Genomic DNA, 57,299 nt, shown 5'->3' with positions numbered 1-57,299 from the left:
AAGGAGATTGTAAGCAGCTCTGAGTATATGATTCAGAGAGAAGGGCGGGGTATAAATCTGTAGTTCTTTTTCTTCTTCTTTGCAACATCTCTGACCAGCCACTTGCGGTTGCCAATTCCAGGGTGGGAAATACCTGGAGATTTTGGGGGGTGGAGAGAGTAGGGATGGAGGAGTTGGGGGAGGAGGAGAACCACATCCGTGGGACTTAATGCCGTGGAGCCCACCCTGCCAGGTGGTAGCCATTTCTGTCTCCCAGTGATCAATTCGAATTCTAGAAGATCTGCAGGACCAGAGCCGGATTAACACTTAGGCCATGTAGACACTGGCCCATGGGCCCCCAAACCCTTAGGGACCCTGGGCCAGCTCCCCCCCGCTTTTCCCCCTGCTTGCAGCCCTCCCAGCCTGCATATGAAGCCAGCAACTGAGCTGCTCTTTGCCCCACTTGCTTGGTGCAGTTCCTGCTGGCATTGCCAAGTTTGCCTCTCTCTGCCTCTCCCCTGCAGCTTAGTAAAAGGGACCTTAAAGAAGGTTCCTGCAGGCTGTAGCGGGGGCCATGGGCAGCAGTGTGGGTACTCAGACTCTGAGATAATTTTCGGGGGGGGCCTCCAATATTTTGGCTGCTTAGGGGCCTCTACAGGGTTTAATCCGGCACTGTGCAGGACCGCCTGGGAGGAGGCTGGCAATCCTTCCTGAGCTAACCTTTCAAGAATGATGACCCTTTTCTTCCCTGCTTTGCAGTCGCCTTGCACAAATTCTTCCGCCCCCCCCTCCCAGACCCACCCAAGAGCAGACCGGGGCCTCAGATATCATGTCTTCCTATGCAAAAAGCAACAGTCCCCCCTCCCACCGGGTCTTCTGTGCCAAGGTAAAAATTGGGACCGGGTGAAACCCAGAACAGCCCGGGACGGGCATTGAACAAATAACAGTAACGCAGAAAATACTGGGATGCATTACAAACACAATAACCTAATTTTAGTAATGAAAACGTAGAACTCTTGCTCACTGATTAATCCTTGCCAGGCCAAAATGCCTCTGGAACAGGCTGGAGCATTAACCCAAAAAATAGTACTTTAAAGAACACTGGGATTAGGTTGAGGACCTGACATAAAGCCCAACCAACAACTGGACAGCGGGGGGGGGGGGGGGTGAGGTGGGTGGGACTTGGAGATGAAAGCATGCCTGGGGCATTTTCAGCCCTGATTTGACTGACCCTAGTGCCGCTCCCACCCAATCCTCTGTTGGTCTCTCCTCCTGTAATTTGGCCCACTGTCCTTTCCACAGCACTCCTTTAGGTCATCCCTCCCTTTCTATGGGGATCTTCAGGTACAAAGAAATCCAACATTTCAGAGAGTTGAAACACTGAGCAAGTGGAAACACTAAGAGCTAATCTGGATGGATTGTGTTGCTCATTTTGAGGGTGGAAGGTGGCATGGTATAGCTGTGGCAGACGATCTCTGCTTCTCGCTTGCTTTGAAAGCCCCTGTACGGTCACACACAGTCTCTTCCACCTTGTTACAGAGGGTCAACGTGATCTATCGTCTCTCTCATTTTGATCCTATTGTTCCACTAAGGAGCTCAAGTTTCTCCCTGTGATCTTCCTGGCTGAGTAAGGATTTGAACCCAGGCCTTCATCATTCAATAATCTGACTACTGCAACCAGAGGGGAAAGCAGGTACCCGTTCTGAGTCAGCAGACGCCCATCTTCTGATCTCCATACTATAAAGAGCAGTTCCCCTGGAGAAAATGGCTGCTTTGGACGGTGGATTCAATGGTGTTATACCATCCTAAGGTCCCTTCCCTCCCCTCCCCTTCCCAAATCCCACCCTCCCCACAATCTCCAGGCATTTCCCAAACCAGAGCTGGCAACCCTAGCCAAGGTGTTGTGAGGCATGTACTGGGAACACACAGGCCAGAGCTAGGGTTTTTGGTGCCCTAGGCGAGACTTGTACTAGCACCCCTCCAATTAAAAAAAAAAACAGAAAAAATGTAGGGAGAACAGAGGACACCAAACTTGAAACTTTTCACATTTTAATTTACCATTTTTATCTAAATTTTATTTTTTTTAAAAAAAAAAAGTGAGAATAAGTAATATAACAAAATCATCAATCTTTGCTTTTTATCTCTCAAGTAAAATAAAATCTTCTGAAAACAAGAGAAGCCATATTGGATGAAGCCAATGGCCATTCTGTTGAACACTCAGTGTATCACAGTATGGCAAAAATTCTGGTGCCACCACTTAGAGTGGTTGGATAAGTGTCCTTTGTCCAGCTGCCCTATGTCATCTACAACAGTGGCTCCCATTAGTGTAAAGTATGCAGGGAGGGGGCGCTGGGGTGGCGGCAAAAGGAAGGCCCAGTAAGCCCTGGAAAAGCGCCTGCCACCTCTGCTGCTTCCTCCCCAGATCGCATGGGAGGGAAGTGGGGAGGAAGCAGCGGAGGCGGTGGTCCTTCCTTGAAAGAGCTCCAGGAGCTGGCGCTTCACCGGGTGGGAGGGAGAAAGGGAGGGGAAGGGCCATCAGAGCGGTGGGGAGATTGGGGGCCACCAGAGAAGTGGTGGCAGAGAGAGCGGGGGCCGCAAGAGCCGCAGAGAGCGGGGCTGTCAGGGGGGGCCATACAGGGGGATTCGATGGAGAGGCTGGCCCACCCCACTCCCCGTGGTTACGGGCCAGACAAACACAAAGATTTTTTAGAAACTTAAAATAAAACATGCTTAAAACATTAGCACTTTCTTTGTATCTCTTCCATGCAATCCAGGCTCTGTAAGTTGCACAGCAGAGCTACTGAGCCAAGCCTCATAGGTAATAATACATAGAGAGAAAGGGCCCTGAAGAAGTGTGCAGTGCAGTAGAACAAGGCTGTTACCAACATGAAGCACTGCATGAAGCTACTATGAATATCTGCCTCCAGGTGAGATCTGGGGATCCCCTGGAGTTGCAACAAAGGCTGCTTTGCAGGGGTGGGGGGAAACTGTGTGTGTTCCTGTTCTTTCTTGTAGTGTAGATAAGCTAGGCTAGCTGAAATTCGTTGTCCTAGTGCTGCTTGGAAAACAAGCTAGGCTAGGCTGGAATTCTGAAGTCTGGACAATGGAGAGAAACATGTAGCAGCTGAAGAATGTTAGAGATACACAGAATAATATAAAATAGCACTGTTGATTGAGTTTTAAAAGTAACATGACGAAAATCGCCAAGTAGCATTGATACAGATATGTCAGAATAAGTGTGCCTATACGAATCAATGGGCTGGATTATTAAAACTATGATTGTATCAAGAGAAAAGGTATTTCAGGTAAATATTGTTTGGCGTCTTCCAGCCTTGATTTCTGTGGCGCAGAGTGGTAAAGCTGCAGTACTGCAGTTCAAGCTCTCCGCTCACGACCTGAGTTTGATCCCTGCGGAAGCTGGGTTCAGGTAGCCTAGCCGGCTCAAGGTTGACTGAGCCTTCCATCCTTCTGGGGTCGGTCAAATGAGTACCCAGCTTGCTGAGGCAGGGGGAAAGTATAGGTGACTGGGGAAGGCAATGGCAAACCACCCCATAAAAAGTCTGCCATGAAAACGTCGTGATGTGACATCATCCCAGAGTTGGAAATGACCGGTGCATGCACAGGGGACTGCCTTTACCTTTTTTCTCAACCCTCCCCCCTTCCATCTGTATGGCCCCTCCATTGGAGGGTCTCCAATCTGCCCCCTTTGCTCACTGCCACTCTGAACAAGGGCAGCATGGCTTCTGTAGGGGTTTCAGATCGGCACAGGGGTGGGCGTGAGAGAAACCTACTTGCAGCCAGATTCCCCCAGAAGGTTTATTTTATTTATTTATTTATTTTGATTTATATCTCGCCCTCCCCGCTGAAGCAGGCTCAGGGCAGCTCACAGCATAAAATCCCAACAAACAATTAAAAGTAATAGGTATTAAAATTACACATTCAACAATAAAATAAGATATCCAATAGTCAAAACAGTTAAGAACAGAATATTAATTTGGTGCTATTTCAGTGGCGACGGCTTTTCTTCCATTTCCCTAAAATACAGGCGCTGTGTCAGTTGAACGCCTGCCAGAAGAGGACAGTCTTGCAGGCCCTGCGGAACTGCACAAGGTTCCGCAAGGCCCTCACTTCCTCTGGCAGTTGATTCCACCAGCAGGGGGCTGCAATAGAGAAGGCCTTGTCTCTGGTGGATTTTAATTTGGCCTCCTTTGGCCCGGGGATTCCTAATAGATTTTGTCATCCCGATCTGAGTACCCTCTGGGGAACATGTGGAGAGAGACAGTCCCTAAGGTAGGCAGGTCCTAGGCCATATAGGGCTTTAAAGGTGATAACCAGCACCTTGTAACGAATCCGGTATACTATTGGCAGCCAGTGCAGTTCTCGCAGTCCTGGCTGAAAGTGCTCCCACCTGGGAAGCCCCAATAACAACCTGGCGACCGCGTTCTACACTAGCTGCATCTTCTGGGTTCGGCACAAGGGCAACCCCATGTAGAGGGCATTACAGTTGTCCAGCCTTGAGGTGACTGTTGCATGGATCACTGTTGCCAGGTTGCCGCACTCCAGGAAGAGGACCAACTACTTTGCCCGCCTAAGATGGAAAAAAGTGGATTTAGCAGTGGCTGCTATCTGGACCTCCATTGTCAAGGCAGGCTCCAGTAGCACCCCCAAGCTTATGACCTTGTGCGCCATTGTCAGTGGTACACTGTCAAATGCTGGTAGGGGAATTTCCCTTCCCAGACCACCACGACTCAGGCAAAGGACCTTTGTCTTCGCTGGATTGAGCGTCAATCGACTCAGCCTAAGCCATCCGGCCTCGGCTTGTAGCGCCAGGTCCAAATTTTCTGGTATACAGTCAGACTGGCCGTCCATCAGTAGATAGAGCTGGGTGTCATCAGCATACTGGTGACAACCCAACCCATACCTCCAGGCAATCTGGGCAAGGGGGTGCATGTAGATGTTGGACAACATCGGGGAGAGCATCGCCCACTGAGGCACCCCGCAGTCAAGCGCGTGCCTCCAGGACAGTTCACCCCCAATTGCCCCCCTTTGTCCCTGACCGTCTAGGAAAGAGGAAAGTCATTGCAAGGCCAACCCCTGAATCCCTGTGTCGGCGAGACAGCGGGTCAGCAACCGATGGTCGACCGTATCGAACACCGCTGATAGGTCCAACAACATCAGTACCGCCGAGCCACCTCGATCCAGATGCTGCTGGAGGTCATCCACTAGGGTGGTCAGTTTACTGAGTTGGACGGGGGGGGGACTGTCGCTTTACTTGAGAAGCAGAGAAAGTGTTTAGGGCCAAACTGGGTGGCCCCCTGGCCCCCCCAAACAAAAAATGCTGCTGCAGGCCCCATCAAACATGAAATCTTGACTACAGCCCTGGCAATGTTTCTGCCCACCCCCTTTGCTGGTGGCCAGAGGGAACATGAGAACCCTACCCCCACCCTCTCCGGCTTGCAGCATCTCTGGTCAGCCGTCTGCTGTTGCAGCTCCTGGGTGGGAAAGACCTGAAGATCGGTAGGTGTAGAGAGCAGGAGAGGAATGGAACCTCTGTGTGGTCTAATAACATGGAGTCCACCCTGCCAAGTAGCCATTTCTATCTCTGGGGGGATCTGTTCAAATTCTGAGAGAACTGCAGGCCCCCCTGGGAAGTCTCAAATGGAATGACAAAATTACTAAGAACTCTTTATAAAGTGATACAAGTTTCAATACAAATCATACCCAAGGCAATAAACACGATTTCCAACCCCAGAAAGTCCGACACCCAATTGTAAATGCAAAGGAAACCCTTCCTCTTCAGAAGAAATAATATGGGCTTGCAGGTCAGAGATGTCTCACCAGGCTTTTTGGTTGAGAACAGCAATGGGTACTATCCTATTTGGCACTCCCTCCCCTCCCCCATCCTGCTATTTGTCTCAATCTATTTGCAAGAGCCCTGTGGCGCAGAGTGTTAAAGCTGCAATACTTCAGTCCTAAGCTCTGCTCATGACCTGAGTTCGATCCCCAGTGGAAGCTGGGTTTCCAGGTAGCTGGCTCGACTTAGCCTTTCCATCCTTCCAGGGTTGGTAAAATAAGTATCTAGCTTACTGGGGAGGGGGGGAGTGTAGATGACTGGGGAATGCAATGGCAAACCACCCCATAAAAAGTCTGCCGTGAAAACGTTGTGAAAGCAACGTCACCCCAGAGTCGGAAACGACTGGTGCTTGCACAGGGGACCTTTCCTTTCCATTTGCAGGACAATAATGCAATCTGTAAGCTGATCTTAGTGCCAGTGTTGTTAATTGTCCTGAGCTCTGTGGGCAGCCGTGTTGGTCTGAACCAGTTGAACAAAGCAAGAGTCAAGTTGCACCTTTAAGACCAACTTAATTGTATTCAGAATGTAAGCTTTTGTGTGCTCCTTAAGCACATTTCATCAGACGAGTATGCCTGATCCCCTCGTCCGATGAAGTGTGCTTAGAGAGCACATGAAAGCTTAACGTTCTGAATAAAACTTAGTTGGTCTTAGAGGTGCACTTGACTCCTGCTTTGTCCTGAGCTCTGTGAACTCAAAGAAGGGTGGTTTATAAACAGAAGCAGTAAATTAAAAATGAATAAATATCTCCAGACTACAATTCCCCTGGGGGGGGGGGATGGATGCTTTGGAGGGTAGGCTCTAAAGGCATTGTACTCTACTGATGTTTCTGTTCACCCCAGGCTCTATCCCCAAATCTCCAGGAGTTTCCCAACCTCAACCTGCTACCCTCCCCTCATCCCCAGCCTGTGGCCAGGAGGCAATGCCAGATTAAACCCTGTGGAGGTCCCTAGGCAGTCAAAACATTGGAGGCCCCCTGGCAAATTATCTCAGAGTCTGAGTGAACACATATATGAAGAACATATGAAGCTGCCTTATACTGAATCAGACCCTTGGTCCATCAAAGTCAGTACTGTCTTCTCAGACTGGCAGCGGCTCTCCAGGGTCTCAAGCTGAGGTTTTTCACACCTATTTGCCTGGACCCTTTTTTGGAGATGCTGGGGGATTGAACCTGGGACCTTCTGCTTCCCAGGCAGATGCTTTACCACTGAGCCACCGTCCCTGTCACCCATGGCCCCCGCTGCAGCCTGCAGGTGCCTTCTCAAAAGCTCCTTTGAAAAAGCTGTGGGGGAGAGGCAGAGAGAGGCAAACTTGGCTACAATGCCAACAGCAGCCGCACCAGGCAAGTTGGGCAAAGAGTGGCTCAGTTGCTGGCTGTGTGTGCAGGCTGGGAGGGCTGCAAGCAGGGGAGCGGAAAGGTGGGGAGCCAGCCTGGGGCCTCTAAAGGTGTGGGAACCCATAGGCCAGCACCTACTTGGCCTAATTGTTAATCCAGCCCTGCCAGGACGGACCAGGTAATTTGAAAGCAAAGTCTGTTCTCCTGCACTAAAAGCAGAGGACCCCGATCCTGTCAGTGATCCTTCGGGGAGTCTGTATGTGTGTGCACCATATGCTTCTGGTATACAAGGCATGGGATCCAAAGGAATATTTCCACTAGGGAATGTGTGACCTTTACTGGATACAGCAGATCTATGATTTCCCACCTGATGCTGTTGTGGAGCAGCAACAGTAGGGAGCCAGGGTTTTCTTAGTTATCATATAGCTGATTTGATAGCTTTATCATACAATATTAGGCAGAATTACCAGCCAGATTAGAGTTAACACTGACCATGAGTCTAACCTGTGACTACTGATCTTGCCCCCCCCCCCATGACCCTGATCCAAATTAAATATAATAAATCACTAGCTGTTACCATGAACCCCTTGAATGGACTCCTTGAAGAAATCCCTTGGCACCTGTCGCATCAACCATCACCAGTGGTCTGACCTAGCCTCAGATCGCAAAGCATGGAGGTACACCATCCACCAGGCTGTCTCTTCCTTTGAGAACGCACGCATAGCTGGTCTTGAGGACAAAAGGAGATTGAGGAAGAATCGCACTGCTACAGCACCAACCCTAAATCAGACTTTTCCCTGCAGCCACTGTGGCCGGACCTGCCTGTCCCGCATTGGTCTTGTCAGCCAGCAGCGAGCCTGCAGCAGACGTGGACTATTGCACCCTTCTTAAATCTTCGTTCGCGAAGCCAAGCCGAGAGAGAGACCATGAACCCCCATATGAACCCCAGAGAGCACTGAGGTCAGTGGGGAAGAACCAACTGACTATCCCTGGGCCAAAGGAGGCAAAATTAAAGAATACTCATACAAGGGCCTCCATTACAGCTCTACACCTATGGAACCAGCTCCTGGAAGAAGTGCGGGCCCTGCGGAGCCTTGAACAGTTCCGCAGGGCCTGCAAGACCTTCCTCTTTAGGATGGCCTTTACCTGACTGAATGACTGATGGACTCGTCTTAAGTGATTCCGCCATCATACATACTTGCATCTAATAGAATAGCACCAGAAATGTTAATTTTAAATTGGAATGTTTTTAAGTTGAATGTTGATTTTAAAATTTGTTGTATAACTTATTGTACAGATTGATTATGTTGTTAGCCGCCCTGAGCCTGCTTCGGCATCGAGGGCGGGATATAAATAAAATGTTATTATATTATTATTATTATGAGCCTGCTTCAGCTGGGAGGGCGGGATACAAATTGAATAAACTAAATGATCACCATCTTCAAGTATTTGAAGAGCTGTCAGGGGTGGCCAACAGTAGCTCTCCAGATGTTTTTTGCCTACAACTCCCATCGGCCGCAGCCAGTATGGCCAATGGCTGGGGCCAATGGGAGTTGTAGGCAAAAAACATCTGGAGAGCTACCGTTGGCCACCCCTGATGTAGAGGATGGTGTGGAATTGTTTTCTGTGGCCCCAGAAGGTAGGACCAGAACCAATGGGTTGAAATAAATCAAAAGAGTTTCCAGCTCAACATTAGGAAGAACTTCCTGACCATTGGAGCGATTCCTCAGTGGAACAGGCTTCCTCGGGAGGTGGTGGGCTCTCCTACCTCGCAGGTTTTTAAACAGAGGCTAAATGGCCATCTGACAGCAATGAGGATCCTGTGAATTTAGGGGGAGGTGTTTGTAAGTTTCCTGCATTGTGCATTGTGCAGGGGTTTGGACTAGATGACCCTGGAGGTCCTTTCCAACTCTATGATTCTAAACTATAGTAATAAAAGAATAAGCCTGTCTGTCTACTCTGTCCATGTATGGCAAGCATAACTCATCAGAGAATAAAAGTAGGAGACTTAAAATTGGCCATGAGCTTCAGGATGATTATGGGAGTCACAAGGCTAAAATTGAAAGGTGTGGGGGGATATCCTGGCCAAGGTGAGACAGTGCCCCCCCCCCCTACACACACAACCTGGTTATTTGCAAGGGAAACTAAGGGTCTCTGTTTGTGGCAGGATAATTCATCAGAAAATAATGCTGCGTGCTTGAAAACTGGCCACCAACCTCAAAAGCGATGATAGAAATTGCAGTGCCAAAAATGAAGGGAACTGGAACACCCTGAACCAGGTTATCTTCATGATAGGCAACATGTAATACAAGAACTTTTCAGCAACCTGCCATGTCTCTCTAATACAGGGGTGTCGAACTCATTTGTTATGAGGGCTGAATCTGACAAACATGAGACCTGGTTGGGCCGGGCCATGCGTGTCATAAGATGTAATGCCAGGTAGTGGAGTTATAAACTTTATAAAGGACACAGACAAACACAATTAAAGATATTTTTTTTACTTAAAATAAAAACATGCTTAAAACATTTAGCACTCTTGAAATATTTTATTTAACAGTCTCCGATAACTGACCTCTTGCTCTGAATTACTGCATCAAAATATCTGTGCTATAGCAGTTTTGAGTATGCTGTTCAGGTGTACTTCTGTAAACTGCAAACCTACTTTTGATTTATTGACATTGCAGAAATCTCATGGTCTGTGCCCTAAGACCCAGAGGAAAACATGAAATGGCTCGGAATTGTGAGGTTTTGTATATAAGCTGCTTTGTGTGCTGGTCAAGAACATGTGAAAGCACCATGCAGGCCTGACCTCCACCCCTCCCAATGGTAATTTTGCGCGTGCATGCTGATGACATCATAATGACATCACTGCCATGCATGCCTCCCCAACTGAGCCGAGCCGGCAGCGAGTGGGGAGAGGACGGCAAGGCAGCGGGCAGGGGATGGTGGCCAGTGCAGGGGCGGGGAGGCGAACAGTGGCCGCAGGGGGGCGGGGAGGGGACAGTGGCAGCAGGCAGGGGACAGGTATGGGTAGGCAAATGGTAGCCGCAGGGAGAGGATGGTGGCGGGGGGGGGGGGAAAGCACAGCAGTGGGCAGGGGACGGCAGCAGGCGCGAGGAGGCAAATGGGAGGCAGGCAGCCGCAGGGAGAGGAGGCATGACATAATGACATCATAATGACATCACTGCCATGCATGCCTCCCCGACTGAGCCGAGCTGGCTCATTGCACCCCTAGGCCAAGTGGCACCCAAGGTGGCCGCCTACTTGGCCAACTCCCACACGCTGGCCCTGGCACCATGACACAAACTGAGGGCTATGTTTTTGTCTACAAAACTGTAGTCTCCCAGAAAAATAACTACATCTCCTATGAGGCAGCGCAAGATTAGAGCAACAGCAATGTCTAGTGGTCGGTATCAGCCTACTATCTGGGAAGTCTAGGTTCAAAATCTACATGGAAATGTAGACAAAAGTCTTCAAAGGAATTGTGCTGGGTGAACTTGGTCTGGACACATACTGTCATTCACTGGCTTGTTGCTATATCTAATCTTCATATTGCTTTCCTACTGAGAAAGACTGGATATTCAATACAGTGGAAGAGAGGGGAGGGGGGAAGAGGTGAATCCAATTGCACCCAGGAAAGCAGTAGTGTAACAAGCCCAACAAAGTATGCACACACAAACTGTAGCGATGCAATGAACAGCTCATACCTTGAACAAAACTTCGTTGGTCTTAAAGGTGCTTTCTATTGCTCCACTGTGATTGAGGCAGCCTGGTAAAACAAGCTCTGGGGCACTTTTCCCTCCCTCCACCTCCCTTTCTCCTCAAGGGGGAGGAGCTTCAGCCAAAGAGGGAAGCTGGACTGGTCTTGCTGTTTCTCCCGGGCTATTCATGCAGCCTTGCAAAGCAAGTTCTGGAGCAAGGGTTGCCAAGTCCAATTCAGGAAATATCTGGGGACTTTGGGGGTGGAGCCAGGAGACATTGGGGGAGGGGCCAGGAGCAAGGGTGTGACAAGCATAATTGAACTCCAAAGGGCGTTCTGGCCATCACATTTCAAGGGACCACACATCTTTTAAATGCCTTTGCTCTATTGGAAATAATGGATAGGGCCGCCTTCTTTTGGGGCTCATAGAATTGGACCCCCTGATCAAATCTTTTTGAAACTTGGAGAGTGTTTTGAGGCGAGGCATCAGATGCTATGCTGCAAATCTGGTCCCTCTATCTCAAAATTCACCCCCCCAAATCAATTCTCCATTGTACCCTATGGGAATCAGTCTTCACAGAGAATAATGGGAGTACCCAGCAGACATTTCCCTCCCCCCCCCCCCCGCTTTCTGATGACCCTGAAGCGGGTGGAGGGCCTCCAAACCGGGGGATCCTCTGCCCCCACCTGGGGATTGCCAACCCTATCTGGAGCTCTTTCCCAGCAAAGCTGGGGTGGACTTCCTATTTCTTCCTATAATATGATGGAAGCCTTAAAGATGGTGGCTAGACGAAAAAACTGTGTTGTCATAGGTGATTTTAACTACCCACAGATTGATTGGGTCAATATGTGTTCTGGTCAAGAGAAAGAGACTGAGTTTCTAGATGCTCTCAATGACTGTGCTATGGAGCAGATGGTCACAGAACCTACCGGGGGTGGGGCGATCCTGGATTTGGTCCTAAGTAATGCCCAAGACCTGGTGAGAGATGTAAAAGTGATCGCACCACTTGGGAGTGTTATTGATTTCACTATTTGTATAAATAGGGAGTTGCCCCAAAAGACAGGCACGACCACGTTTAACTTTAAAAGGGGTAAATTCTCTGAGATGCAGAGGCATGTGAAGAGGAAACTGAAAGGAAAGGTAAATACGGTCAAAACCCTTGGGGAAGCTTGGAGGCTATTTAAAACTACAATCCTAGAAGCACAGATAAAATATATACCACAAGTTAGGAAAGTTACAAACAGGTATAAGAGAAGGCCTGCATGGTTAACAAACGAAGTAATGGAAGCTGTAAAAGGTAAGAAGGACTCCTTTAAGTGGTGGAAAGCTAGTCCAAGTGAGATTAATAAAAGGGAACACAGGCAATGGCAAATCAAATGTAAGACTGTGATCAGGCAGGCAAAAAGGGACTATGAGGAGCATATTGCAAAAAACATAAAGACCAACAATAAAAATTTCTTCAAATATATTAGAAGCAGGAAACCAGCCAGGGAGGCAGTGGGGCCCTTGGATGACCAAGAGGTCAAAGGATTACTGGAGGATAGGGAAATGGCTGAGAAGCTAAATGAATTTTTTGCCTCCGTCTTCACTGTGGAAGATGAGAAGTGTTTACCTGCTCTGGAACCACTTCTATTGGAAGGGGTGTTGAAAGACCTGAGCCAGATTGAGGTGACAAGAGAGGAGGTCCTACAACTGATGGACGAATTAAAAACCAATAAGTCACCAGGTCCAGATGGCATACATCCAAGAGTTCTGAAAGAACTCAAAGTTGAACTTGTAGATCTTCTGACAAAAATATGTAATCTTTCATTGACATCTGCCTCCGTTCCTGAGAACTGGAAGGTAGCAAATGTCACCTCATCTTTAAAAAGGGTTCCAGAGGAGATCCGGGTAACTACAGGCCAGTCAGTCTGACTTCAATACTGGGAAAGTTGGTAGAGACCATTACCAAGGACAGAAGGAGTAGGCACATTGATGAACACGAGTTATTGAGGAAGACTCAGCATGGGTTCTGTAAGGGAAAATCTTGCCTCACTAACCTTTAACATTTCTTTGAGGGGGTGAACAAACATGTGGAGGAGACCCGATAGATATTGTTTACCTTGACTTCCAGAAAGCTTTTGATAAAGTTCCTCATCAAAGGCTCCTTAGTAAGCTCGAGAGTCATGGAATAAAAGGAAAGGTCCTCTTGTGGATCAAAAACTGGCTAATTAATAGGAAGCAGAGAGTGAGTATAAATGGGCAGTCTTTGCAGTGGAGGACGGTAAGCAGTGGGGTGCTGCAGGGCTCAGTACTGGGTCCCATGCTCTTTAACTTGTTCAAAAATGATTTGGAGTTAAGAGTAAGCAGTGAAGTGGCCAAGTTTGCGGATGACACTAAATTGTTCAGGGTGGTAAGAACCAGAGAGGATTGTGAGGAACTCCAAAGGGATCTGTTGAGGCTGGGTGAGTGGGCGTCAACATGGCAGATGCGGTTCAATGTTGCCAAGTGCAAAGTAATGCACATTGGGGCCAAGAATCCCAGCTACAAATACAAGTTGATGGGGTATGAACTGGCAGAGACTGGCCAAGAGAGAGATCTTGGGGTCGTGGTAGATAACTCACTGAAAATGTCAAGACAGGTGCGATTGCAATAAAAAAGGCCAACGCCATGCTGGGTATTATTAGGAAAGGAACTGAAAACAAATCAGCCGGTATCATAATGCCCATGTATAAATCGATGGTGCGGTCTCATTTGGAATACTGTGTGCAATTCTGGTCACCGCACCTCAAAAAGGATATTATAGCATTGGGAAAAGTGCAGAAAAGGGCAACTAGAATGATTACAGGTTTGGAACACTTTCCCTATGAAGAAAGGTTAAAACGCTTGGGGCTCTTTAGCTTGGGGAAACGTCGACTGCAGGGTGACATGATAGAGGTTTACAAGATTATGCATGGGATGGAGAAGGTAGAGAAAGAAGTCCTTTTCTCCCTTTCTCACAATACAAGAACTTGTGGGCATTCAATGAAATTGCTGAGCAGTCAGGTTAGAACGGATAAAAGGAGGTACTTCTTCACCCAAAGGGTGATTAACATGTGGAATTCACTGCCACAGGAGGTGGTGGCGGCTGCAGGCATAGCCAGCTCCAAGAGGGGGTTAGATAAAAATATGGAGCAGAGGTCCATCAGTGGCTATTAGCCACAGTGTGTATATATGTGTGTGTGTGTGTATATATATATATAAATTATTGGCCAGTGTGATAAAGAGTGGTGGACTGGATGGGCCGTTGGCCTGATCCAACATGGCTTCTCTTATGTTCTTATGTTCCTAAATGCACTGATTTTAGTTGTTCAAAAATTCTGTCCACTGTTTTAGCAGTCAATGAAGAATGTTCTTTCAAAATATTACTAGAATTGCTATGATTTCTCCCGTCTTCCTGTGGCAAAGGGCCTGAATATCCATTTTGATCCACATGCAGAACTTTATGCTGAGCTTCCTCTGATATGGTGGTTAAGGCTGCAAACTTATGATTTGAAGTAGACACATTGTATAGGGCACTGTTAGTAGGAGCAAAATAATCACCAAATTTACTTTTCATAGATGTTGGAGAAGTTAAATCCCCAGATTCACGAGAGCGTTTACATACTCTCATATTGTTGTATCTGATTCCCCCCCAGTTAAACACAGTTTCGTTTAGAAAGTAGTTCCACTAGCTGGGTGTAAGTTACGTCAGACAGAAAGATCAAACACTTCTAACAAGACAAATGTCCTTGAGAAGACACTTAATGAAAACACCAGCAGCTATTAGTCCCACACAGTCATAAAGATATATAAAACAACTTGATTAAAGAGGAACTTTCAATGTTATCCATTTCTTTGAGAGCCTGTGGCATGTTTTAAATGTTTTCCTGTAGACTGGACATGAAGAAAAACTCCTTGAGACAATTAAATAATTCCACTTGTTTGACAGCCTTATCCAAAACTTAGCTCCGTGAATTGAGCAGATAATGTAAATCAAAGCAGCCATAAAAATAAGGAAGGGAGGGAAGAACGTCTCCAGTTAGTTGCGACTCCACAGCCATCTTGAGCTTTCCCCCCCTTTGATGTTGTTGAAGAGCGCCACTCCGACTGAATCTGTTTGCACACTCACCTATATGGAAGATGACAAGTGTTACTATAACTGAATCTCTTTGCACGCACTGGGCATTCAAAAGGCTTCTCATCTGTATGGCATCTTAGATGTTTTTAAAGAGTGCCACTGTGATTGAATCTCTTCCCACACTCTGAGCATTCAAAAGGGCTTCTCCCTTGCATGGGTTCATAGATGATGTTGAAGAGTGCAACTTAGGGTTGCCAAGTCCCCCGCGACCTCTGGCAGGGGACTGTTTTCGCTCACGACAGCCACTCTAGATGTTCCTGGGAAAACTCTATGGTTTTCCCAGACTCTCTAGCATTTTGGGAGGTAAAAACTCTATGGTAGCTATTGTACCATAGAGTTTTCCCTCCAAAAAGAGCATCCATAGAGTTTTCCAGGAAACACCTAGAGTAGCTAGCGTGCACTGGCACGATGGTGTCACTCGCAGGTGACATCATCGTGCCAGCAATGTCAGGGGAGGTCTCCCTCGCTGGCCTAATGTGGGCCAATGGGTTGGGAACCTCCTGGGTGGGAGAGCCCCTGCCCAGCCCAGGGGCTTGGCAGCCCTAGTGCAACTCTGACTAATGACTTTCCATATTCTGGGCACTCAAAAGCCTTCTCTTGTGTGAAGAAGATGAAGAAGAAGATATTGGATTTATATCCCGCCCTCCACTCCGAAGAGTCTCAGAGCGGCTCACAATCTCCTTTACCTTCCTCCCCAACAACAGACAGCCTGTGGGGTGGGTGGGGCTGGAGAGGGCTCTCACAGCAGCTGCCCTTTCAAGGACAAGCTCTGCCAGAACTATGGCTGACCCAAGGCCATGCTAGCAGGTGCAAATGGAGGAGTGGGGAATCAAACCCGGTTCTCCCAGATAAGAGTCCGCACACTTCACCACTACACCAAACTGACTCTCCGGGTTTGTTGCTGTGGGTTTGTTGCTGTTGTTGAAGAGCACCACTCTGGCTGAATCTCTTCCTACACTCTGCATGTTCAAAGGGCTTCTCCCCTGTGTTCATTGATTATCTTGAAGAGTGCCAGTCCAACTGAATGTCTTCCCACACTCTAAACATTTAAAGGCTTCTTCCTTTTGTGGGTTCGCTGATGCTTTTGAAGAGTGCCACTTGAAATAAATCTCTTCCCACACTCTGAACATTCAAATGGCTTCTCCCCTGTGTGGATTCTTTGATGCTCCTGAAGATTGGCACACCGACTGAATGTCTTCCTGCACTCTGAGCATTCAAATGGTTTCTCCCCTGAGTGGGTTCGTTGATGCTGTTGAAGGGTGCCTTTCCGACTGAATCTCTTCCCACACTCTGAGCATTCAAACGGCCTCTCCCCTGTGTGGGTTTGTTGATGCTGTTGAAGAGAACTACTCCGATTGAATCTCCTCCCACACTCTGAGCATTCAAAGGGCTTCTCCCCTGTGTGGGTTTGTTGATGCTTCTTAAGAGCGCCACTGTGCATGAATCTCTTCCCACACTCTGAGCATTCAAATGGCTTCACCTCTGCGTGGGTTCGTTGATGCTGCTGAAGAGTGTCACTTTGCCAGAATCTCTGCCCACACTCTGAGAGTTCAAAGGCTTCTCCGTTATGTGGGTTTGTTGATGCTGTCGAAGAGTGCCACTCCAACTGAATCTCTTCCCACACTCTGAACATTCAAAGGGCTTCTCCCCTGTGTGGGTTCGTTGATGCTGTTGAAGACTGGCACTCCGGCTGAACATCTTCCCACACTCTGAGCATCCAAAAGGCTTCTCCCCTGTATGGATTCTTAGATGATGATATAAGTGGCTTCTTTGAGTGAATGTCTTACCACACAGTGAGCATTCAAAGGGCTTCTCCCCTGTGTGGGTTCTTTGATGCTCTTTAAAGTGGCCGCTCTCACGGAATCTCTTCCCACACTCTGAACATTTGAAAGGTTTCTCCCCTGTGTGGGTTTTTAGATGTCTTTGAAGATTGTTACTGGAACTGAGTTTCTTCCCACACTCTAAGCATTCAATGGGCTTCTCCCCTGTATGGGCTCTTTCATGCTGTTGAAGAGAGCCACTGCAACTGAATCTCTTCCCACACTGTGAGCATTCAAAGGGCTTCTCCCCTGTGTGGATTTGTTGATGCTGTTGAAGAGGACCACTCCAACTGAATCTCTTCCCACACTCTAAACATTCAAAGGGCTTCTCCCCTGTATGGATTCGTCGATGCTTTTGAAGATTGCCATTACAACTAAATGTCTTCCCACACTCTGAGCATTCAAAGGGCTTCTCCCCTGTGTGGGTTCGTTGATGTTCTTGAAGACGGTCACTCCAATGAAATCTCTTCCCACACACTGAGCATTCAAAGGGCTTCTCATCTGTGTGAATTCTAAGATGTTTTTGAAGAGTGCAACTACGAATGAATCTCTTCCCACACTCTGAGCATTCAAAAGGCTTCAGCCCTGTGTGAGTTCGTTCATGCTCTTTAAGACGGCCACTCTCATTGAATCTCTTCCCACACTCTGAGCATTCAAAAGGCTTCTCCCCTGTGTGGGTTCGTCGATGCCGTTGAAAACTGTCACTACGATTGAATCTCTTTCCACACTCTGAGCATTCAAAGGGCTTCTCCCCTGTGTGAGTTCGTCGATGCTGCTGAAAATGGCCACTCCGACTGAATTTCTTCCCACACTCTGAGCATTCAAAAGGCTTCTCCCCTGTGTGGATTCGTTGATGCTGTTGTAAATCGTTACTCCGACTGAATCTCCACCCACACTCTGAGCATTCAAATGGTTTCTCCTCTCTGTGAATCTTTTGGTGTGCAATGAGATGTGACCTGTTTCTGAAGTACTTTCCACACTTGAAACATTTATGTGCCTTCATTATGCTGGGTTTTGGGAAGTGTACATTATGCTTTCTTCCAGCAGAGAACACCATTCCAGTCTCTGAGCAGGAATATCGCTTCTCTGCTAAGTTAATTCTTTGGTGCTGAACAATGTCTGATTTCTCTGGAAAGCTCTTCCCACAATTTGAGAACCTGTAAGGTTTCTCTCCTCTATGTGTTCTTTGATGTCTACAAAGCTCTGCTCTGCAAATCATGGTATTTCCACTCTCCAGACATTGATGAGTGCTCTTTCCACTGTGCATTTTTAAATGCATTTCCTCCACCCTGTGAAAGACTTCTTGGAAATCCTCCCCTTGGCAAGGAATGGGTTTACCCCTCTTCTTGAACACATGGCTGCCTTTCTGCCTCTTGGGTCTTCCTTGATTCCTGAAGTTTCCCCTCATATCTTCATTCTTTATTTCATCTGGCAATAGATGATGCAGTTCCTCATCCTCCTCATTCTGCCAATCATCCCCTGCTTGAATAACAAGAGATCATTTTAGAGCCAACACAAGGAGATCTAATCTGCACCCGAACTTTCATTTACACTCCAAATATTTCAGTGGCTTCATCCTGCTGTACATTGAAGTGTACAATAATATACACTTTAAAAGTACATTAAACCTCCTGCATGAGAGATGCTTACTCTGACCAATACTTCCTCTAAGCTGAGGAGTCCTGAGAGCCAAAATTTCACTTTGTGAGCTAGTGGCATTAAAATTGTGAGTTACTGCATAAATTATTTTGCCTTGGGGCATTTTTCCTGAGCTAAAACAAAAAAGTGTGAGCTGGTGCCTAAAAAACTGTGAACTAGCTCACACTAACTCAGCTTAAAGGGAACACTGACTCTGACCATTTTTACAGCTCCCCACCTGTATGACATCTTAGATGTGAAGTGGGAAGAAATGCATTTTGGGATGGAGGTTTGAACTGAGCAAAACCTTCATTCTGGGTATAAAAGGAACAAGGCCTGAAGGTCAGAGCAGGACAGTTTCACCTGAAGTAAAGGCTTTTTTCCCACAGAAGCTCGTTCTGCACTCCAAGCAATTATATGGTTTCTCTCCCAAGGGAACTGCTGTCTGGGTAATGACATTCTTTCTTTGACTGGAAGTTTTTGAAAGGCCACAATTTTATTTCCCTTTTTCCTTGGAGAGGATTTTCTGGTTCCCATGCAGGCTTCCTTCCTTCCTTCCTTCCTTCCTTCCTTCCTTCCTTCCTTCCTTCCTTCCTTCCCTCCCTCCCTCCCTCTCTGTCTCTCTCTCTCTTTCATGACTTGCCTTCTTGGACTGAAATTTCATGGAAACCCCCTCCTTGGCAAGGAATGGGTTTATTCCTCCTCTTACCTGCATGGCTTTCCTCCTGACTCTGTGCTCTGTCTCCATCTCCCAACTTTCCTTCAGCATCTTCATTCTTGGCATTTTCCAAAGAGAATCTCTGGAATTCCCCAGCTGTCTCCTCTGCATCTGCTGCTGAAGTAAAGAGAGAATCTCCATCAGCACCCAAGCAAGAAGCCAAGCCACCAGTTAGGTCCTTCTCATGAATGGGTGTTTAAGTCCTCAATAAGATCTCCCTCTGAAACACAGCCGCTGGTCACACCTTATCCCTGCCAGGCCCTCCCGTAGTGAAGGAATATCATTGAACACACAGTAATGATCCAGAACAAGCCAAAAGAATTGTGTTAACAAATTGAATAAATATCTTATACCACTGAAAGTCTCTTGTGATGTCATTTATGTACTCAAATACATGGATATAGATATACAAAAATATTCTTACACATCACTATCAAACAATATATGAATTGTACAAAAATATCTCCACAGTGCTTTATGTATATGCCAGAAATATACAGTAGATGAAACTTGAGAATGGACTTCCTGTTTCAGAATGAAAAGCTTGCTTTTAACGTGGTCCAATATAAATGAGTTTTCATCCAAAAATAAATGGTTCAGTCTCTTGCTTCCTTCTCTCGCCTCTCAATGCACCCACTAGCTTACAAGAAGCTGTGTTTCACACCCATTGCTTTCAAAGAGCTGATTTAAGCCTTACAGCATTCTATGGTCCTTAGACAGAAAATGCACATAGATAGAAAATGTGGTCCTTAGATAGAAGATGTCCTTCCATGTGTAAGGACAGCAAAAAGCTACAGGGCTTTCCCTGTCCTGTTGTGGCTCAACCAACTCTGCTTCAATGGAGAACCTGATTCTGTGTTTACTGAGTTGACAGGGTCAGTGAGAATCTCTTAAACAGTGTACCACTCCACCCCTTTGAGTGAACACTGATTCCTCTCACCACAACAGAGCATGCTGTGTGGTTTGGCTGATGCCAGTTCTCCTTGGGTTGCAATGTTAACTGGTGGAACTATCTGCTTGGATGCCCCCCCTGCAAGAAAAAAAAACTCAAGGCCCTCTCCACCTAAAGAATGAAGGAATCCAGCACACCACAGGAAAAGAGGGTTGATGTGCCCTTGATCTCGACCAGCAAGACTGTTCTTAGGAAACTTCCCTCCTCCCTGAATGTCCAGTATTTAAGGAGAGTGCGGCCCCTCAAGAGCCATAGCTGAGCTCAGACCCAGAAGGAGCTCCTGAATCTCCACATCCCAGGCCCAGAAGGACTCCCTCCTTACCTAGCAAGCTTGATCATTCTACCAAACCAAGGGTAGCCAAACTTGCTTAATGTAAGAGCCACATAGAATAAACATCAGAGGTTTGAGAGCCACAAGACATGAATATCAGATGTTTGAGAGCCACAGGAAGGGAAGGGAGATAGATTAGATAGATTGATTAGATATATAAGATCAGATCAGACAGACAGACAGACAGACAGACAGATAGATAGATGATGGATGAGGATGAATAGACAGATAAGGTAAGGGTGGGAGAGGTGAAAAGAAAGCAACTCTAACTTTAAATGTATTCTCCAAGCTGCCAGCTGGCTTGGCTTGGAGCAGAGATTTAAAGAGACAAATGCCTTCACCAAACTGGCTGACAGGGTGGTGGGGGTTTTGGGAGCCACACAATATGTGAAAGAGCCACACGTGGCTCCCGAGCCACAGTTTGGCTACCCCTGTACCAAACCAAGAGTTGCCTAGAAGTGAAGAGGAAAGGTTTCCTGCTATTCCTTGCCCATTCCCGTGACATAACCATGAAAGAAACTCACTGGCAGGCAGCTCATTTGGTAAAGAAAAAGTCTCTTGAGATCTTCCTGAGAAACTCTCCAGCCATTCTTCTGACACAAAACCTTCGTTGCTCTCCACTATAGTCTCTCTTACAATCCTGTGTTCTTTTGGCAGAGAGAGAGAGAAAGTGATCGTTCTTATGTGAGGAAAGAAAGAACCCAAGGAAGAGGAAAAATTCATACGGAGGGATGGAACAGTGCTCAAAATCAAAGCCCAAATTCCAGCCAAAAGAAAGGAGTTAGATTCTTTCCTGATCACAGGCAGAGCAGTTGGCTGTAATCCCATGTGGGGTAAGGGCATGTGGTAGAGGCTGGCCACCAAGAAATCAGGATCTGACCCCTTCCAGAGTCTTCCTGAGGGTATCTCAGCCCCATCTTGGTCACAGTCCAGGGCACCCTCTCTGGCTTCGGTGATGGCCACAACACTGCCTCAGCTGCCCTGGATCAGACAGGGGGCTGGGTTCATGCTGAACTTCGCTTCCCCTGCCACCCAAAGTTCTGGAGACCCCCAGTGAGGGGCAAGTAGCAGGGCAGACCTCACAACCACATATTGCTTTTCAATATTTTGAGTCATACATTATCCCAGTGGCAGCAATTCGTACCTGTGAAAGATTCTTACCCAGAGAGGCCACATGCCCATAGTTCTCCAGCATGACTTCTCTATACAGAGATTTTTGGCTCGGATCCAGCAGGGCCCACTCAGCCTTGGTGAAATATACGGTCACCTCCTCAAAGGACAAGGGAGACTGAAAGATACAGCAGATTCCCTTGTCACAGGTCATGCCAGGCAGAGATGACAGCCTTGATGGACGGGGGAATACCGGGAGGGAGCAAGATGCAGAGCTTGTTATGTGTACAGGGAGTTGTGTTCAGAGCCTCTCTTGCTTGGACAGCTGCAGCAAAGGCATCCTTGAAAGGAGTGCTGCCCAACTATCCCCCATTCATCCCTCTTACCTGGGCCAGAGGGGGAGCAGCCATTTGCACTCCACTGGAAAGACAACGCTTTGACAACATCTCTTCATGGCCTGTGAGGGAAACACAATTTTAAGGGTGAATTCTAGCCTCGACTCTGTATTTTGTTAAATGTGTAATGCTTTTTTAATAAACTAATGGAGAGGTGGAAGAGAAGCACCAAGTGTCAAGACCCCAGTAGTTCAGAGAACACAAACAGTCCACTTCATGAATGATTGTTTATTTACTCATGACAGTACTAGAGGCAGGACGGACCTTACAAAGACTGAGGAGGCAAGCGTATTACCCCCTTATATATGGTTAACTTAAACCATTACATTTTCAAATGGAAAGTGGGAAGCAAAAGTGGGAAGCAGCAATTCCCCTCCTCCAAAAATGTTCCCAGGCCCCTTTCTACAGGTGCTCCTAATCTGTAGGGGCAACCTTAGTTTCCCTTAGCAACCCCTTAGACTAGTGTGAGAGAGAGACACACACAGTGGAAGCAGCAGAAGCGAGGAGGCCAAAGTGAAAGTTCTTCAATAACAGAAATATGGCAAGGCACTTGACACCAAGTACCCATGGTTAATAGCTCCACCCACATTTCTCTTCCTCTCCTTTTTTGAGCCACCTTCAGTCCCTCTAACAGAAGGAAAGTGAGATACAAATATTTTAATCCATACAAATCGGAATGTAGTTGCCTTCCAGGAATCTGTCTACGCCACCTTCAAGTGAGTGGTCATTGCTACACCCTGGGGCACAAAGTCCTAGAAATCAACTCTGACTAGTGAACAGAAGTATTTCCTTTTTCTCCTGCCCCAAACCTTCCACCCAACAACTTCACTAGGAGGCACCTTTACCACTTGACAGGGCATCTTGGGCACACTTCTTCGCTTGCACCCTCTGACTTTCCTCTGATGAAGCTCCTTCTGCCTCAGAGAACTTCATTTCCATCTTTAGAGCTGGTTCCCACATCTGAAACAATAGGAATGGAGACTAGTAAAAGAAGAAATGGAAGTGACTGAGAAGACAAATCCTGCCCCAATCCCAGACTCCTCATCCCTGCATCCACCAGCAAAGCTGGTTCAAACGCAGGGCCAAAAATCAGGGTTGGGTTTTCTTCACAGTCTAGTGAATTCTGTAAAGACAGAAATATCTGGCAGGGAAGCCTTAGGATAAGATCTTTGCTGGAACTGAGCAAAGGAAACACCCTCACCTGCTCTGCCTGCCTCTTCTCCTCAGCCTGACTCAGGAGGAAGCCTTCGGCCAGGGCCACTGCCTGGGAACTGGTCTCTGGCTCACATCCTCTCACCCAGCACTGCAATTCCTGGGGCAGGATAGCCAAGAACTGCTCCAGGATTACAAGGTCCAGGATCTGCTTCTTGGTGTGCCTCTCAGGCTCCAGCCAGTGCCTGCAAAGTTCATGGAGCTGGCTGCAAACCTCTCGGGGTCCATCGGCCTCATGGTAGCGGAATTGCCGGAAGCATCGGTGGCGGTTATTTGCAGTCACCATGTCCTGAGATAAGAGCTCTGGCACAGCTCTTTCCCAGGATTCAACACCACTCCCAGCCTGGGTGGGTTGGGGACTTTCCCTTGATCTCTTGCCTGTTCCAGTTCCTTCTGGGTCCTCCTCTTCCATCTCCTTTCCTTTCTCTTGGGTCGCCTCCTATTGTGGAAAGATACCTTTACTTTTGTGGCTATGAAGAAGGAAGTCAAAAAGGCAGAAAGAAACCAAAAGAGAAAAAAGCTACATCACCAACCCTGGTCAAGAGACACTGAAAGATTTGCCTGGTGGATCAGAAGAAGCACGATTGTTGCAGTTTGCAAATCATGATTAACGTCATTGTGCTATATTACATATTGAGCTTTGTGAGATATCCCTGTTTGGCCCTTCAGGAAAGTAAACCCTCCCTATTTGGCTCTTTAAAAGTCTATTGCAGATGATATCACCTTGGTTTATCTGACCGGGGAATCAGCCTGTTCCAGGGGATATATCTCAGTATAAACTGGAAGGTGAAGCAACCAATTGACATGAATATCTCCTCCCCTCCTGACCAGGCGTGGGCCTCCTTAGGACCTCAGTGGCTGAGAATTGATTTTTTCTTATCTCATCCATCTCTCCTCCACAAAGGCCACCTAGACAGCTAACAAATTAAAAACATACATTTAAAAAAACACTTTTGAAAGCATTTAAAGTCCCTGAGAGTCACTAACTGAAACTCTTCATTAAGCTTGAGAGAAGATGGATGGAGTGTGACAACAGGGTCCCAGCTAATGACTCTTAGCATCCCACAATTAAGAAGGGTACACCTGCCCATCAGCCTCCAGTTTTGATATATTTATTTCTTTCAGTATGATTCCCCCCAGAATGAAACCCAATAAATGGTAACCATGAGAACCAAGCTTGTTATACCTGTTTGGTCCTGGAATCTGTTAAACATTTTCATTATGCTGTATGCTAATTTTCTGCTCACCCTCTGCCTATACCTATGGACTGGCAACTTCCATGTTAATTGAACTGAAGCAGCCTGCATGCACACCGAAGCTTATACTGTGAATAAAACTTGGTTGGTCTTAAAGGTGTCCCTGGACTCGAACTTTGTTCTGCTGCAGTCCAACCCGGCTCCCCACCTGAATCTATACATGGAAACCAACACTCCTCTTTTCCAAGGTTTTGTACCTCCCCCACCCTCCCAGTAAGAGCCCCTGGTGCAGAGTGCTAAAGCTGCAATACTGCAGTCCTAAGCTCTGCTCACGACCTGAGTTCCATTCCCGGTGGAAGCTGGGTTTTCAGGCAGCCGGCTCGAGGTTGACTCAGCCTTCTATCCTTCCGAGGTCGGTAAAATGAGTACCCAGTTTGCTGGGGGGGGAAGCGTAGATGACTGGTGGAGGCGATGGCAAATAACCCGGTAAAAAGTCTGCCGTGAAAACGTTGTGAAAGCAACGTCACCCCAGAGTTGGAAACGACTGGTGCTTGCACAGGGGACCTTTCCTTTCCTCTCCCCCTCCCGCGCCGTCTCTTATTTGTAAGTAAACCTTCCCAGGATCTGGCTGCAGGGCTTTTGTCCGCTGTTACCTGCTTGAAGCCCCTCCTGTCCTCTTTGGCGATTCAGGAGGAAACCCCTCCAACTCTCCCCCCCCCCACCACACCCAGGAAATATGCCCTTCCACTCCCTCCCCACCTCGCTTGGCCTCTCTAGCAAACAGCTCTGTTGGTTTAACTCTTCCAGTGCCGCAGACGAAGGAAAAATGCTTCTCGTCCTTTCCGCGAGGAGCAGCGCCCAGACCTGGACAGAGCTGAATTCAGCTAGGCTGCCCAGCGGGGCTCCTCGGGAGTAACTCTGCACAGCGGAGCTGTCCCAGGGTATCCAGTGCTGATCAGCCATCTCAGAAAATGACATAGTTGAATAGAAACAAAAAGAAAATGCGTTTGCTTTAATCTCCCATCCCACGCACTTAGGGATGCCGACCTCCAAGTGGAGCTTTCACTGGAATTACAACTCATCTCCAGACTACAGAGATAAATTCCCCTTTCTGGAATACGGATTTGGTCTCCCGGCAGGAGACTGGCAACTCCCGCCTGAAACCCCCTCCCATCTGCAAATGTTGAAGCTGTATATCAGACATTGAGCTCTGAAATGAGAGGGAAGGAAGACTATGAGTATTCCCGTTTTTTGTTGCAGAACTTCTTTGAAGAAAAGCTAGGCTAGCTGGAATTCTGAAGGTTGAATCCAGAAGGGAAACGGGCAGCACAAGCCAAATAATGTCAGACATATCTTGAATCATATAGAATAGTAACGTGGGTCGAGTTTTAAAATTAAACGACATGAGAAAATCAGTGAGGGGCATTATTTACTATTTCAACCATTCCATTTTCTGAGATGGCTGAACACCATTGGATATGCTGGGAGAGCAACCCTCCGCAGTTACTCCCGAGCAGCCCCACTGAACTACGAATTAATGAGTTGGGTTTTTAAGTTTATTATTATTGTTGTTGTTGTTGTTATCAAGAGAAAAGGTATTTCAGCTTCTTGTAAATATTGTTTCAGGTCTTCCTGGCTTGCTTGCTGGGGTTCTTTCCCTGCAGAGAACATAAGAACATAAGAACATAAGAGAAGCCATGTTAGATCAGGCCAATGGCCCATCCAGTCCAACATTCTGTGTCACACAGCGGCCAAATATATATATATATATATATATATATATACACACACACACACACACACACATACACACTGTGGCTAATAGCCACTGATGGACCTCTGCTCCATATTTTTATCTAACCCCTTCTTGAAGGTGGCTATGCTTGTGGACGCCACCACCTCCTGTGGCAGTGAATTCCACATGTTAATCACCCTTTGGGTGAAGAAGTACTTCCTTTTATCCGTTTTAACCTGTCTGCTCAGCAATTTCATCGAATGCCCACGAGTTCTTGTATTGTGAGAAAGGGAGAAAAGTACTTCTTTCTCTACTTTCTCCATCCCATGCATTATCTTGTAAACTTCTATCATGTCACCCCTCAGTCGACGTTTCTCCAAGCTAAAGAGCCCTAAGCGTTTCAACCTTTCTTCATAGGGAAGGTGTTCCAGCCCTTTAATCATTTTAGTTGCCCTTTTCTGAACTTTCTCCAATGCTATAATATCCTTTTTGAGGTGCGGCGACCAGAACTGCACACAGTACTCCAAATGAGACCGCACCATCGATTTATACAGAGGCATTATGATACTGGCTGATTTGTTTTCAATTCCCTTCCTAATAATTCCCAGCATGGCGTTGGCCTTTTTTATTGCAAACGCACACTGTCTTGACATTTTCAGTGAATTATCTACCATGACCCCAAGATCTCTCTCTTGGTCTGTCTCTGCCAGTTCACACCCCATCAACTTGTATTTGTAGCTGGGATTCTTGGCTCCAATGTGCATTACTTTGCACTTGGCCACATTGAACCGCATCTGCCACGTTGACGCCCACTCACCCAGCCTCAACAGATCCCTTTGGAGTTCCTCACAATCCTCTCTGGTTCTCACCACCCTGAACAATTTAGTGTCATCCGCAAATTTGGCCACTTCACTGCTCACTCCCAACTCTAAATCATTTATGAACAAGTTAAAGAGGATGGGACCCAGTACCGAGCCCTGCGGCACCCCACTGCTTACCGTCCTCCACTGCGAAGACTGCCCATTTATACTCACTCTCTGCTTCCTATTACTCAGCCAGTTTTTGATCCACAAGAGGACCTGTCCTTTTACTCCATGACTCTCAAGCTTTCTAAGGAGCCTTTGATGAGGAACTTTATCAAAAGCTTTCTGGAAGTCAAGGTAAACAACATCTATCGGGTCTCCTTTGTCCACATGTTTGTTCACCCCCTCAAAGAAATGTAACAGGTTAGTGAGGCAAGATCTTCCCTTGCAGAACCCATGCTGAGTCTTCCTCAATAACCCGTGTTCATCAATGTGCCTACTCATTCTGTCCTTGATAATGGTTTCTACCAACTTTCCCGGTATTGAAGTCAGACTGACTGGCCTGTAATTACCCGGATCTCCCCTGGAACCCTTTTTAAAGATGGGGGTGACATTTGCTACCTTCCAGTCCTCAGGAACGGAGGCAGATTTCAATGAAAGATTACAGATTTTTGTTAGAAGATCCACAAGTTCAACTTTGAGTTCTTTCAGAACTCTCGGATGTATGCCATCCGGACCCGGTGACTTATTAGTTTTTAATTTGTCTATTAGTTGTAGGACCTCCTCTTTTGTCACCTCAATCTGACTCAGGTCTTTCAACACCCCTTCCAATATTAGTGGTTCTGGGGCGGGCAAACACTTCTCATCTTCCACGGTGAAGACGGAGGCAAAAAATGCATTCAGCTTCTCAGCCATTTCCCCATCCTCCTTCATAAACAGCAATAAACAGCATTTGTTTCCTTTCCGAGGAAATGGATGCTTATGGAGGATGGACTCTCTGGCATTGTATCCCCTGGTCTAGAACCAGGGGTGTCAGCCTCCAGGTGAGCCCTGGGGATCCGCTGGTATTACAGCTCATCTCCAGACTACAGAGACTAGTTCCGCAGGAGAAAATGGCTGCTTTGGAGGGCAGACTCCATGGCGTTATGGGATTCCTCCCCTCCCCAAACTCCACCCTTCCACACCCCAGCCCCAGAATCTCCAGGTATTTCCCAACCTAGAACTGGCAACCCTCGCCAAGTTGTTGGGAGGCCTGCCCTGAGAATGCACTTGTGCCCAAACATGACCGTCACTTGTTTGAAACTCTTTGAGGGGGAAAACATCCCTCCCTTTGCTTCCCTCCCCCCCCCCCCCCGCAGTTTGAAGTAGGGTTGCCAGATATATAAAAACAAATTGGGCACATTGAGGCACCCCTTCCCAGAGCACCACAAAGCACACTGCAGTTGCGGGAGCGCTCAGCACAAGCTCAAATCAGCAGGCACTGCTGCCAACTACACACTTGGGCTCAGCGTCACTGCCTCCAAGCCCAAAGGGCATGTTTTCTGCTGTCTGGGATCAATATGGTTGCTAGTTGACCTGGACAGCCCAGTACTTTCACTGGCTGCTTGAGAAAAACTGGAAAAATAACAGACATTTAAATGTCCCTGTTTTTAGTCCCCCCCCCCACTTGGACAGTCAGTGGAAATACTGGATGGTATATGTCTATACCGGACACATGGCAGCCTTAGAGAGCCAGTTTGGTGTAGTGGTTATGTGCCCAGACTCTTATCTGGGTTTAGCCTACCTCATAGGGCTGTTGTGAAGATCATTTCATTGGAGGAAGGGCTTGTGTAGAATAAACTTGGAACGGTTCTTGGTTGTTTTGTTTGGATTTTGTTTTACTAGCTGGATGCATTTTTACCAAAGACCAAGGTTTACTTTCAAATACCTGCAAACATGGGCGCAGTGTGGAACCTCCCCCCCCCCAAAGGAACATGACACTCCAAACTTACTTTTTTAGTGCTGCCTCTGTACATAACACCTGAATTCCCCCGTCATTCTAGAATTATTGAATGGGAATGCCCGAGTGTCTCTAGGGGGAGGGGCATGGAAGGGAAGGGTTGAAAAGTATGTGCAATGCAGTGCATCGTGGGAACTGTACCTGGAAAGCCAAGAGAATGGAGGAGAAATCTAGCTATCGGGAGGAGGGAAGGTGCTGAGTGTTGGGGTGAGCCACTTTCAACATGAGATTTTATTGCATCATTTTTTTTTCAATTTTCAAAACGTTTTATTGAACAAATAGAAGAAAAAATTACAATAGACATAAATATGGAGAAAATACACTAACATATCAATATTTTATGCAGGATGACCTTATATAGGAGGCGAAAAGCCAAAGGGAGGGTTTTAAACTATGTAATACATTTGAACAGGACTGAAACAAGGATTAATATATATCGCATTAATGGCTTCAAGGATAAATCGAAATTCTGTCTTGGGAGCCAAATAATTGAGAAACAAGAATCATACTGAAGCAAAGTCAGAAGTATAAGGATCTGATTCTCCGTTTTACAGAGTCAGATAACTTGCCCATTAGACAATACTCCTGGGCATTCAAGAGCCAATCTTGCAGAGCTCCATCACATTTCCAACATTTGGCTTTAACAGCCCTTGCTGCTGCACAAAGATTTTCCAAAAGTGCCAAGTGTGCAGAACCACTAATGTAGGGGTGCCACTGGTTAAGCAGCAGGATTTCCATTTTGAATGGAAAATGTGTGTGAGTAATGTCTTGAATCTGAGCCAAAATCAATTTCCAAAACCCCTGAGCTACAGGATAGCCCCACCAACGTTTGTACATGCTTAGCTCTGTACAGCCAGCACAGAGGGGGAAAGTCCATGTTAATATGGTGAAGTTTTTGAGGTGCCAATACTACCTCATTAGAGTTTCGATGAGTTGAGAGTGTATATTAATGGGGAAAAAGTTTTTAAAAGGTAATGGTAGTCCTCTGTGCAAGCACCGAGTTGTTACCGACCCATGGGGTGATGTCACATCACGTTTTCTTGGTAGACTTTTTTGTTATGGGGTGGTTTGCCATTGCCTTCCAGTCATCTACACTTTAACCCCAGTAATCTGGGTACTCATTTTACCGACCTTGGAAGGATGGAAGGCTAAGTCAATCTTGAGCTGGCCACCTGAGCCCTGCTTCCGCTGGGATCAAACTCAGGTCATGAGCGGAGCTTGGACTGCAGTACTGCAGCTTACCACTCTGCACCATAGAGCTCTGTATTAATGGAACTGGACCTAAAAGAAGTGCTCCAAATAGACTGCCAGTCTTGTGAAGAAAGTGGTCCACTGCAATCTTTTTGCCAAAAAGCGGTGTAAGAAGATATTGGTTTTATATCCTGCCCTCCACTCCAAATCTCAGAGTGGCTCACAATCTCCTTTATCTTCCTCCCCCACAACAGATACCCTGTGAGGTGGGTGGGGCTGAGAGGACTCTCACAGCAGCTGCCCTTTCAAGGACAATCTCTGCCAGAGCTATGGCTGACCCAAGGCCATTCCAGCAGGTACAAGTGGAGGAGTGGGAAATCAAACCCAGTTCTCCCAGATAAGAGTCCACACACTTAACTACTACACCAAAGGAAGTTTATCGTCCTTCAATGAACATAATACCTCATATATTAAAGAGATATATTTATTTTATGTATGGTGAGGTTTTTTAATTAGTTCCTCAAATGCAGTGAGATTCATTCTTTGGTGCAGGTGAGGTTGAGAGCGTTCTGCAAAATGCCAAAGGTGTAGGTATCGCTACCAAGGGATTGTCCTGTTGCTGCATATTCAAGTGTATTTTTTGGAAAATTTGAGCCTGAGAACCTATTCAGGTTCAACTTTTTCCATATTGTGTAATGCGCTCATTATTATTAGCGGAGGCAAACCAAGATTGGTTAATAAAGCAATACCTAGTGTGGCTAAATACAATAACCAGGGAGATCTTAAGGGTCCAACTATTGTCAATGGAAGCCTTGACTAAAGCTATTAACAGTGCATTACACAAAAGCAACAGTAGGGGGAAGTATAAGCTGCTCTTAGTGGAACAATGTAAGAACAGAACACGGGGAGGGTGGAAATTTCCGAGGGTTGCAAAGTCCGACTCAACAAATATCTGGGGACTTTGGGGTGAAGCTCCCCCCCCCCCCATTTTACATTACCTCTAGGCCAGGGGTGGCCAAACTTGCTTAATGTAAGAGGGAAGGAAGGAAGGAAGGAAGGAAGGAAGGAAGGAAGGAAGGAAGGAAGGAAGGAAGGAAGGAAGGAAGGAAGGAAGGAAGGAAGGAAGGAAGGAAGGAAGGAAGGAAGGAAGGAAGGAAGGAAGGAAGGAAAATAGATGGGGAAATAAATGGGGAAAATAGATGGGGAGAGGTGGAAATAAAATATCTTTAACTTTAAATACATTCTCCAAGCTGCCAGCTAGCTTGGAGAAGCAAGAGAGAAAAGCCTTCTCCAAGCCTGCTGGGCAAGTAGTGGGGGCTTCAAGAGCAACACAATATGTGTGAAAGAACCACATGTGGCTTCCAAGCCTCAGTTTGGCCACCCCTGTTCTAGGCTTTTAGGCCTCCTTCCAGTGCAATAATAACAAAGACTTTGTATAAAGCACCAAGGATGCTGTAGAACCCCTATTGGTGGGTACAGTTATAGACCAAATAGCAAAATATACATTTATTTGTATCAAAATAAATGAAAAATCTGACCAAAGCACTGTTTTAAATGTAAAAAAAGGTCAAATTTCAGCAGAAAACAAAGCAGGCCGAAACAAGAGAGTTTGATTTAAAGTAGCCATAGAGAACTCCAGCAGCTTCATTCCACTCAGCACACACACTAAGCATAGTTCATGGCTTCAAAACAGGCCACAAAAACACCTTACCACCACAAAAACGCAGCGTTAATTTGAAAATCATACTGCCATCACATTGTGCTTTAAGAATAAGAAATGATGCCAACAGAATACTTTCTGCATATACTCCACAACTCATTTAAGAAGATGTATACAACACACAGAAGAAGAAGAAGATAAGAAGATATTGGATTTATATCCCGCCCTCCACTCCGAAGAGTCTCAGAGCGGCTCACAATCTCCTTTACCTTCCTCCCCCACAACAGACACCCTGTGAGGTGGGTGGGGCTGGAGAGGGCTCTCACAGCAGCTGCCCTTTCAAGGACAACCTCTGCCAGAGCTATGGCTGACCCAAGGCCATTCCAGCAGGTGCAAGTGGAGGAGTGGGGAATCAAACCTGGCTCTCCCAGATAAGAGTCCGCACACTTAACCACTACACCAAACTGGCTCTACACCAAACAGGCATAGGCCATCCAACACATAACACTAGTATTATTATCAGATTCATTTATAGCCTCCCTCCCTCACTGAGACTCAGGGTAGAATACAAACAATGAAAAGCAATTCAATCAAACAGCAAGAACCTTCAATAAACAATGCATCAGGACTACAATTACGGAACTGGAGAGCAATGCAAATGAATGACTTGGTAAAGTAGCCAAAAAGTCTACAACAGGGGTGGCCAAACTGTGGTTTGGGAGCCCCATGTGGCTCTTTCATAAACATTGTGTGGCTCTCAAAGCCTCCACCACCCTGTCAGCTGACTTGGAGAAGGCATTTCTACCGTTAAATCATTTCTCCAAGCCTAGCCAGCCAGTGGCTTGGGGAATGCATTTAAAGTTGCTTTCTTTCCACCTCTCCCTCCCCTTATCTATTTGCCTGCCTGCCTGCCTTCCTCCCTTGTGGCCCTCAAACATCTTATGTTTATTCTATTTGGCTCTTACATAAAGCAAGTTTAGCCACCCCGGTTCAGAGCATGGCATAAAAGTCCTGCCAAAAGCCCTTTTCATTGATTTCAGCAGGAAAAATAAGCATGCAATAATGAACTTATGAACTTGGGGGGGGGGTATTTGTGAGTTTCCTGCATTGTGCAGGGGGTTGAACTAGATGACCCTGGAGGTCCTTTCCAACTCTATGATTCTATGCACTGAACTGCACACTTCACACACTATGCAAAATACACAACAGAAAGCCATATGAACCTAGGGATGCCAGTCTCCAGGTGGAACTTGGGGATCCCATGGGATTACAATTCATCTTTAGATTACACACTGGAGAAAATTGATGCTTTGGAGGGGGGGAACTCTATGGCATTATATACCTTCACTTTCCAGGCTATGTCCCCAAATCTCCATCAGCTTCCCCATCTGGACTATGCATGGCTCTGAAAATGTTGCACGATTGGTGCATAGCAAGCTGGTGCTAAAGCTTATCCCTTCAACTCCCCTAGAGGTTAGGCATCCTTACAGGATAATTTGCTGCTACTGCAGAAAAGGCTTCTGTTCTTGGTTTTTAGCCCCTTGCTGCTCTGCCTTCTTTCCATTCCCCCCTCCACTGTGCAAGTCCTTCCCCCTGAAAAAATTCTTCTGTGTCCTGGATTTCATATTTTAAAAATCCAAAACCGGCCCTGAAATCCTGCTGCTGGAGCCCTATGTTTTGCCCAGATCCAAGCTTCTGCCCCCCCCCCCGGGCTGTCAAACCCCCGGCCTGGGTGGGGAATCCCCCGCCTGGGAGGTTCCCAGCCCGTCAGCCCATGGCTGGCAGGGGGAACCTCCCCCTATATCACTGGCGTGATGATGTCAGCCGAAAGTGATGCAATCAAAATGGTGGTGCCCTGTGCGAGGCCGCTCTAGGCATTTCTGGGAAAACTCTATGGTTTTCCCAGATGCTCTAGCCATTTTGGAGGGAAAACTCTATGGTACAAGAGGGAAAAATCTATGGGAAGCAGGGAACTTGGCAACCCTAGCCCCCCCCCCCCCCCACACACACACACCTTTACACTCCAGGGGGAAAAATCATAAACAGAAATGAGGAAGCCCCAGGAAGGAGGAGGAAACTCTGATGTTGGGAGGAGAGACTTTGGGAAGGAAGAAAGGTGCTGAAGTAGAACAGTGGGGACAGGAGGAGCTAAGGTGGTGGGGAGAAAAATCTATGGAACCTTCTTAAAGGAACATGGGGAATTTCTTGCTCCAAATGCCACTCTAAGACTACAGGCTTGTGCAGGAAGGTCCCAACTTTTCCCAGTGGACTCTCCCCCACCCCCAGGGAGCACATGGCTCAGCCTTAGAGCTCCCAAGCCTCCCAGGCTCAGCAAAGCAAACAAGGAGCCCGACTGCTTTCTCCCCACCCCACCCCCCCAGCCCCGACAGCAGCGTAGGGACTGGCAACTACCGCCTGCCTGGAGAGCTTGCATGCAGGGCCGGCTCTAGCCTATTTGGCGCCCTAGCAAACCTAAATTCTGGCGCGCGCCCCCTCCCCCACACGGGTAACCAATTTCCAAAAACAGATGAATTACCACCATGACTTCCAGGTGCACACACACACAATGATTCTGAAGCCATTGCAATGAACAGTTCAACCCCCACAATGCAGGAAATTCACAAATGCCTCCCTCTAGAGTTGCACAGGCACAGGGTCAGTTCTTCCTATCTCCTTGACAACTATGAGATCCAAAGCAAATTGCTTTGGGAGAGAAGATTCTCTGGAAGGGTAGAATGTGGCATGATGGACTGCCTCAGTACTGATGAACTAGCTCTTCCCACCACAACAGACTGTTTTCAACCTTAGTATGGAGAGAGGACTTAGGGGCAAACTCTCAATAAGATTTCAAGTTTTACAAACTATACACTGCACACTCCTTCTCAAATGTAATGCAGTACTTTTCATCTTCCCCTATCCTTTGAAAAGACTTTACATTTTTATTTATATAGAGTTGCCATATTTTAAAGAGCAAAAAGAGGACACATTTCCTGGCTGATTAGTTCAAACAAGGGAGCACCGTGACAAATCTCACTTTAAATATCTTGACTATTTGAGCTGAGGTAACTGCTGGAAATTCACAAACACCTCCCTCTAAAATCGCACAGGCACAGAGTCTGTTTTTCCTATCTCTCTGTCCCTGCCAAATGTCTCTGCAGAAATGAAGACGGAAAGACCTGTCTCAGCTCCTCTCCCCACCACAGGCTAAAGAAACCCACAACAACAGTCACATAGTTTTATTTATAGGCGCGAGAGAGACTCCCCTGTCCCCCTCCCAGCAGAAATCCAATCTCCAAGATTAGCTGCCACCACCAGATCTCTCTCCTCACCCGATGCTGCTGCCTCCAAGGAGATTCACTGCTAAATATCAACAGCTGTCTGCTCACTCTGTCTCTCCCCAAAGATTAGCCAGGCCCTTTCAAGCGCGGCGGCACTGCTTTTTTTTGCCTGCCTGGGACAGGGGAGCAGGCTGCTGCCGGTTCCCTCGCTGATTCAAAAACAAAGTAAAGTAGTTGGCGGCTGTGCAGTCAGGAGTCAGAGATGAAGCGCAGCCACAGTCAGTACAGAAGAAGCTAGAGTGTCCTGGGCAGCCTGCCTCCAAGTAAATGCTGCAGCCGCGCAGTACAGAGAAGTCGGGCAGAGCGCAGGCGAACTAAAGGAAGGCACTGAGCAGGAAGAAAGAAGCTGGAGGGGCGTCAGCACTTCCTGTTGCCCCACTCAAGATAGTGCCGCACAGACAGCCGAGAGACTGAAAATGTCTCTCCGTCACAGTCAACAACCATCTTCCTTATCTTCACACCCCTTCCAACCCTCCCAGCAATTAACACAGAACAATGGTCACATTCAACAGCCAGTTTCCTTATCACTACCCTTCCAGGAAGCCCCATCAAATGGGGCACATCCACAAACCAATTGCCCTCTCAACACACCCCCTCCAGCCTAGAAATAGCAGCTCTCCAGCAGCCCTGGCCCCACTCAATGCACAGCAGCCAAGAAGGTCAGAGCGCCTGCTCCGGCTGCAACGCCACTGAGGATGTTCTCCGCAGCTAAGAACGAAACGTCTGGAAGGAAAACTTTCTCCAGTAGAACACGGCACTTGAGCCCACAAGATTCTACAAACCCTAATGATGTTACCAGCCGTGAAAACCTGAAATCTTTGATAGGACTGAAAATGGTGTCGGACAGTGAAAATTTTTAAAAAATAATTTCTTGTAAAGTAAGTCGTGTGAGGGGTGCATAATTTGGCGCCCCAGCCAGCCCGCTGCCCTAGGCAATCGCCTAATTTGCCTAGTGGAAGGGCCAGCTGGTGCTTGCATGCCATGATGGCCAGTCCCCCCCCCGCCCCCGCGCTCTTCCTGGCACTGCCAGCAGGCTGCTCCTATACTCACCCACCCCCAAGTACTGACTCTGCTCCCAGTCCCCCAGATTCAGCCACAGAAGCACCAGGGGCCGAACTGCATTCCTCCCCCGCCCCAATTCTGACAGCAGAGAGAAACATGGACAATGGCAAACCCCTCTGCCTGCAGCAGAGCCTGCAGGTCCCAACTTTTCACAATGGCAGCAGCCCAGCAAGGGCCCGCCCGCACTCACTGACCTTGATAGAGCACATGGCTCTAAGCTCTCAAGCCTCCCCCAGCCCCAGCTAATCTGCTGCAAACCGACAGCCACTGGCAAGGGACCCTAATACATCCTCCCCCCCTCCTGGCCCCAGCCCCAATGGCAGAAGCACAGGCAAGTGACAACCCCGCCCACTGCTGAGCCTTCTGCATGGCCAACAAGGGCCCGCTGACCACTTGGGGACTCACAGCAGTCTGGCCACCACTTCAACAAGAGGCAGAGCCCTCCTGCCCCAACAAGAGACCTTCAGCTCAGCTGTGCAGCAACGAGGCTGCTGCTCACCTCCGTCTGCTCTGTGGGCTTGTCACCTTGGGAGAGGGACTTGGATGACTAGCAAACAGGTCGCCCAGCCCCAAATGAGGGCTGCTGCAAGATGGAGCTAAGAAGGTGAGGCAAGCCCATTCCTCTCTTCAGACAGTACCTGCTGACGGCAGGCTGGTTGGAGATCTCTCTGCTGGCTGGGGGCGTTGCCGATGGAGGCAATCGATGCTGTGCACCAGTGCACAGTAGGGAGAACTTGAAGAGTGGCTCCTTGGAGGACTCTGTCTTGGATGCTCTAGGATTTGTCTCTATGGTTTCCACAGAGATAAATCCTAGTGTCATATATAGTCACCATTTTGTCCCCCGCCAGGGGTGGAGGCCTAAGAGGGAGTGGGGGCCTCAGATCGGGGGGAATCCCCGCCCCAGGCAGGAGATTGGCAAGCCTAAAATTTCCCGACCCAAAGAATGTGCTCTGAAAGGCAATACAGCCTGCCAAATTCCTTCTATTTAAGTGCACTCAGTAATGCCCAGCACTAAAGGGATATTGCCAGACATTCATACGAACGTTAAAGAGTAGGCCTATAAAAATCATGAGTACAGGAAAACCTCAAGCTCTGCTTGAAAAATGCCTATGAGCGGGTAGTTCATAGTGTAAACATTTCATTACTAACCCATCCATACTACCAAGACTATTCATTTAAAAAAATCTCAACAATTAATCACCAACATATCCTCTCTCCTTTACTTCCTCCCTACACTCCCAATGTAACATCGAGTAATAAGCACAAGTACAGGAAGAGCCAGCTTAGTGCATTAAATTGCTTAACTTCAGAAAGACCACTAAGCTGGGCAAAAATTGTCAGCAACATAAAAAAAGAGAAAGAAAAAGAAAAAGAGAACACAGAAGGTGCTGGAGATGTGGCGAGGGCAGTGCCTCCAGTTCATCTGAGAGTTTATCTTATATGCGTACCTTTTGGGGTGGACCTCTCTACGTGAGGAGGGAACCCTGATTCACACACAAAAATGATTCCAGGGCTTCAGAAGAAAAAGTTGCTGATCTAGTGTAGAGATGAGGAGGGAAGAAGACTACTTCTGCAGGAGATCGGGGTGGGAGTGGGGAGATGGACCAGAAAAGTTCATCTACAGTGGGAACCAGAATCAGGATAAGTTTACTAAAGTTGGCATTAGCAAATTTTACCACTTTTGGGGTCCAAATGACCCACCGCTTTAGGCTTGTGCTTCTAAAATTCTGTCTGTGTTTGGGAAAATGTATGTCTGTGAACAGCTCTTTTTGTAAGGTACAATTCCCTGACAAGATCAGTTTCTGACAGATACGGTGGCCCCTATAACTGGAGATTTCCGGGAGACTTTTCTGAGTAGTACTGTCATTGCTTATTAATTTATATTTGAGAACACAGTTAATACCTTCGTATCATGTATACATTCATGGTCCCTTTTATTGTAGTTATGTATAAATTTAATACTGACCATTGAATATATATTTCTAGATTATTAATTATTTTAGTTAGCTCTTTGATCCTATTTACTGATTGTTCTAAGAATGAATCCTTAATTAAACGATGGAAACTGGATGGGCAAAGGGAGTGAACCCAAACTAATCCAGTCTCTCTGGCAATGGTAAACGTTGGCTGGAGCATGGAAGAGAACTGGAATTGACTGGAAAGCGCAAAATCACACCTGAAAGTTTTAATATTTCAAAAGGACATTGAGCAGGAAACAATTTAGATGTGAAGATACCAAAGTAACCATTAACCAAGGGTTATAATGGGGTAACGGGAAAGTGTAGTCAGTCTGGGACTTCCGGGCTCCGTCACCTTGCCAGCAGAGGTGTCCGCAGATCACTCTCCTGCACCACCTCTGATTCTGGCTGTCAGAGGGGTGTCACAGAAGTGATACCCCTCCACATGGGACTTTTGCGATGGGACTAGGAGTCCAGCCGCAGGTGCTCCTTTGTTCCTTGCATGTCCCGAGGCTCCGCAGATATGAAAGCTGGCGAAGCACCAGCAGAAAAAGATGAACGCCCGACTGCTATCTTACTTTCGCTTCTCTCAGTTCGCCTTTGAAGTAGCGTCTTTCTACTCTTAATGTAGTAATTCTGCCTGACAAGTAAGTGACTTTTTACACTGCTGGCAATGGGTCATGTTTGCATAATAATGAGAGGCTGGCTCAAAAAGAGAGAGATGGCCTCGTAAAGTCTTTGAGCAATCTGAAATACTGATAATCATCGAAATTGGACTGAATACAAAGAACAAAAATGACCCGGATTATAATTGGACATGTTAAAAAGACTGTGATTAGGCTGCAATATGATCTGAACGTAAACGAGATGTATTTTGGAGAGATCTGTCTCTGTCACCTATTCGCATTTGAAAGGAGTACATTTGAAATCACAGCTGGAGCGGTTGTGGAATGAGGACTTAAAAGGATCTTGAAGTTACTTTTCAACGGGGATTAAGAGACTGATTGTTGTCAGAGAAAATGGCACTGCCTAGCGAATCGTTCTACAAAGAAAATATCTTATCTCTAATCAGCTCTCTGAAACAGGATCTTGTCTCACTAATGCAATTTATTAGAGAACAAATGGGTTCTCTTATCCTGGAAGATGGCGTAATTGCGAATCCACAGGAGTTAAGTGCTAAAGAGATTTTGTTGATGTCAGTGGAACCGGAATGTAAAATTGATATACTCCAAAACAAACAAAACAAAACCAAAATGGATCCCTGTGTCACAGCAGAAAATCAAGACCGGAAGTTATGTCAGTGAAGTCATGTTGAGTGGAAAAAACGGCACTGAAGTCTTCATCTCACTGTTGGGGGGGGGGGGCAGATCACACTGATGCCTGGAGAGTGGTTGATGGGCCAGCTGCTGTTTGTTCAGCTGAGGAACTGGCTGGCAACTCTTCCAGGTCTGTTAACCCTTCCAGCTCCTCCTCATCAGGGCTCATGACAGCCGGATCTCACATAAATGAGACCTTGTTGGGCCAGGCCGTATGCGTCATAAAACATAATGCCAGGTAGCAGATATATAAACTTTATAAAGGACACAAACACAATTAAAGATTTTTTAAAAAATAAAAATAAAACAAGCTTAAAACATTAGCACTTGTTGGTCTTAAAGGTGCTTTCTTTGAATCTCCCCAGTCCAATGCAAGGAATTGGGCAAAGGAAGCTCTGGCTCTTTCCTTCCTTACCCAGGAGACCAGAAGGAGGAGGAGCCTCAACCAAGAAAGAAGAAGGACTTGGCTCAGTAGCTCTGCTGTACGACTGAGAGATAAAACCAGAGAGCTCAAGGGTATGAGTAAGATATATAAGAGAATACTCCATGAGAGCTTTAACTAATATATATTGAAAACAATATTTTAAATCACAATATTTTCCACATTAATTTGAAATTACTTCACAGTCCATTTTACAAAATACAATATTTTTCTTTGTTTGTAGGACTTCCTGAAGTCCAGTTCACCAACGCAGGTGTGACTGCAGTTCCCAAACTGGTGTGGCCGCAACTGGACTGCTGGTTCTGTCCCCTTTCAGAGAATCCTTCTTCAGGCAGCTCACCAAGGGATACAGTTTCAGTTTGGCACTGCTCTGCTTATCTCCAGGGATCAAGCACGGCTTCACATTTCTTTGTCCTTTCAAAAGAAGCTAAGGACAAAGAGAAATGTGGAGCCTTGCTTGATCCCTGGAGATAAGCAGAGCAGTGCCAAATTGAAACTGCATCCCTTGGTGAGCTGCCTGAAGAAGGATTCTCTGAAAGTGGACAGTAGCAGCAGTCCAGTTGAGGCCACACCAGTTTGGGAACTGCAATCACACCAGCACTGGTGAATTGGACTTCAGGAAGTTCTACAAATGAAGAAAAATATTGTATATTGTAAAATGAACTGTGAAATAAGTTCAAATTAATGTGGAAAATATTGTGATTTAAAACATTATTTTCAATATATATTAGTTAAAGCTCTCACGGAGTGTTCTCTTATATACCGTACAACTGAGAGAGCCTGGCAAAGCAAGCTCTGCCACACCCCTTCCTCCCCAAGGGAGGAGCCTCAGCCAATGGAGAAAATAGAGACTTTGCTCTGCAGCTCCTGTGTGATTGAGCAAGCCTGGCAAAGCAAGGAAACAAGAGAGAGGAACAAGGAAGCAAATGACAGCCAGATGCTCGGGGGACTGATGGGAGCCCTCTGGGGGCCTAATTGGTCCTACGGGCTGCATGTTTGATACCCCTGGATTAGACAATCTGGTTTTGTTACCTAAATAGCCTAAAACCCACTATTATTCAGCTTTTGTTTAATGCAGGTAGAAGACATTTAAAGAGCACATATTGAAAAGTTTTCTCCTCTGTGCACATTCTTAGATATTTTCAAAGAGTACTACTGTAAATGAATCACTCCCTGTACTCTGATCATTCAAAAGGCTTCTTCTTTGTGTGGGTTTGTTGGTGCTATTCAAGAGCACCACTTTGACTTAATGACTTCCTACCCTCTGAACATTCAAGGCTTCTCTCTTATGTGAGGTCATTGATGCTGTTGAAGACTGCTACTCCAACTGAATTCCTTCCTACACTCTGAACATTCAAAAGTGCTTCTCCCCTGTATGAATTTGTTGATGCTTTTGAAGAGTGCCACTCCAACTGAATCTCTTCCCACACTTTGAGCATTCAAAGGGCTTCTCTGCTGTGTGGGTTCTTAGATGCTGTTTAAGATGGCCACTCCGACTGAACATCTTCCCACAGTCTGAGCACTCAAAGAGCTTTTCCCCTGTGTGGGTTCTTTGATGCTCTTGAAGAGTCCCTTTCCGACTGAATCTCTTCCCACACGCTAAGCATTCAAAGGGCTTTTCCCCTGTGTGGATTCGTTGATGTTGTTGAAGTGTGCCTTTCCGACTGAATCTCTTTCCACACTCAGAGCATTCAAAGGGCTTCTCCTCTGTATGGATCCATTGATGCTGTTGAAAACTGCCACGGCGACTAAATCTCTTCCCACACTCTGAACATTCAAGGGACTTCTCCTCCGTGTGGGTTCTTTGATGCTTTTGAAAAGTGCCTCTCCAACTAAATCTCTTCCCACACTCTGAGCATTCAAAAGGCTTCTCCCCTGTGTGGCTTCTTTGATGCTGTTGAAGATTATCCTTCCGACTGAATGTCTTCCCACATTCTGAGCATTCAAAGGGCTTTTCCCTTGTATGGGTTCTTAGATGGTGTCGTAAATGGCTTCTCTGAGTGAATTTCCTCCCACACACTGAGCATTCAAAAGGCTTTTCCCCTGTGTGGGTTCTTATATGCTCTTGAAAATAGCCACTCTTACTGAATCTCTTCCCACACTCTGCGCATTCAAAAGGTTTCTCCCCAGTGTGGGTTCTTAGATATCTTTGAAGAATGCTACTGGAACTGACTCTCTTCTCACGCTCTGAGCAGTCAAAAGGCTTCTCCCCTGTGTGGGTTCTTAGATGATGTCGAAGACTGCGACTCCATCTAAAACTCTGCCCACATTCTGAGCATTCAAAGGGCTTCTCCCCTGTGTGGATTCGTTGATGCTCTTGAAGAGTGTCACTCCGACGGAATCTCTTCCCACACTCTGAGCATTCAAAAGGTTTCTCTCCAGTGTGGGTTCGTTGATGCTTTTGAAGATGACCACTGGAACGGAATCTCTTCCCACACTCAGAGCATTCAAAGGGCTTCTCCTCTGAGTGGGTTACTTGATGTATCTGAAGATGGCTACTCTGAATGAATCGCTTTCCACACTCTGAGCATTCATAAGGCTTCTCTCCTGTGTGGGTTCGATGATGCTCTTTAAGATGGCTACTGGAACGGAATTTCTTTCCACACTCTGAGCATTCAAAGGGCTTCTCCCCTGAGTGGATTCTTAGATGCCTTTGAAGAAGGCTAATGGAATTGAATCTCATCCCACACTCTGAGCATTCAAACGGTTTCTCCCCTCTGTGGACCTTTTGGTGCACCTTGAGATGTGGTCTATATCGGAAGTACTTTCCACACTGAAAGCATTTATGTCCCTTCATTATACTGGGTTTTGGGATGTGTACATTATGTTTTCTTCCATCAGAGAAAGCCATTCCAGTCTCTGAGCAGATAAATTGCTTCTCTCCTGAGTGAATTCTTTGGTGCTGAACAAAGTCTGATTTCTCTGAAATGCTCTTGCCACAATCTAAGCATCTGTAAAATTTCTCTCCTCTATGTGTTTTTTGATGTCTACAAAGCTCTCCTCTGCAAATTATAGTATTTCCACTTTCCAGGCATTCATGGGTGCACTTTCCACTATGTACTTCTAAATGGACCTTATATTGGGTCTGATCTGAAATGTTCCTTCCACACTCGAGGTCCTTGTCTGTTTCCTCCACCATGTGAATGACTTCTTGGAAATCCTCCCTTTGACAAGGAATGGGTTTGTCTCTCTTCTTGACCACATGGCTGCCTTTCTGCCTCATGAGGCTTTCTTGATTCCAGAAGTTTCCCCTCATGTATTCATCTGGCAATAGTGGATGCTGTTCCTCATCCTCGTTCTGCCGATCTTTCCCTGTTGGAATAAAGAGAGATCCTTTTAAAACCCACACAAGGAGGTCTAATCTGCCCCTTAAGTTTCATCCACACTCAAATCAGGCACGGCGCTAGGGGTTTTTCCACCCCAGGCTGAAACCCGCGTCGCCACCCCCCTCGGACGCTAATCACGTGTGTAAAGTGCACACAGCCCAGCCCTCTCCCCCACTTCAGAAGGAGCTGTCTGGGCAACAGCCACTCGTGTGCTTTTTGAATCAGAACGCAGGAAGAAGCACGCGGGCGGCCACTGCTTTTACCAGCTCCTCAGGAAGGAGTGGGGAGAGGGTATGGCGATGGGTGGGTCACCAAATCGGAATGCAGGAAAAAAGCACGCGGGACATACATTAAGCCTCCTGAATTAGAGATGCTTGTTTGGGACACTGACCAATTATTTGGCTCTGTGTGACTTCTTAGATGTGGTGAAGAAATACATTTTGTAATGGAGGTTTGAACTGAGCAATCTAATTTCAAACTTTTTTTTCTCTCTGGGCAGAGAGCAGGCAAGAAATAATGGGACACTCCAGTTCTCTTTCCCTCCATCCCAAAGCAGGGAGGAGAGATGTGGAGGAATAGAGACTAGAAAGGTTTCAGGAAGAAACTCCTGCAGACTTCAGAAAAAGCTTATTTGACCCAGCCTGACCTAATCAGTGGGAGGGGAAAGAGATGATAAAACTGCTGGTAGAAAGGAGGAGGGGCTCTTTTGGGCGCATTTCAAAGGGAGACTAGACTAGGGTCGGGAGGAGGCAGCCATTGCCAGGTGCTGGCCTACATTTGAGGAAGAGGAGTGAAATTAGTGGAGCTCCTTTGAAAATCTGTAACTTTCTAAACTAAGAAGCCTGCCTTATACTTAAAAACTGATAGGGCATCTAGAGGGGGAGGGACAGAGGAGCTGTGTTTTACCCATTTCTTTTGAATCTCCTCTTTAATTTGAAGCTGTAAGAGCATGATTATAAACTTATTATCTCCCTCAGGTCATAACTTTTGATCCTGGAAGTGGTTCTCTGTACTACATAGACCTCCACCATCAAGTACAAGCAATTTGAAACAAAGCCCCGAGGTTGCACAAGGAAGCAAGTTCTCCCTGTGGTAACCAGGTGCTGGGTAGAGGGAAACACAGAGGCAAGGCCTCAGAACTTGGAAGGGAAGCTGGGAGTTCTGAGTCTGACCCTCACAGTGGGTAATTCTATCAAAGGGTTGGGGATGGGGGTGGCAGTGGTTGAGCAGAGTGAGAGAAAATGTCCCTCCAGGTGCTGGGAAAGCCTTAGAGGGCAGGGTGGAACAGGGCCTTCAGTTCAGAGAAGGACCCTTCTGCCTCATGAAGTGACAGTTTTCCTACTGAAGCTCTTTTCCACTCCAAGCCATTTTATGGTTTCTCTCCTAAGGGAATTAGCGTCTCTGAAATGACGTTCATTCTCTGACTGAAGATCTTTCCAAAGACCACAGTTTCATTCCCCTTTTTCCCAGGAGTGAATTTTCTGGTCCACACGCAGACCTTCCCCCCGGCATGGAAACCCCCCTCCTTGGCAAGGAATGGGCTTACTGACCTGGGTGGTTTTCCATCTGCCTCTGTGGTCCATCACCATCTCTCAACATTCCTTCAGCATCTTCATTCTTGACATTTGCCAAAGAAAACCCCTGGAATTCCCCAGCTGTCTTCTTTACATCTCCTACTGGAATAAAGAAAGAGTTTCCATCTACACCCAGACAAGAAGCCAAGCCATCAGGCAGGCCCTGCTCGTGAATGAGTGTGCAAGTCCTCAGTCAGATCTTCTTTCCACTGAAACTCAGCCATCAGTCACACCTTATCCCTGTCAAGCCCTCCCGTACAGTTGCGTTCATATTCTGCCTATTCCTTCCCTCCTTCCCAGTATGTCCTTCAAGAGGGAAAGTGGCAAAGATTCATTTCCCCGCTGTTCCCACTTGATGTGCCATGCAGCTCTTTAGATTCTCTGCTCTTGACCAATAAATACAAGAAGTTATCAAGATATCTAGTCCTGCAACTACACTAAGTGTCCTTCTAAATGTCATGAGAGCCAAGGAGCTGGTTTTCAAATTCCCACAAATACATGTTTGCTAAGGAGCAGTGAGAAGCCAGGAGCTCACAAAGTGAACCCTACAGTTCAAAAGGGGCTCCCGTGGTTTTTGAAGAGGTGCCTTTTGTTAGGGAATACAGGTAATAACCAGTGAGAAAAGCAACCCTGCTGTGTAGGGTTACCTACACTCAGAGCATTTTCTTTGTATCTCTGAGCTGTTCTCTGGGCCTTGGCTGGGCCTGTCTATTTTCTGTTGTGCAGCCATTTCTGAATCACCCAGGCATTTTTTCCTTCTAGAAGCACAGAGCCAACCTGTCTCTTTGGAAATGTGTATCTTATGTTCAGAAAGAGACCATAGCTGTTTTTAATGAACTGCTTTTTAATTCATTGGATTTACTGATATTATATGTATTTTATGTTGATGTACATTGCCTGGAGCCCAGCATTGGCCAGGATAAGGCAAAACAACAACAACAACAACAATAATAATAATAGAAGAAGATATTGGATTTATATCGCGCCCTCCACTCTGAAGAGTCTCAGAGCAGCTCACAATCTCCTTTACCTTCCTCCCCCATAGCAGACACCCTGTGAGGTGGGTGGGGCTGAGAGGGCTCTCACAGCAGCTGCCCTTTCAAGGACAACCTCTGCCAGAGCTATGGCTGACCCAAGACCATTCCAGCAGGTGCAAGTGGAGGAGTGGGGAATCAAATCTTAACCACTACACCAAACCACACTACACACTTAACCACTACACCAAACTGGCTCTCCAAACTGCTCTCAATAGCAGCCAGAGTCATTTTGTCATTACAGAATGTCACATTAGAGGAAAGCCCTCAGGAAGCCCACCCTAGAGGAACACACAGTGCCAAAAAGTCCAGCTACTTGTCAGACCTTGCTGAGGACAGCCAGACCTCTTTCAGGCCAGGGATCACCAGCAGATTTTGACCAGTGGAGCATAACGCCCTTCCACAGACACAGGGGAGGAGGCGGTCCCATAGATACATTCTGATGGTCCCTAAACCCATTTTATTGCTCAGAGGATATTATTCGTGCAATGGCTGTTCTGTATGCCCTCAGGCTTGGGTCACTAAGCATTTGGACTTCCCTGACATAAGCACCCTTGGAACTGAACTCTGTTACAGATTATTCTTGTTTCTTTTAAGTGTAACATATAAAAATGGGTGAATAAAATTCTGTTGGGTAAAATAATGTAATTCCTTGAAACTCTGTAACTGTAAATGATGCCCTTGTGTTACATAAAAATATGGAGCAGAGGTCCATCAGTGGCTGTTAGCTACAGTGTGTATATATGTGTGTGTGTATGTGTGTGTGTATATATATATATAATTTTTTTTTTGGCCACTGTGTGACACAGAGTGTTGGACTGGATGGGCCATTGGCCTGATCCAACATGGCTTCTCTTATGTTCTTATGTCCCTGTAACTTTAAATAATGCTCTTTGCTGTAACTTTACACTGGTATCCTCTAAAAGCTGCTATGACTTGTATAAGCCACTAGATCAGGGGTGGCCAAACTTGCTTAACATAAGAGCCACATAGAATAAATGTTAGATGTCTGAGAGCGGCAAGACATGAACGTCAGATGTTTGAGACCACAAGATAAAGGAAGGAGGAAGGCAGGCAGGCAAATAAATGGGGAGAGGGAGAGGTGGAAAGAAAAGAACTTTAATTTTAAATGCATTATCCAAGCTGCCAGCTGGTTTGGCTTGGCAAAATGATTTTAAAAGACAAATGCCTTATTCAAGCCAGCTGATGGGGCGGTGTAGGCTTTGAGAATCACATAATATTTGTGAAAGAGCCACATGTGTCTCCTGAGCCACGGATTGGCCACCCCTGCACTAGATGGTAAGGATGTTCTTTGCAAAGCTACTTGGTCATAGAAAACATTTGCCTTAAGTGGCTTGGAGTAAAATAGGAGTGCCTTGTCTAAAATAATTATTTGAAAACTTGGGTAAGTCACAATTTAGATTAAGTAATACAAGGTTGATGGAAGTAACTTATAACATTACTGGATATTTTCCATCCTTTAAAAAAACCCACTAGAATAATTGCCTTGTGTTTTACAGACTTAATTAAACAACTAATTAATTGGACCTATAAACCATACAGGGTGGACATATAAACCACATATGATGGCATAGTTTGGTACATGCTATCACTATCTGGGGGTAAGATGCATTATATCTGGTTTCTGTTAAATTCCTTGTGGCTTTACATAGTGCATAGAGTAAAACATTGTTTGTTACTTACATAGTTCTCTGAGGAAGAGGTCATCAGAATGAATCCTCATGTGCAAATCTTATGGATTTGCTGGATTCCATTTGAGAACTGATGAGTGTGAACTTATAATGGATTTTGTGATTTAATTTATTTTTCCACCGGACTTTATGCACTCTGCTTGTTGCTTTAATGCTCCGTGTTAAGTGGTAATAATATTGTGAACAATATAATAAGATTATTTGGCAGAGAGACAGACAGAGATAGTGAGCAGTCTTATAAGGGGAAGGAAACAACTCCAAGGAAGACAAAAAATTCATCTGGAAGGATGGAACCGTGGTTAAAGTCAAAGCCCCAAATCCCAACCAGTACAGAGCAGATGGATCGTTTCCTGATCAAAGTCAGAGCTAAGGGCTATAATCCCATTTGGGGTAAGGGCATGTGGTAAAGGTTGGCCACTGAGAAATCGGGAGCTGGCCCCTTCCAGAGTCTTCTTGAGGGTCTCTCAGCCCTGCCTTGGCCACAGGCTAGGGCACCCTTTGTTGCTAGGATGATGGCCACAACACCAGCCTCAGCTGCCCCTGAGTCAGCCAGGGGGCTGAGGTCACTCTCTCCAGCCACCCCAAGTCCTGCATCATCCCAATGGCAGCAACTGGCACGTATGAAAGGTTCTTACCCAGAGACTTCACATGCCCATAGTTCTCCAGCATGACTTCCCTATAGAGAGTTTTTTGGCTTGAATCCAGCAGGGCCCATTCAGCCTTGGTGAAATACACAGTCACCTCTTCAAAGGAAAAAGGAGACTGAAAGAAAAAGCAAATTCCATGTCACAGATCATGCCAGGCAGATATGACAGTCTCAATGGACAGGGGCATTCTGGGAGGGTGCAAGCATAGCCAGCTTTAAGAGGGGATTGGATAAAAATCTAGAGCAGAGGTCCATCAGTGGCTATTAGCCACAGTGTGTGTGTGTATATGTGTGTGTGTGTGTATATATATATACACACACACACACATATATTGGCCACTGTGTGACACAGAGTGTTGGACTGGATGGGCCATTGGTCTGATCCAACATGGCTTCTCTTATGTTCTTATGTAGAGCTTGCTATGTGTAAAGGGAGTTGTGTTCAGAGCCTCTCTTCTTTGGACAGCCGCAGCAAAGGCCTCCATCCTTGAGAAAGGAGGAGGGGCTGACTGTCCCCCATTCGTACCTGGACCAGAAAGGGAGCAGACATTTGCGGTCCACTGGAAAGATGACGACTTGACAACATCTCTTCACGTCCTGCGAAGGAGATACAATTGGAAAGGTGAATTCTAGCTTTGACTCCGTATTTTGTTAAATTTGTAATGCTTTTTAATAAACTAATGGAGAGGTGGAAGATAAACACCAGGTATCCATGAGATATGGAGGGAAGGAGGCAGTTAGAAATGTCCTCTGAACTCGGGAGCTGAAAAGGTTACAGTATCCCTGGTGGATTAAACCAAAACTCTAGGCAACCTAGTCTCCTGCCAGCTGGGCTCTCCCACAAGCCCCTGAATCTGGACTGGAAGAGAGGCCAGAAATCACATTGAACAACACGTCATCAGCACATCCAGCCCCAAACCCGGACGTGATTTTAGCCCAACAGCAGACATTCTGTAATACCAATGGGGTCCCAGGGCATCTGTTGATGCTCTGAATTCACATCCAAATATTCAGCAAGATCAAACATCAACAGGATATGATGTTCATCACATGGTTCACCCCCAAACCTCATTGTGGGGGTGGGGGGGGGCAAGCTATGGCCTGGCATTCTTAGCCCAGTATCCTCTTTCTGACTGTGGCCTGTCAAAAGCCCCTGGAAAGCCCTTAAGCAGGGGCTGAGAAGCCCAATTATTGGCCTCTGGAAATGCGTGTTCAGAGGTATACTGCCCCTGAACATGGGTGGGCGTGGGTGTAAAGTGTCCTCAAGTCAGATCTGACTTATAGGGACCAGTGTTCCCTCTAGCCAGCTCACAGATTTTTAGCCTCCAACTCATACATTCTTGTCTTAGCTCCGGAAGGATGACCCCAGAGCACACTAATTTATGCAGTAGCTCACTTTAATGCCAGTAGCTTACAATTTAATGCCAGTAGTTCACAAAGTAGAATTTTCGCTCACAAGACTCTGCAGCTTAAAGGGAACATTGACAGAGACCCCCACAATTATTCAAGGTAAGAGACATTCCAGGCTGGTTTGCCATTGCCCGCCTCTGCATAGCAACCCTGGACATCTTTGGTGGTAGTACTAAGCAGGGCTGACCCTGCTTAGCTTTTGAGACCTGATAAAATTGAATTTTAAAAAAGCAGATGAGATCAGGAAGAGGTGGCAAGAATACACAGAAGAATTATACAAGAAGGATCTCAATGTCCTTGACAACCATGATGGTGAAATCGCTGACCGCGAGCCAGACATCCTGGAATGTGAAGTCAAATGGGCCTTAGAAAGCATTACAAACAACAAAGCGAGCGGAGATGACGGCATCCCAGTTGAGCTATTCAAAGTCCTAAAAGATGATGCTGTTAAAGTGATGCACACATTATGTCAACAAATTTGGAAAACGTAACAGTGGCCAAAGGATTGGAAAAGGTCAGTTTATATTCCAATCCCAAAGAAGGGTAATGCCAAGGAATGTTCAAACTATCGCACCAGTGCACTCATTTCACATGCCAGCAAGGTCATGTTAAAGATCCTACAAGCTAGGCTTCAGTAGTATGTAGATCGGGAACTACCAGAAGTTCAAGCTGGGTTTCGGAGAGGTCGAAGAACTGGAGATCAAATTGCCAGCATTCGCTGGATTATGGAGAAAGCACAGGAGTATCAGAAAAACGTCTATTTCTGTTTCATTGACTACGCTAAAGCCTTTGATTGTCTGGATCACAACAAACTGTGGCAAGTCCTTAAAGAGATGGGAGTACCAGACCACCTCACGTCTCCTGAGAAACCTGCACAAGGGTCAAGAAGCAACTGTCAGAAAAGGATATGGAACAACTGATTGGTTTAGAATAGGAAAAAAGTTCAACAAGGATGTAGATTGTCACCCTGCTTATTTAATTTATATGCAGAGTACATCATGCAGAACGCTGGCCTGGATGAAGCACAAGCCAGAATTAAGATTGCTGGGAAAAACATCAACAACCTCAGATATGCAGATGATACCACTCTAATGGCAGAAAGTGAGGAGGACCTAAAGAACCTCTTGGTGAGGGTGAAAGAGGAGAGCACAAAAGTAGGCTTGAAACTCAACCTGAAAAAAAACAAAGATTATGGCATCTGGCCCCATCACACCTTGGCAAATAGAAGGGAAAGACATGGAAGTAGTGACAGTCTTCACATTTCTGGGATCCAAAATCACTGCAGATGGTGACTGTAGCCATGAAATTAAAAGACATTTGTTCCTTGGGAGGACAGTTATGGCAAACCTGGGCAGTATATTAAAAAGTAGAGACATCACCCTGCCAACAAAAGTCCGTATAGTCAAAGCGATGGTATTCCCAGTAGTAATGTATGGCTGTGAGAACTGGACCATAAGGAAGGCTGAGCACAGAAGAATAGATGCTTTTGAGCTGTGGTGCTGGAGAAGAATCTTGAGAGTCCCTTGGACTGCAAGAAGATCAAATCAGTCAGTCCTAAGGGAAATCAACCCTGACTGTTCCCTGGAAGGTCAGAAGCTGAAGCCCAAATACTTTGGCCACCAAATGAGAAGGGAGCACTCACTGAAGAAGACCCTGATGCTGGGAAAGACAGAAGGCAGAGGAAGAAGGGGATGGCAAAAGATGAGATGGCTGGCAGTGTTACTGATGTAACTAACACGAATTTGAGCAGACTTCGGAGGATGGTGGAAGACAGGAGGGCCTGGCGTGACTTTGTCCATGGGGTCACAAAGAGTCAGACTCGACTGTGCAACTGAACAACAACAAAAACTGAACTAGCCAGGGACATCCAACTCACAGCAATATAGAGGTTCTATTTATTCACCATAGCAAGCAACTGCATCCACATTTTTCTTTCTATCCTTTTTTTTTTTTTGAGGGAGGATTTGTGTATTTTATATGTCTGTGTGTGTGCATGTGTGCACCTGAAAGTCATGGTGATCTCTGGTGACTGACCCCTACTGAGGGCCTAGAGGATATTCAGAGAAGTGGCTGAATAAAGCCTGCCCCTGCCCCTATTACTGCTGGTATACCAAGGAGGTCTCCCACCCAAATACTTGCCAGAGTTGACCCTACTTAGCTTCCGAGATCTGACAAGATCAGGCTTGACTGCCCTATCCCCGTCAGGGCAACCTCTTATCCTTTTTGGGGCCACCCAGAGTCCAGCTAATGGAAGGAAAGTGAGATACAAATATTTTCATTCATGTATATCAGAATGTAATGGCCTTCCAGGAATCCATCTACTCTCCCTTCAAGTGAGTGGCCATCAAAACATCCTGGAGCACTATGTCCCAGAAGTCTCCTCTGCTCAGTGAGCGGAAATATTTCCTTTTTCTCCTGCCTCAAACTTTCCACCCAACAACTTCACAAGGTGCATCAATCCCATCTTTACCAATTGACAGGGCATCTTGGGCACACTTCTGGACCTGCGCCCTCTGACTTTTCTCTAATGAAGCTCCATCTGCCTCAGAGAACTGCGCTTCCATCTTTACAGCTGGTCCCCACATCTGAAACAACAGGAAGGGAGACTAGTAAGAGAAGAAATGGAAGAGGCTGAGAAGACAAATCCTGCCCCACTCCCAGACTCCTCATCCCTACTTTGACCAGCAGAGCTGGTTCAACCACAAGGCCAAAAATCAGGGTTGAATTTTCTCCCCAGTCTCGTGAATTCTCTAAAGGTAGAAATACCTGGCAGAGAAGCCTTAGGATAAGGTCTTTGCTGGAACTGAGTGAAGGAAAACCCCTCACCTGCTCTGCCTGTCTCTTCTCCTCGGCCTGACTCAGAAGGAAACCTTCGGCCAGGGCCACTGCCTGGGAACTGCTCTCTGGCTCACATCCTCTCACCCAGCACTGCATTTCCTGGGGCAGGATGGCCAGGAACTGCTCCAGGATCACCAGGTCCAGGATCTGCTTCTTGGTGCGCCTCTCGGGCTCCAGCCAGTGCCTGCAAAGTCCATGGAGATGGCTGCAAACCTCTCGGGGTCCATCAGCCTCATGGTAGTGGAACTGCCGGAAGCAGTGGTTGCGGTCATTTGCAGTCATTGTGTCCTGAGACAGGATCCCTGGCACAGCTCTTTCCCAATATTCAAAACCACTCCCAGCCTGGGTTGGTTGGAGACTTTCCCTTGATCTCTTGCCTATTCTAGGTCCTTCTGGGTCCTCCTCTTCCATCTCCTTCCCCTTCTCTTGGGTTACCTATGAGTGTGGAAAGATACTCTTACTCACATGGCTACAAAGAGAAAGAGGAAAAGAGATCACAAAGGCAGAAAGAAACCAAAAGGGAATGGAGCTACATCACCAGATCTGATCAAGACACACCAAAGGACTGGCTCAGTGGATCAGAAGGAGCTTCATTTTTATTGTTTGTAGTGGATCAGGGTTAGTGTTATTGTCCTATATTATGCATTGAGCTTTGTTAGATATGCTTGTTTGGGCCTTCAGGAAAGTAAACCATCTCTATTTGGCCGTTTAAAAGTTTATTGCAGATGATATGGTCTTGACTTTAGATGACTGGAGAATCAGCCTGTCCTTGGGGCTCCAGTTTCAATATAGGCTGTAATGTGAAGGATCCAATTGGCACGAATGATTCCTCCCCTCCTGATCAGGCATGGCACTCTTTCTGGGCTTCCCTCAGACCTCAGTAGCTGACAATTTATTCATTTACAGTATTCAGAGCCCAACCATCTGTCCCCCACAAGCACCACCAAGGCAGCTAACAAATTAAAACAGACCTCAGAAAAGCTAATTTTGAAAGCACTTAAAGCCCCTAAGAGTCGTTAACTGAGACATGCATTAAGATGGATGGGGCATAACAACGGGGTCACAGTTAATTAATTAACAGTTACTTAATCTCAGCATCCCATGATGAAGAAGGGTACATCTTCTGCCCTTCACTATTCCTCTCCCCTGGAATAGATCCAAGTGGGCAGCCGTGTTGGCCTTTAAGACCAACAGAGTTTTATTCAGAATGTAAGCTTTCGTGTGCTCCAAGCACACTTCATCAGATTTTCTGAATAAAACTTTGTTGATCTTAAAGGTGCACTTGACTCCTACTTTGCTGTCCCCTGGAATGAACCCCTTGTGACATGATGGAGGTTTACAAGATTATGCATGCGATACAGAAGGTAGAGAAAGAAGAATTTTTCTCCCTTTCCCACAATACAAGAACTCATGGACATTCAATAAAATTGCTAAGCAATCGGGCTAGAACAGATAAAAAGAAGTACTTCTTCACCTAAAGGCTGATTAACACATGGAATTCAGTGCCACAGGAGGTGGCGGCGGCTACAAGCATAGACAGCTTCAAGAGAGGATTGGATAAGCATATGGAGCAGAGGTCCATCAATGGCTATTAGCCACAGCTTATCACTGAAACTCTTTGTCTGGGGCAGTGATGCTCTGTATTCTTGGTGCTTGGAGGGGCACAGTGGGAGGGCTTCTAGTGCCTTAGCCCCACTGGTGGACCTCCTGATCACACTTGGATTTTTTGGCCACTGTGTGACACGGAGTGTTGGACTGGATGGGCCATTGGCCTGATCCAACATGGCTTCTCTTATATTCTTATGTTCTTAAATAGTAACCATAAAAACTAAGCCAGTTATTCCTGTTTGGTCCTGGAATCTGTTAAATTCAGCAGGAGTTCACAGGAGCACAGCTCCTGAAACTTTTTGAGGGCCCCCCTCCTCCTCCTCCCCACCTATCTTATCCATTGAATAGTAGGTGCAGCTGCATAACAATCCCTGGATTAGCAGCCAGCCAGTCACCAGAGGCTTTGCCATGCCCCCAGCAGCCATCATTAACCTCTGGAGAAGCCCATGCCACCCTTTCTCCACTTCTTATGTGATTTTGTAAGTAAGTAAGTAAAATTTTATTTATATCCCGCCCTCCCCCGCCAAGCAGGCTCATTTTGGGTGGCGGGTGCCTTGCTGGCCTTTTGACTGGGGGGTGAGCGGCCAAGGAGACCCCCAGGTGAGCAAGGCCTGCTTGGGCTGCCTGGATCTCAGGCCAGACCAAGCAGGCCTCGCTCACCTGGAGCTCTCCTTTCTTGTGTAGGGTTGCTTTGGGGAGGGGGGGGGGAAGCATATGCTAATGAGGTATGCTAATGAGCTCCACCACCTGTTTTTCTACAAAACGACCCCTGGTTAAACATCCTCATTACTTTGGATGCTAATCTTCTGCTCACACTCTAGCTAAATGTATGGACTGGTAGTCTGGTAAATTCCATTTCAATGTACCTGAAGCAGCTTATACCATGAAGAAAGCATCCTGCATGCACCCGAACTCTCATATCTTGAATAAAGTTCCTTGGTCTTAAAGGTGTCTCTGGACTTGAATTTTGTTCTTCTGCTTCAGACCAACCTGGCTCTTTGCCTGAATCTATAATTGTGTTAACACTCCTCTTTCCCAAGATTTCTGAGCTTATCCCCCGTGTCTTACTTGTGAGTAAACCTTCCCAGGCTCCGACTGTACGGCTTTTATCCGCTGTTACCTGCCTGAAGCCCCTTTTGTCCTCTTGGGCGATCCAGAAGCAACCCACCCCCGCTCCACCCGCACAGATCGGAAAAGAGCCTTTCCACTCCACCCAGCCCCGCTTAGCCTCTCTAGCAAGGAGCTTTGTTGGTTTAACCCCTTAACTGCTGCAGATGAATGAAAATATTTTTCGTCATTTCCGGGAGCTGAACAGAGCGGACTTCGGCCCGGCTGCTGTCTGTAACGCCCTAGGCAGCTCAACGGGGCTGCTCGGGAGTAACTCTGCAGAGGGTTCCGTCCGCTGCCGGCGTATCCAATGCTCTCCAGCCATCTCAGAAAATAGGATGGATAGAAAAAAGAAAATGCCTTTCCTTTAACCCACCGCCTTAGGGATGCCAGCCTCCAGGTGGGACTTGGGGATCCCCTGGAATTACAGCTTATCTCAGTTCCCCTTCGAGGGGACAGATTTGGTTGTCTCCCGGCAGGAGACTGGCAACTCCCCGATCTGAACTACCCCCACATCTACAAAGACAGAAGCTGTGTATCAGACAATGAGCTCTGTGGTAGAAAAAAAAAAGACTGTTCCCTGGGTGTGTGGGGGAAGGGAGGCTGTGTGTATTGCAATACTTTGTTGTAGTGCTACTTTGAAGACAAACTAAGCTAGCTAGAATTCTGAAGACCGAACCACAAAGGGAAACATGTAGCAGCTGAAGAATGTTACAGATATCTGGAATAATATAGAACAGCATTGTTGATTGAGTTTAATTAATTAACATGAGAAAATCAGCCGAGTGGCGTTGATAGAGATACGTCAGAATAGGGTGCCTATACGAATCAATGGGCAGAGGTCTAAAATTATGATTGTGTATCAAGGGAAAAGGTATTTTAGGTTTTTCAGGTCTCTGGGGATTGATTCACTGCAGAGAAATAAACCGTTTCTTTCCTGATCACTTTGTACCATACCTGGGGGGAAATGGATGCTTTGGAGTGTGGGGCCTCTGCCTCGCTGGTCCCTGTCCTCCAAAGCTCCATCCCCAAATTTGCAAGAGTTTCTCAGCCTGGACCTTGCAGCCCTATCCACACCCCCATCCCCTGCCAGTGGCCAGGGGGCATCTGGCAACCTGACCCCCACTGCCTCTGGTTTCCAGCATCTCTACCAGCTGCCTCCAGTTGCCAACTCCTGGGTGCGAAATACGTGAAGATTGGTGGGGTGAAGAACGGGGATGGAGGGATTTGGAGGCGGGAGTGGAACCTCTTCAGGGTCTAATGCCATGGAGTCCACCCTGTTGACTAGCCATTCCTGTCTCTGGGGGATCAGTTCAAATTCTGAGAGATCTCCAGGCCCCACTGGGAGGTCAGCAACCCTTCCTCAGCCATTCTTTCAAGCAGGCCTTTTTTTGTAGCAGGAACTCCTTTACTTATTAGGCCACACACCTCTAATATAGCCAGTCCTCCAAAAGCTTACATTAGGCCCTATATGCTCTTGAAGGATTGGCTACATCAGAGGTGTGTGGCCTAATATGCATAGGAGTTCCAGTTACAAAAAAGCCCTGCTTTCAAGCATCGCAACCCTTCCCTGCTTTGTGCCCCCTTTGCACAAATCCCCCGTAGCCCCACCAAAGAGCAGGCTGCGGATTCAGATACACTCCCCCCAAATGCAAAAAGCAACATCCCACCCCACCCCCCCCCTCGGTATAAATTGGGACAGGGTAAAAGCCGGAACAGGCCAGAACAGCAATTAAACAAAGAAACAGTAATGCAGAAAACACTGGGATGCAGACATTCAAGAACAATATCTGAGAAATGAATATGTATAACTCTTGCACCTTTGGTAATCGTTTCCAGGCCAAAATGTCTCAGATACATGCTGGAACATGCATTGAACAAACAATAGTACCAAGATGCATTACAGACCACGCAGTGATCCCCCTGGTTGAGTAAAGTCAAAGTCAGATTTATTTGTATAGTTTGTGAGCAGCACAAAATCAATTACACCAATGTACATATAAAGTTTAGGAAATATACTGTATTAAAATGACTGATCTGACACAAGGGAATGTGAACTGAGGATTTGCATCTGAGAGGAACTTTCTTGTAATTTCAGATTCAGAGCAGGCAGAAAACCTCCCAAGCAAAGGTACAATAATCTTCTAATTTCCTCATAGAAAT

At 46.6% G+C, this 57,299-nt stretch overlaps 3 protein-coding genes across 3 annotated transcripts; all 3 read right to left on the bottom strand.

Moving 5' to 3' along the window:
* Positions 1–14,992: 14,992 nt before the first annotated feature.
* On the bottom strand, positions 14,993–22,537 carry LOC132571782 (zinc finger protein 345-like). The gene is made up of 8 exons (XM_060238575.1): positions 22,534–22,537; positions 21,961–22,031; positions 21,626–21,752; positions 20,989–21,111; positions 19,173–19,298; positions 16,613–18,304; positions 16,190–16,547; positions 14,993–14,996 (listed from the first exon to the last, which is right to left on the bottom strand). Exons 1-8 carry the CDS (start codon positions 22,535–22,537, stop codon positions 14,993–14,995), a joined length of 2,505 nt encoding a protein of 834 aa, XP_060094558.1.
* A 260-nt stretch (positions 22,538–22,797) lies between these two features.
* On the bottom strand, positions 22,798–55,163 carry LOC132571781 (zinc finger protein 24-like). Its single transcript, XM_060238574.1, has 3 exons — positions 55,098–55,163; positions 23,171–23,651; positions 22,798–22,929 (listed from the first exon to the last, which is right to left on the bottom strand). Exons 2-3 carry the CDS (start codon positions 23,591–23,593, stop codon positions 22,798–22,800), a joined length of 555 nt encoding a protein of 184 aa, XP_060094557.1. The 5' UTR covers positions 23,594–23,651; positions 55,098–55,163.
* LOC132571780 (zinc finger and SCAN domain-containing protein 30-like) lies at positions 38,589–55,220 on the bottom strand. The gene is made up of 8 exons (XM_060238573.1): positions 55,150–55,220; positions 52,410–52,856; positions 52,054–52,168; positions 48,700–48,770; positions 48,163–48,289; positions 44,758–44,883; positions 42,465–43,193; positions 38,589–38,653 (listed from the first exon to the last, which is right to left on the bottom strand). The coding sequence occupies exons 2-8, from the start codon at positions 52,830–52,832 to the stop codon at positions 38,589–38,591; spliced, it is 1,656 nt and encodes a 551-aa protein (XP_060094556.1). The 5' UTR covers positions 52,833–52,856; positions 55,150–55,220.
* Between the last annotated feature and the right edge of the window lie 2,079 nt (positions 55,221–57,299).

This window comes from Heteronotia binoei, chromosome 5 (assembly GCF_032191835.1).
Source record: "Heteronotia binoei isolate CCM8104 ecotype False Entrance Well chromosome 5, APGP_CSIRO_Hbin_v1, whole genome shotgun sequence".
Lineage (NCBI taxonomy): Eukaryota > Metazoa > Chordata > Lepidosauria > Squamata > Gekkonidae > Heteronotia > Heteronotia binoei.
Note: the sequence above shows the minus strand (reverse complement) of the source record. Positions and strands in the feature narration are given on the sequence as shown.

Coding starts and splice junctions, on each gene's coding strand:
- LOC132571782 (XM_060238575.1), bottom strand. Junction 21,112..21,625: donor TGGGCATGTGGCCTCTCTGG/GTAAGAATCTTT, acceptor CTCTGCCAAAAG/AACACAGGATTGTAAGAGAG. Junction 18,305..19,172: donor TCAGGAGGAAAGCCATGCAG/GTAAGAGGAGGA, acceptor TTATTCAAGCAG/GGGATGATTGGCAGAATGAG.
- LOC132571781 (XM_060238574.1), bottom strand. CDS start 23,593: ATGGAAGAGGAGGACCCAGAAGGAACTGGAACAGGCAAGAGATCAAGG. Junction 22,930..23,170: donor AGAAGAGGCAGGCAGAGCAG/GTGAGGGTGTTT, acceptor CTATTGTTTCAG/ATGTGGGAACCAGCTCTAAA.
- LOC132571780 (XM_060238573.1), bottom strand. CDS start 52,832: ATGGAAGAGGAGGACCCAGAAGGACCTAGAATAGGCAAGAGATCAAGG. Junction 48,290..48,699: donor CTGCTCCCTTTCTGGTCCAG/GTACGAATGGGG, acceptor TTTTTCTTTCAG/TCTCCTTTTTCCTTTGAAGA. Junction 38,654..42,464: donor TGGAAAGAAATTCCGTTCCA/GTAGCCATCTTA, acceptor GTGCTTCGCCAG/CTTTCATATCTGCGGAGCCT.